At 43.6% G+C, this 60,948-nt stretch overlaps 1 protein-coding gene across 1 annotated transcript; it reads left to right on the top strand.

The window, feature by feature from the left end:
- Positions 1-30,647: 30,647 nt before the first annotated feature.
- Positions 30,648-44,588, top strand: RNF146 (ring finger protein 146). The gene is made up of 2 exons (XM_073575769.1): positions 30,648-30,804; positions 40,229-44,588. The coding sequence occupies exons 1-2, from the start codon at positions 30,719-30,721 to the stop codon at positions 41,277-41,279; spliced, it is 1,137 nt and encodes a 378-aa protein (XP_073431870.1). The 5' UTR covers positions 30,648-30,718; the 3' UTR covers positions 41,280-44,588.
- The last annotated feature ends 16,360 nt before the right edge of the window (positions 44,589-60,948 follow it).

Consider the following 60,948-nt stretch of genomic DNA (forward strand, 5'->3'; position numbering starts at 1 on the left):
TCATATAGGTATCAATTATGCCTTAAAGTTACAAACCAATAGACAAGTAGGGGGAAGTTTTGAATAAATAGGCAGTGATCTAGTATCTAAAAGACATATGAATGTGATATAATACCCGTGCGCTGCTATTTGTGAGCTTAGTGCTGCTGACCGGACTTTCAGCTTCCTGCCCCGACGCGCGCGTTTCGCCCTGCTTCTTCGGGGGGCCTGCTACCAGAAGTTAATCTGTGCAGTGGAAAATGCAATACAGGTTTATTATAAGATACTTTTCCCTGTAATATTAGTTTCCAAATGATTTAAACCATTTGTGTTATGATTTTCACAGATATCCAAGAACGCTACAAATGCACTCAGCCAGAAATCTATTGTGAGGTAACACAGTACAAGGATTTATTAAGATATCAATATGGTTTTATGAGATTTATAAAATACTAAAATCACATCCAGCAATATCATTAAGAATACAATTTCACAACTGTACAGAGAGCAACACTGCACCCTTCTGGCAGAAAAAGAGACTTCAATGAATAAATTGTATAATAATCTCAGAGGATACCAGGACACTTATTTAATACAGATGGGAGTTAGGACATTATATTCATTAGGGTATGTGCACACGTTATGTATTTGTTGCAGACATTTCTGAATTAAACACGTGTCTCTTGGGAGGAAAGTACTGCAAGAAAAAAATATCTTCTTAAGTGCGTTGTCATTTTTATCAGTCATTAGAATAGGTGAAAACCGCTGCAAAAATACCCAAACAACTGACATGCTGCAGATTTGAAGTCTACAAGGAAAAAATAAGCAACACATGCATGACATTTCAGAAATCTCATTCACTTTGCAGGGAGAGTAAAGTGCTGCCTTTTTGTGGCAAATACGTAGCATGTACACATACCCTTAAACCATAGGCAGTAGGTGTACTTCAGCTGCTAAACTGCATGGTCACATCATAGTTCACGCTTGCAGTCCTTAGGCTCTACTTCATCCACATCTGTGCCCCCTCAATAGCAGAAGTGATTGATTTTTGTCACAATACACTAAAAAAAAAAAAAAAAAAAAAAAGTTTCGGACAACCCTGATGTGAGTTACTAATCCCTTATACACTTAGTACTTGGGGCTCATTGCTCACTCCCCAAAAAACTAAATGATAAATTATATTTAAAAGTTTGGCTTTCTCAACATCATTTTGACCACTTCACCCTTTTCATCCTGTAAAAATCCTAAAGCATATTTTTCTTTTCTTTTGCTTTTGACATACCCCCCAAATCTTTTTTGGCTATTTTTAGTCTCCCTTGCAAGCCTAGCTTCATTAATGGGTTTAGCTCTTCTAACTCTTGCCCTGCATTAACTGCAAACAACATTATAATCTTCTTTAGATATGCCCCCCTCTTTCCATTTGATATACATTTATTTTTTCCTTTTAAACAAGTGACTAAATTCTGTGTTCATCCACCCTGGTCTCTTTAAATGCTTCCAATTCTTCCTTCTTTAACCCCTTCCCGACCAATGACACAGTGTATGCGTCATGAAAGTCGGTGCCAATCCGACAAATGACGCATATGCTGTGTCATGAGTTTAAAGCCCCCCCTGCGGGTCGGGTGACCGGGGTCAATGAAAGGTCACCCGACCCGCAGATACAGGGGGCTTTGTACTTCACCACAGGGGGTGTGGCTTCGCCCCCACATGGCTACGATCGCTCTGATTGGCTGTTTCACTTTTAACAGCCAATCAAAGCGATAATATTTCATCAAATTTCATTGATGAAAAATTACTACTATCCAGCCATGGCCGATCCTGCAATCGCATCGGACATGGCTGGAGACCGTGATCCGACCCTCTCATCGACTGACGGCGGCGACGTGCCACCGCCACCTTCTGACGGCGGTGATCGGCAGCCGCTGCAATAATCTGCTCCCCCTCCGCTTCCCCCCGCTTCCCCGTGCCTTCTGATCGCCCCCTATAGCCCCCCCGGTACCTCATGACTCCCGGTATCTCCCCGTGTCCTGCTGTCTTCTCTCCATGGGTGCCGCCATCTTACAAAATGGCGGGTGCATGCGCAGTGCGCCCACGAATCTACCAGCCGGCGAATTCATTCATTTTACAGGTACACTTTGATCACTGTGATAAACTATCACAGTGATCAAAATACAAAAAAAGTAAATAAAGCCCCCCCCATAGCTAGTGACACATAAGAAAATAAAGAAAATATATTTATTTTTATTTTTCCTTTAGGGTTAGGGTTAGAATTAGGGTTAGGGTTGCAATCAGGGTTAGGGTTGCAATTACGGTTAGGGTTGCAATTACGGTTAGTGTTAGAATTAGGGTTAGGGTTGGGATTAGGGTTAGGGTTGGGATTAGGGTTGGAATTATGGTTAAGATTAGGGTTAGGGGTGTGTTGAGGTTGGGATTAGGGTTAGGCTTGAGGATAGGGTTATGGTTGGGATTAGGGTTAGGGGTGTGTCGGGGTTAGGGTTGGGATTAAGGTTAGGGGTGTGTTGGGGTTAGGGTTGAGTTAGAATTGAGAGGGTTTCCACTATTTCGGCACACCAGAGGGTCTCCAAACGCGACATGGCGCCACCATTGATTCCAGCCAATTTTGCGTCCAAAAAGTCAAACAGTGCTCCCTCCCTTCCGAGCCTCGACATGTATCCAAAGAGTGGTTTACCCCAACATATGAGGGATCAGCGTACTCAGGAAAAATTGCAAAACAACTTTGGGGTCTAATTTCTCCTGATACCCTTGGGAAAATAAAAAATTGGGGGCTAAAAAATGATATTTGTGGAAAAAAAAATGATTTTTAATTTTCACGGCTCTGCATTATAAACTTCTGTGAAGCACTTGGGGGTTCAAAGAGCTCACCACACATCTAGATAAGCTCCTTAGGGGGTCTAGTTTCCAAAATCATTTCACTTATGGGGGGTTGCCACTGTTTAGGCACATCAGGGGCTCTGCAAATGCAACATGGTGTCCGATCTTAATTCCAGCCAATTCTGCGCTGAAAAAGTCAAACTGCGCTCTTTCCCTTCCAAGCTCTACCGTACACCCAAACAGAGGTTTACCCCCACATATTGGGTATCAGCCTACTCAGGACAAATTCTACAACAACTTTTGGTGTCCAATTCCTTTTGCTACCCTTGGTAAAATAAAAAATTGGGGGCAAAAAGATCATTTTTGTGAAAAAAAATATGATTTTTTATTTTTATGGCTCTACGTTATAAACTTCTGTGAAGCACTTGAGGGTTCAAAGTGCTCACCACACATCTAGATAAGCTCCTTGGGGGGTCTAGCTTTCAAAATGGGGTCACTTGTGGGGGTTTTTTACTGTTTAGACACATCAGGGGCTCTGCAAATGTAACATGACGCCCACAGACCATTCCATCAAGTCGGCATTTCAAAACGTCACTACTTCCCTTCCGAGCCCCGGCGTGTGCCCAAACAGTGGTTCCCCCCATATATGGGGTACCAGCATACTCAGGACAAACTGGAAAACAACTTTTGGGGTCCAATTTCTCCTGTTATATTTGTGAAAATAAAAAATTGCGGGCTAAATAATCATTTTTTTGAGGAAAAAAAATGATTATTTTCACGGCTCTGCGTTATAAACTTCTGTGAAGCACTTTGGGGGTTCAAAGAGCTCACCACATATCTAGATAAGTTCTTTAGGAGCTCTAGTTTTTAAAATGGTGTCATTTGTGGGGGTTTCCACTGTTTAGGCACATCAGAGGCTCTGCAAATGTGACTTGATGGCCGCAGACCATTCCATCAAATCGGCATTTCAAAACGTCACTACTTCTCTTCCGAGCCCCGACGTGTGCCCAAACAGTGATTCCTCCCCACATATGGGGTTCCAGTGTACTCATGACAAACTGGACAACAATTTTTAGGGTCCAATTTTTCCCTTGTGAAAATAAAAAATTGCGGGCTAAAAAATCATTTTTTGAGGAAAAAAAATGATTTTTTTAATTTCACAACTCGGCGTTATAAACTTCTGTGAAGCCCTTGGGGGTTCAAAGTGCTCACCACACATCTAGGTAAGTTCCATGGGGGGGTCTAGTTTCCAAAATGGGGTCACTTGTGGGGGTACTCCATTATTTAGGCACACAGGGGCTCTCCAAACACGACATGGTGTCCACTAACGATTGGAGCTAATTTTCCATTCACAAGTCAAATGGCGCTCCTTCCCTTCTGGGCCCTGCCGTGCACCCAAACAGTGGTTTCTGACCACATATGAGGTATCGGTGTACTCAGGAGAAATTGCCCAACAAATTTTAGGATCCATTTTATCCTGTTACCCATCTGAAAATGAAGAAATTGAGGCTAAAAGAAAATTTTTGTGAAAAAAAAGTACTTTTTTTTCAGATCAATTTGTGAAGCACCTGAGGGTTCAAAGTGCTAACTATGCATCTAGATAAGTTCCTTGGGGGGGTCTAGTTTCCAAAAGGGGGTCACTTGTGGGGGAGCTCCAATGTTTAGGCTCACAGGGGCTCTCCAAATGCGACATGGCAACCGCTAACGATTGGAGCTAAATTTCCATTCAAAAAGACAAATGGTGGTCCTTCCCTTCCACGCCCTGCCATGCGCCCAAACATTGGTTTATGACCACATATGAGGTATCGGTGTACTCAGGAGAAATTGACCAACAAATTTTAGGATTTATTTTACCCTGTTGCCCATGTGAAAATGAAAAAATTGATGCTAAAAAAATTTTTGTTGGAAAAATTAAAATGTCTAATTTTTCCTTCCACGTTGCTTTAGTTCCTGTGAAGCACCTGAAGGGTTAATAATCTTCTTGAATGTAGTTTTGAGTAGCTTGAGGGGGGCAGTTTTTAGAATGGTGTCACTTTGGGGTATTTTCTGCCATATAGACCCCTTAAAGTAACTTCAAATGTGAGGTGGTCCCTATAAAAAATGTTTTTGCAAATTTTGTTGCAAAAATGAGAAATCGCTGGTTAACTTTTAACCCTTATAACTTCCTAACAAAAAAAATTTTGCTTCCAAAATTGTGCTGATGTAAAGTAGACATGTGGGAAATGTTATTTATTAACTATTTTGTGTCACATAACTCTCTGGTTTAACAGAATAAAAATTCAAAATTTGAAAATTGCAAAATTTGCAATATTTTTGCCCAATTTCCGTTTTTTTTCACAAATAAACGCAAGAATTATCGTCCTAAATTTACCACTATCATGAAGCCCAATATGTCACGAAAAAACAATCTCAGAATCGCTAGGATGCGTTGAAGCGTTCCTGAGTTATTACCTCATAAAGCGACACTGGTCAGAATTGCAAAAAATGACCTGGTCATTAAGGTCAAAATAGGCTTGGTCATGAAGGGGTTAATGGATTGTTATGGATTGTGCGGTGAGAATTTCTTTTAGCAAAAAATCCCATCCTTCTTGGACATTTCTGTCCTTTAGAACATCCAGCCACTGAACTTTTCCTACCCTCTTTCCGAGTCCATTAAAATCTGCCTTTCTGAAGTCCTAAATTCCCAGCCACCTTTACTTTTTCCAACCATTTCCTCCCTGTTGGTAAGGATTAGGTCCAAGATTGCAGATCCTCTTGTTTTCTCTTCTACCTTTTGAAAGATAAAGTTGTCAGCAAGAGATAAGAATTTTCTGGACCCATGTCAAAGTTCCTTCTGTTCAAATGTCAAAGTTCCTTCTGTCATTACTATTGGGGGGCTTTCCTGATCTAGATTTAATATTGCATTTTATGGCAAGCTTAAGGTGCCTACACATTTGAGACTAAAGTTGACTAAAATGGATGGGTTTAGTTGTTTTCTCTCAACTTCCCCATAAACTTGAAAGCTCAGCTTGGCCAAGCGATCCTGTGTTCACTATGAAAGAGCTGTTGCCAGAATCCCCTGGTAGAGGCTTATATTCCTGCTGAACAAAAGGATCAGCTGTTGTAATTCTAATAACAGCATCCTTCTCTCCCCTGATGTCACATATTAGAGGAGAGTCAGGAGGCCCAGATACTGTTTAGATGGTCAGCCAATCCCACCAAAATTTGCATGGTTTGTCAACTTTTATCTAATGTGTATGAGGGCTATAACACATAACCATCCTTGAAGACAATTGATATTAACCCATTCATGATCCGGCCTATTTTTACCTTAATGACCAGGCCATTTTTTGCAATTCTGACCAGTGTCCCTTTATGAGGTAAAACTCAGGAACGCTTCAACGGATCCTAGCGATTCTGAGAATGCTTTTTCGGGATATATTGGGTCATTAATTTTTGCTTTTATTTGTGATAAAAATGGAAATTTGTCAAAAATTTTGAACATTTTGCAATTTTCAAATTTTGAATTTTTATTCTGTTAAACCACAGTTACAGTTAGGTCCATGTATATTTGGACAGAGACAACATTTTTCTAATTTTGGTTCTAGACATTACCACAATGAATTTTAAATAAAACAATTCAGATGCAGTTGAAGTTCAGACTTTCAGCTTTCATTTGAGGGTATCCACATTAAAATTGGATGAAGGGTTTAGGAGTTTCAACTCCTTAACATGTGCCACCCTGTTTTTAAAGGTACCAAAAGTAATTGGACAATTGACTCCAAGGCTATTTCATGGACAGGTGTGGGCACTCCCTTCGTTATATCATTCTCAATTAAGCAGATAAAAGGCCTGGAGTTGATTTGAGGTGTGGTGCTTGCATTTGGAAGGTTTTGCTGTGAAGGAAACTGCGGTCAAAGGAGCTCTCCAAGCAGGTGAAATAAGCCATCCTTAAGCTGCAAAAACAGAAAAAACCCATCCGAGAAATTGCTACAACATTAGGAGTGGCAAAATCCACAGTTTGGTACATCCTGAGAAAGAAAGAAAGCACTGGTGAACTCATCAATGCAAAAAGACCTGGGTACCCACGGAAGACAACAGTGATGGATGATCGCAGAATAATCTCCATGGTGAAGAGAAACCCCTTCACAACAGCCAACCAAGTGAACAACACTCTCCAGGAGGTAGGCATATCAATATCCAAATCTACCATAAAGAGAAGACTGCATGAAAGTAAATAAGGAGGGTTCACTGCACGGTGCAAGCCACTCATAAGCATCAAGAATCAAAAGGCTAGACTGGACTTTGCTAAAAACATCTAAAAAAAGCCAGCACAGTTCTGGAAGAACATTCTTTGGACAGGTGAAACCAAGATCAACCTCTACCAGAATGATGGAAAGAGAAAAGTATGGCGAAGGCGTGGTACAGTTCATGATCCAGAGCATACCACATCATCAGTAAAACACGGCGGAGGCAGTGTGATGGCTTGGGCATGCATGGCTGCCAGTGGCACTGGGTCACTAGTGTTTATTGATGATATGACTCAGGACAGAAGCAGCCGAATGAATTCTGAGGTATTCAGAGCCATACTGTGTGCTCAGATCTAGCCAAATGCAGCCAAACTGATTGGTCGTCGTTTCATACTACAGATGGACAATGACCCAAAACATAAAGCCAAAGCAACCCAGGAGTTTATTAAAGCAAAGAAGTGGAATATTCTTGAATGGCAAAGTCAGTCACCTGATCTCAACCCAATTGAGCATGCATTTCACTTGTTAAAGACTAAACTTCAGACAGAAAGGCCCACAAACAAACAGCAACTGAAAAACACTGCAGTGATGGCCTGGCAGAGCATCAAAAAGGAGGAAACACAGCGTCTGGTGATGTCCATGAGTTCAAGACTTCAGGCAGTCATTGCCAACAAAGAGTTTTCAACCAAGTACTAGAAATGAACATTTTATTTACAATTATTTAATCTGTCCAATTACTTTTGGTCCCTTTAAAAACAGGGTGGCACATGTTAAAACTACTAAACCCTTCATCAAATTTTAATGTGGATACCCTCAAATGAAAGCTGAAAGTCTGAACTTCAACTGCATCTGAATTGTTTTGTTTAAAATTCATTGTGGTAATGTCTAGAACCAAAATTAGAAAAATGTTGTCTCTGTCCAAATATATATGGACCAAACTGTATGTGACACAAAATAGTTAATAAATAACATTTCCGACATGACTACTTTAAATCAGCACAATTTTGGAAACAAATTTTTTTTTGTTAGGAAGTTATAAGGGTTAAATGTTGACCAGCGATTTCTCATTTTTACAGCAAAATTTACAAAACCATTTTTTTTTTTAGGGACCACCTCACATTTGAAATCACTTTGAGGGGTCCATATGGCAGAAAATACCCAAAAGTGACACCATTCTAAAAACTGCACTCCTCAAGCTACTCAAACTACATTCAAGAAGATTATTAAACCTGAAGAGGTGCTTCACAGGAACTAAAGCAATGTGGAAGGAAAAAATGGACATTTTAATTTTTCCAAGAAAAATTTTCTTTTAGCATCAATTTTTTCATTTTCATATGGGCAACAGGATAAAATGGATCCTAAAATTTGTTGGGCAATTTCTCCTGAGTACACCGATACCTCATATGTGGTCATAAACCACTGTTTGGGCGCACGGCAGGGTCCGGAAGGGAAGGAGCGCCATTTGACTTTTTGAATGGAAAATTATCTCCAATCGTTAGCGGACACCATGTCGCATTTGGAGAGCCCGTGTGTCTAAACAGTGAAAAAACCCCACAAGTGACACAATTTGGGAAACTAGACCCCTTAAGGAACTGTTTGCAAATTGTTGTGCAATTTGTCCTGAGTACACCGATACCCCTTATGTGGGTAGAACCACTGTTTGGGCACATGGGAGAGCTCAGAATGGAAGGAGCGCCATTTTGGAGTGCAGACTTTGATAGATTGTTCTGCGGGCGTCATGTTGCATTTGCAGAGCCCCTGATGTGCCTAAACAGTAGAAACCCCCCACAAGTGACATCACTTTGGAAACTAGACCTCCCAAGGAGCTGATCTAGATGTGTAGTGAGCACTTTGAACCCCCAAGTGCTTCACAGAAGTTTATAAACGCAGAGCCATGAAAATAAAAAAAATCATTTTTTTTCCTCAAAAATGATTTTTTAGCCCGCTATTTTTTATTTTCCTAAGGTTAACAGGAAAAATTGGACCCCAAAAGTTGTTGTTCACTTTGTCCTGAGTACGCAGGTACCCCATATGTGGGGGGGAACCACTGTTTGGGCGCATGGCAGCGCTCTGAAGGGAAGGAGCACCATTTGACTTTTTGAATGGAAAATTTCAGTCTATACTAGTGTATAAGCCGACCCGTGTATAAGCCGACCTCCCTAATTTTGTCACAAAAAACTGGGAAAACTTATTGACTCGCGTATAAGCCTAGGGTGGAAAATGCCGAAGCTACTGCCCTTATAATGCTGCACAGTGAGCGGCCCCTTACAATGATGCACAGTTATTAGTGGCCCCTTATAATGCTGCACAGTGAGCAGCCCCTTACATTGATGCACAGTTATTAGTGGCCCCTTATAATGCTGCACAGTGAGCGGCCCCTTACAATGATGCACAGTTATTAGTGGCCCCTTATAATGCTGCACAGTGAGCGGCCCCTTACAATGATGCACAGTTATTAGTGGCCCTTTATAATGCTACACAGTGAGCGGCCCCTTACAATGATGCACAGTTATTAGTGGCCCCTTATAATGCTGCACAGTGAGCGGCCCCTTACAATGATGCACAGTTATTAGTGGCCCCTTATAATGCTGCACAGTGAGCAGCCCCTTACAATGATGCACAGTTATTAGTGGCCCCTTATAATGCTGCTGCTGCCGCTGCCTCAATTAAAAAAAAACAAACCTATATACTCACCTCGTCCCTGCTGCTCCTCAGCGTTGCCGGCTCTGCACAGTGACTGTTCAGGCAGAGGGCGCCTGCTAACTACGTCATGGTGCCCTCTGACCTGAACGTCACTGCCTGAGGAAGCAAGACAGCAGAGCGATGCGCAGCTGTGGAACGGGGGACAGGTGAATATGGCTCCCTCCGCTATACTCGCCTCTCCTAGCATGTCTCTTGCAGCCCCCGTGCTTATTCCATCTTCTCAGCGCTGTTCTTCCTGCTTTCAGCGGTCATGTGGTGCCGCTCATTACATATGCGCATATGTAATGAGCGGCACCACGTGACCGCTGAAAGCAGGAAGAACAGCGCCAAGAAGATGGAATAAGTACGGGGGGCTGCAAGAGACATGTTAGGAGAGGTGAGTATGATCTCCTACACCCCCGCCCAGCCGACCCCCGGTATATGACTCGCGTATAAGCCGAGAGGGGGATTTTCAGCCCCCAAAAATGGGCTTAATATCTCGGCTTATACGGGAGTATATACAGTACGGTAGCTCCAATCGATAGCGGACACCATGTCGTGTTTGGAGAGCCCCTGTGTGCCTAAACTTTGGAGCTCCCCCACAAATGATCCCATTTTGGAATCTAGACCCCCCCAAGGAACTTCTCTAGATGCATAGTGAGGACTTTGAACCCCCAGGTGCTTCACAAAAGTTTATAATGTAGAGCCGTGAAAATAAAACATTTTTTTTCCTCAAAAAATGATTTTTTAGCCCGCTATTTTTTATTTTCACAATGGTAACAGGAGAAATTGGACCCCAAAAGTTGTTGTCCAGTTTGTCCTGAGAACGCTGGTACCCCATATGTGGGAGAACCACTGTTTGGGCACACATAGGGGCTTGGAAGGAAAGTAGTGACGTTTTGAAATTCCGAATTTGATGGATGGTATGCAGGCGTCATGTTACGTTTGTAGAGCCCCTGATGTGCCTAAACAGTAGAAACCCCCCACAAGTGACCCCATTTTGGAAACTATAGCCCCCCAAGGAACTTATCTAGATGTGTGGTGAGTACTTTGAACCCCCTAGTGCTTCACAAAAATTTAGAACGCAGAGCCGTGAAAATAAAAAAATCATTTTTTTCCTCAAAGATTATTTTTTAGCCCGCTATTTTTTATTTTCACAAGGCTAACAGGAGAAATTGGACCACAAACGTTGTTGTGCAATTTGTCCTCAGTACACCGATATCCCATATGTGGGGGAGAACCACTGTTTGGGCGCATGGGAGAGCTCAGAAGGGAAGGAGCGCCATTTTGGAATGCAGACTTTGATGGATTGTTCTGCGGGCATCATGTTGCATTTGCAGAGCCCCTGATGTACCCAGACAGTAGAAACCCCCCACAAGTGACCCCATTTTGGAAACTAGACCTCCCAAGGAGCTTATCTAGATGTGTAGTGAGCACTTTGAACCCCAAGTACTTCACAGAAGTTTATAAACAGAGAGCCATGAAAAAAAATCATTTTTTTCCTAAAAAATGATTTTTTAGCCCCTTATTTTTTATTTTCCCTAGGGTAACAGGATAAATTGGACCTCAAAAGTTGTTGTCCAGTTTGTCTTGAGTACGCTGGTTCCCCATATGTGGTACCATTGTTTGGGCACACGGCAGGGCTCAGAAGGGAAGGAGCACCAGTTGACTTTTTGAATGGAAAATTAGCTCCAATCGTTAGCGGACACCATGTCGTGTTTGGAGAGCCCATGTGTGCCTAAACTTTGGAGCTCCCCCACAAATGAACCCACTTTGGAAACTAGACCCTCTAAGGAACTTATCTAGATGCATAGTGAGCACTTTGAACCCCCAGGTGCTTCATAGAAGTTTATAACGGAGTGCCGTGAAAATAAAAAAATCCTTTTTTCTCTCAAAAAATGATTTTTTTAGGCCGCTATTTTTTATTTTCACAATGGTAACAGGAGAAATTGGACCCCCAAAGTTGTTGTCCAGTTTGTCCTGAGTACACGTGTACCCCATATGTGGGGGGGACCACTGTTTGGGCACACGTCGGGGCTCGGAATGGAAGTGGTGACGTTCTGAAATGCCGACTTGATGGAATGGTCTGCGGGCGTCATGTTACGTTTGAAGAGCCCCTGATGTACCTAAACAGTAGAAACCCCCCACAAGTGACCCCATTTTGGAAACTAAACCCCCCAAGGAACTTATCTAGATTTGTTGTGAGCACTTTGAACGCCCGAGTGCTTCACAGAAGTTTATAACGCAGAACCGTGAAAATAAAAAATCATTTTATTTCCACAAAAATAATTTTTTTAGCCCCCAATTTTTTATTTTCCCAAGGGTAACAGGAGAAATTTGACCCGCAAAGTTGTTGTGCAATTTTTACTGAGTACGCTGATACACCATATGTGGGGGTAAACCACTGTTTGGGCACACGTCGGGGCTCGGAATGAAGGGAGCATTGTTGGACTTTTTAACGCAAAATTGGCTGGAATAAATGGCGGTGCCATGTTGCGTTTGGAGACCCTCTGATGTGCCTAAACAGTGGAAACCCCTCAATTCTAACTCCAACCCTAGCCCCAACACACCCCTAACCCTAATCCCAACCCTAACCATAACCCTAACCCCAACACACCCCTAACCCTAATCCAAACTCTAATCCTAACCACAAGCCTAACCCTAATCCCAACCTCAACCCACCCCTAACCCTATTTCCAACACTAACCCTAATTCCAACCCTAACCCTATTATCCAACCCTAACCCTAATTCCAGCCCTTAACCTTATTGTAACCCTAACCCTAATACCAACCCTAACCCTAAGTCCAACCCTAAACCTTATTCTAACCCTAATACCAACCCTAACCCTAAGTCCAACCCTAACTCTAATTCTAACCCTAACGGAAAAATAAAATTTTTTTCTTTATTTTATTATTTGTCCCTACCTATGAGGGTGATAAAGGGGGAGTTTATTTTCTTTTTTTTATTTTGATCACTGTGAGAGTTTATCACAGTGATCAAAATGAATCTGCCAGCCAGCATATTCGATGGGCGAACGGCGCATGCGCCCGTCATTTTGCAAGATAGCGGCACCCATGAAGGATCCGGGAGGGACACCGGGACAGACACAGGAGGTACCGGGGGGGGTGAGGGGGGGAATCGGAAGGTGGGGGGAGCGGAGGGAAGGGGAGGGGGAGCAGATGGTGATGGAAGATCGCAGCCATCAGTCAGTGGCGGGGGCCAATTGCCCCCGTCAGTTGGTGTGGGGGGGTTGGATCTCGGTCTCCATCAATGGCAGATGCTATTGCAGCATCAGCCATGACTGGATTGTAATATTTCACCAAATTTCATTGGTGAAATATTGCAAATCACTCTGATTGGCTGTTAAAAGTGAAACAGCCAATCAGAGCGATCGTAGCCACGAGGGGGATAAGCCACCCCTCCTGGGGTGAAGCACAAAGGGTCCTGTATGTGCGGGTCAGGTGACCTTTCAGTGACCCCGGTCACTTGACCCGCAGAGGTGGGATCGGCTCCGACTTTCATGACGCCTACGTGGCATCAAAGGTCAGGAAGGGGTTAAATATAAATATTCAATATCACTTCATCACCACTGATGACCAAACATATAAAATTTGAGAAGGACTGTGACCTGCTGAATCTTCTCATTGTGTAATACACTTGCTGTCAGGATTTCATTGTTTCACAGTTCGAGTGCTTGTCACGTGACCTTAATGTGCAATTCGCATACTTGTAACCATGTCTTTTTCTTCCGCTTCCCTAAATAGTCTCACAATGTTTTAAGATGGATGTAAAAACACCAATAGTTTTTAAATGCTATGGTTCTGGGTTCAAATCCCACCAAGGAAAACATGTACTAGGAGTTTGTATGTTTTCCTTGTGTTTGCGTGGGTTTCCTCTTTCATGTCAATTACATCTGCCATACAAATAAGTAGTTATAAGCACTACAGCTCTGGCAAAAATTAAGAGACCACTGCAAAATTTTCAGTCTGTCTGATTTTTCTCTTTATAGGTATATTTTTGAGTAAAATTTAAATTGCTCTTTTATTCTATAATCTACTGACAACATGTCTTCGAATTTCCAAGCACTAAATTTTGTATTTATTTTCAGAAAATGAGAAATAGTCAAAACAACAAAAAAATGCAGTGCTTGCAGACCTCAAATAATGCTAAGAAAACAAGTTCATAGTCATTTAGAAACAACAATACTAATGTTTTAACTCAGGAAGAGTTCAGAAATCAATATTTTGTGGAATAACCATGATTTTTAATCACAGCTTTCATGCGTCTTGGCATGCTTTCCACCAGTCTTTCACACTGCTTTTGGGTGACCTTATGCCACTCCTGGTACAAAAATTTTAGCAGTTCTTTGTTTGATGGCTTGTGACTATCCATCTTCCTCTTGATTACATTCCGGAGGTTTTCAATGAGGTTCAGGTCTGAAGATTGGGCTGGCCATGACAGGGATTTGATGTGGTTTTCCTTCATCCACACATTGATTGACCTAACTGTGTGGCATGAGGCATTGTCCTGCTGGATAAACCAGTCCTCAGAGTTGGGGAACATTGCCTGAGCAGAAGGAATCAACTGTTTTTCCAGGATACCCTTGTATGCGGCTTGATTCATATGTCCTTCGCAAAGATTAACCTGCCCAATTCCAGCTTTGCTGAAGCATCCCCAGGATCATCACCGATCCTCCACCAAATTTCACAGTGGGTGCAAGACACTGTGGCTTGAATGCCTCTACAGGTCTCCATATAACAATTAGACGACCAGGTGTTGGACAAAGCTGAAAATTAGACTCATCAGAGATTACCTTACTCCAGTCCTCTATGGTCCAATCCTTATGGACTTTGGCAAACTTCAGCATGGCTCTCCTTTGCTTCTTATTGATGAAAGGCTTTTTTCTAGCTTTATATGACTTGAGCCCTGCCTAAAGAAGCCTGTTATGAACTGTTCTTGCTGTGCACTTCACCCCAGCTGCCATTTGCCATTCCTTTTGTAGGTCACTTGATGTCATCCTGCAGTTGCTGAGTGACATTCGAATAAGATGACGGTCATCCTCTCAGTGGATAGTCGTTTTTGCCCTCTGCCGGTCTGTAGCTTTGTTGTCTCCAATGTCTGCTGCTTGACCTTGTAATGGACTGCCATCTTAGAAATTTTAAGGATGCAGGCAACATGATGCTCACTGTATCCCTTTGCTAGTAAAGCCAGAAATGAGCCCTTCTTTTCCTCACGCAAGACTTTTCTTTTCAATTCCTTTGGCATGGTTAAAAGTTATTTTTTCATTCCTATTACTTTTGGGATATTACTAGCACTTGTTTAGCCATCCAGCTTGTCCTATTGCAAGAGGATTGTGAACACCACAGCAGGGTTTTTTATCCTTTCCTTCAGTAAATAAGATTTGGTTCAGGTGATCACCTAATCAGAAGCACATTAAGTAGAATGAGGTGTACTCTGGTTGGACTTCAACTGACACTGGAATGGAATGGCTGTCAGATATGGAGAGAAGCTGATTTTGATAAAACTGTGCAGTGGTGTCTTAATTTTTGCCAGAGCTGTATTATACAAAGGACAGTATTTTAGGGGTTTTTGGCTATTCACTGGTGCAGCAGGAGTTCTTACCTAAAATAACCTCTATTGCCAACATAAATCTGATTACAAGTTATGTGTAAAAATCATGATGATGATGATGATGATGATGATGAACAACAGCGTTACCACACCTTAGATGTTAAAAAGACAGTTCTGTGCTACAAACCATTATATATCACACTAGTGAATTCCCCTTTCAGATAAAATAATCTTTGGAGGCAGAGATATCTTCCAGGCAGCGTCATCCCCATAGCCTAGAAGAAGTCACAAAGTGATTCAAAAGATGATTTCTCAACAAGACATCTGATAATAGGCATAGAAGTAGGACTTGTTCAGCAGTCTATAACCAGTATACCCATATTAATTGTTTAGATAGGTCAAATGTGGTGACAGATTCCCTTTAAGTATAATATACAGTATGTGTGCGCACGTTTTTTTTGCTTTCCACTTTATCAGCAGAGTTTAGTGATTCCAGATGTTATCGTCTCATTCTTTATGTACACCTTTTTAAAAAGTTGCAAATTTGTGGAAATTCCACTCCAGTCCCGCCCCCAGTTGTGTTTTTGAGTATGCAATTTTTTTATGTGCAATTTTTGCAACATTTTGAGGAATGTGCAACTTTTTTTGTCAATTCCATTGGGGGACTTGAATTTGTGATCGCCTGATCGCTTGTACTATACACATCAATGCTACAGTATTGCTGCTTATAGCAAAAAAAATCACAGTCTCCTTTGAACCCAAGCCACAGGCAGGGATTTAATGGAGCTCTGTATTAAGCATGAAGGTCTTCAACAGAGTCCCAGCTGCCACAGCACTCTATCAGAGCCCTGCAATAGCATCAGGGGGGCATTGATTAGAGCATATCATGATACGCCCTAGAGCGCTGTCTAGATATAAGTTATAAACCTAGCACTCAACTTTAGGATATTCAGAAGAATATTTATTGTAGTACATAAAAAAATACATTTCGGTCAAATTTTGACCTTCTTCAGTTTCGTACTGTACCAAATACGTGGTAATAGGTAATAAACCTATTGTGAAGATTCATGTGCTCTTAATTGGGGTGGTCCGTCCCACTGCCTGTTGTAGTATGCTTATAGAAGCCAGTCCTGCCCCATCTACTGGCTAACACAAGGCTGTGGGACTGATCTCCCCAGTGAACAGCATACGCGCATATTTTTCCCCATCTGCTGGCTTCTGTAAGCATACTACAACAGGCAGTGGGACGGACCACCCCAATTAAGAGCACATGAATCTTCACAATAGGTTTATTACCTATTACCACGTATTTGGTACAGTACGTAACTGAAGAAGTTCAAAATTTGACCGAAACGTTATTTTACGTACTACAATAAATATTCTTCTGAATATCCTAAAGTTGAGTGCTAGGTTTATAACTACTTGGTTTGGGAACCTAACCTTTAGCACCATTACTTAAGTTGTGCTCACGGTGTTTTTCCTTCTATGGAGCGCTGTCTAGAGACTGACATTTAACAGGTTAATATTGTGAGCGGAGTTCTGCTCCACCAGCGACTGTTCAAGGTAGGTCCTGGCTGTGTCACAGCCCTTACCTTCTAGGCATAGATGGGTTATCATCCCTGGAAGATCGCGTCTTACATCCTCTGTCATTAAGGGGTTAAAATAAGCTGTGGACACAGATTTTAGTGTCATCCTAACAGCTCATTTACATATAAGAAAAAAAGGGAATTCCTTGGAATCAGACATCAGATTGCAGATATCAGCTATAACCTACATGCCCAGATAGATGACTTAGGAGGATTGGTCCTACTGACAGATTTCCTTTAAAAGTTGGATACTACATTGCCAAAAAGCTGATGAAGCAAGCTAAAATTGTGTTATAACTGAAGTGCTTTGATTTTTGTTTACAATATAACCCTATTAACTCATAAAATACAGAAAAAAAGGTAGTCAACTAGGCCCCAAAATGATGCAGTACAGAGCACACTGTGACTCCATCTGCATTCAGACGAAATGGCTTTGAACGAAAAAAACAACGGAGTCACTGCATGCAGTGACTAACACTATGTGAAACAAGCTGAAGAAGCAACATGTCAATTCTTCAGGTGTTTCTGCTTGAACAAACGCTGTAAATTTTGACTTATGTGAGTCAATTGAAGCAAAAAATCACACCAAAAACCTCAGTATTTTAGGTTTTTTTTACATGGATTTTCCAGCCACAAAACGGCCACAATTTTGTCTTGTAGGAAAAAATAGTTTTTCCCCAAGCTTTCCTTGCAAACTCACCCTTTCAATGGAAGAGAAATATGAATTGGGATGGAATCAATGTGCTATTTTTTCCATTAATACGTTCACTTGAACAATAGAGTTCTGTCCTCAAAATGGACCAGAATTACAATGCTTTCATTTTTTTATAAGTACCAGTGGTAAGCAAATAAATATTAAAGAATGGCATGTGAATAGCCCAAAGCTGTAAAGCCATTTGTGCCATTCACGATAGATTGCAATAGAGCACGTGGTTTGTTTCTTGGCTGGGATTTAGGTACCACATTTTGTCCAGTAAAACTAACTCCAAAGAGACTACATATAATTTTCCCTCTGAATCCACTTCTCAGATCTGTCTTCAGTGAAGAAGAGTTAATAGCTAATGAATGAGATTACAGTTGCTGCTCATAAAAGTTTATGAAGATTCAACCTGTTCAAAGCAGTTTTAACTGCTTTGAACAGGTGTGAGTGCCTGTTCAAAGCAGTTAAAACTGGTTTGAATCACTGACTGGTAACCAACTTACGATTTTACTTAAAAAAATGCTTTATCCCAATTAATTTGCACAGCACTGTATAACTGTGTGTATATTGCTGTCTTGTAATGTTGTTAAACCGTGTATTTAGTGCTGTATTTAATCTGCTATTTGTATATTATTAATAGGGAAAGTGCAGTACCTCCGTTATGACACTAGATGGAGGTACATAAGCGTATATAGTATAGTAGGAATAGGAAACTAATGTAATACATAGTTAAGATAGGAGGAGCCATGGTGGGTAAGCTAGGAACATTTCCTTATTGTAGGCAGAAGGACCAGGGAGCCCATAGAGTCCGGTCAGGCTATAGAGCCCGGGACAGCACAGTGACTGCAACGTTTTAGGGTAAGAGTCCACTGTCCAGAATCCCTGTGCTTTGGACGCAGCGGATACCCTGCTCCGCCCAAAGCGCCGCCCCGTTGTACGTGCGGTGATACCGCATGTGTTCATTGAACACATGCAGAATCACCGCATCCTATTCATAGACTGCATTATTTATCTTGCGGAGACTGAGTGTCTTAGCAAGATAAATAGACATACTGTGGTCTATAAAGAATCGCTGCATGTCCAGTTATGCAGGGCTGCCGGATGCGGCCCTGCACGCATAGTGGAGATGGGATTTCATAATATCCCCTTCACTATGCTGTAACATCTGGACTCTGTGGATTGGATGCTGCGGCTGTACGCAGAGACCAATCTGCAGCAAATACTGAAGGAGTCAGAACCGTGGAAACATACCCTGAGAGAAGCCGTTGGGCCAGAAGTACAGCAGAACTGACACGCAGGTCACTGTAAAATGTGGCAACTTACTACATGGGCATATGCCCTCATGTCTGGGGCGAAACGGACAAAGGAACTTCTAAACGTAGTGAAGCTGAACAGGGAGGACACTGCGGTACCGGTCGAGACGGTATGACACGGGTACAAACTGAAGGACATAGGGAAAAGCACAGGGATAGTGAAGGATATGATCTGTGCAGAACACTGATGATGCTGTAACTGATGTGGACGTGCTGCGATTGAAAACAAGTCAAGTTTTACGTTTAAAGTTGGAATTGGACTCTTTCTCTTTATGTAAAGAAGTGTCTCTGCGTCTAAGGAAGGCCTCTGAGAACCAGGCAAGTGAGACAGTAAGACTATGTATGTGATGCGGGTGGCCAGGGTGCGTTAAACCAGACACCTTGGCGGGCCATGACTACGGCCCTGGCTGCCACTCACAAATCTACCTATGTTCCTCAGTACTTCTCTATGTTCCACATACAGCTGCTACCTTTGAGGGAGTGCTAGAGTGACGGGAGCAGGATGATCTTTTCTGTATGTGCTGTGTATGGGATACATTAGAATCATCTCCAGCCACTTAACTAAAGGACAGCTGACAATTAAATGATATATGGTCTGTAGATTTCCATTAGCGAGTTTGATCTATGACTGATCAAAATCAGACAAGTCTCGGTAACTTTGTGCGGACCAGTCACCAAAAATACACAGATATGGAAACAGCCCCCCGTAGATTATAATAGGTACATGTTTTTCTGTGAAAAACACAAATAGAACAAGTACATGAAAAACTGACATCTGGATGAGCCCTTAGTATGTGGTAAGTATTGTACATCAGTATTTGTAAGCCAAAATCAGGATTGGAACAATCAGAGGAAAATTATAATAGAAACACGTCACCACTTCTGCAATTATCACACACTCTTGGTTTGGGCTTACAAATATTGAGGTAAAATGCTGACCAAATACTGAACGTGTGAACGTGGCCTTAGAGATGGAGCTTACAAGGGGTGGAAATGGCTAAAGCTGGGGTCACATTGCGTTAAGGCAGTCCGTTTAACAGACTGTGTTACACCGCGGCATAACGCGGTGTAACGCAATCCATTAACGCTGCTATTAACCCCCATTATCAAGCGCATCGCCAACGCATGCGCTAACGAGGTGCCGTCATTCTGTGACGGACCCTCGGACGCGGGCTGCAGCGTCCGAGGATCCGTCACCGCTAGCGCAGATGAAGCATCTGCGCTAGCGATATAGCATAACGCAATCGCGTTATACTATAGCGTTAATGCAGCCCGTCAACCCCTAAACGGACTGCTTTAACGCAGCATGAACCTGGCCTTAACTGCTGAATACAAATCACAAAATGTCCAGTAGAACTCCTGTTCCTCAAGTGTGCACAAGACAGTTTATTCTGAAAAGTAAATCTGAACTGACAAGTATGATTTACAGGAAACTTGTCTGCTGTCCCATCTGAAAATAGGTATTAGACCTACCGGTAATGATGTTTCCAGGAGTCCATCCTGACAGCACCATGGAGGACGTCCTCCTCCTCCTTACAGGGACAGGAAAGCACACGAGAGGATAAAAGGTCCCGTACCACAGCGTGGATAATGCAATAACACTTTAATGATACAATCATATTACAGCATATGACATAACATGAACAGGGAGGGAACTACCCGTGCTGTCAGGATGGACTCCTGGAAACATCATTACCGGTAGGTCTAATACCTATTTTCCAGGACGTCCACCTGACAGCACCATGGAGTGTACCAAAGCACCTCCTCAGGGAGGGATTACCGCCTGGAGAACCTTTCTCCCAAATGCGGTCTGTTGACCAGATAGCACATCAAGCTTGTAGTGCTTGCAGAATGTATTAAGACTGGCCCAGGTTGCTGCTCTACAGATTTGATCAACAGAGGCGCCCGCTCACTCGGCCCAAGAGGCCGATACTGCCCTTGTAGAGTGGGCCTTTAAAGTATCTGGCGGGTTGGCGCCTTCCGATTGGTAGGCGTCTGAGATTACTGAAGTAATCCATCTTGCGATGGATGCTTTAGAGGCTTTTCTCCCCTTGTTCTTACCCCCAAAAAGGGTGATTTTGGTCAATACGCCAACTGCTGGTGGCCTCTAGATAGTTTATAACTGCACATCTCACATCCAGTGAGTGGAGACGCTGTTCCTTTTCAGTACGGGGATTGTCACAGAAGGATGGTAACACTATCTCATGGTTTATATTTTGGTAAGAGGCTACCTTTGGGATAAATGTCGGATCTAATCTCAAAATTATATGATCTTCTCTGATCTGGAGATATGGATCATTGGTGGACAGGGCCTGGACTTCCCCTATTCTCTTGGCTGTGGTAATGGCTACAAGGAAGGCCGTTTTGCGAGTGAGAGTTGAGATGGACATCCTTTCACTGGGGACATAGGGATCCCTACATAGGGATCTGAGGACCAGGCTGTAGGAAGTTTAGGACACTAGGGAGGTCAGGGATACCCGCCACGAGGTCGGACCTGCCACCGTCCAGACAGAATCTCTTCCATATTTTACGGTAAATTGCGGATGTAACCGGTCTCCTGCTGGCCTGTAGGGTAGATATGACTTGATCTGATAAGCCTTTTTCCTTCAGAATGTCCCTTTCAGGATCCAAGCCGAGAGGTGCAGTCTTGCTGGATTCGGATGTCGGATCGGGCCCTGGTGGATGACGTTTTTCTTCAGAGGTAGCTCGACTGGGCTTTCCACTGCCATAGCCCCTAGTAGGGGAAACTAGCTTCTCCTCGGCCAGTATGGAACGATCTTTATCACCTTTGCGCGGTCCTCGCGGATTTTCCTGAGTACCGCCGGTATAAGCACCAGTGGTGGGAACGCGTAAGAGAGGGGCTCTTCTCAGGCCTGGTTCAGGGCGTCTACGCCTTCCGGGTGGTCTGCCGGGTTCAGGGACTAGAATCTGGAGATATTTGAGTTTTTTCGATTTGCGAATAGGTCTATTCTGGGGGTCCCCCAACGCTGACACAGTTGATGGAAAATCTCTTTGTTCAGTTCCCACTCTTTCGGGCAGACCTGCTGTCTGCTTAGGTAGTCCACTACCACATTCTGGGAACTCTCCAGGTGGATTGCCGTTACTGAGAGGACAGTTCCCTCTGCCCAGGTGAATATTCTTCCTGCTAGGGCTTGGAGTGGTTGATGCCTGGGGCCTCCCTGGTGCTTCAGGAATGAAACTGCTGTTACGTTGTTGGACAATATTCGGACATGCCGATTCCGCCACAGGGTTTCCCAGACCGCATAGAGTTCCCTGAAGTTGGAGGATCTGTTTCTGATGTCTACTGGCCCTCTTCCCTGGAAGATCTTCCCTTCTACGTAGGCTCCCCATCCCCACGTACTGGCGTCTGTGGTGACTACCACGTATGGAGAGGTTGTCCATAGTACTCCCACCTGCAGGTTCTTGGGCTGTGTCCACCACCGTAGTGACATTTTCACCGGACCTGGCAGTCTTAGGGTATGTGCACACGCTGCGGATTGGGGTGCGGATTTGGCTGCACGGATTTTGTAAAATACGCAGGTAAATCTGCAGGTCAAAAGACCTGCGGATTAGCCTGCGGTTTTTCATCTCCACAATGGAGGAGATGGCAAACCACAGCGGAATCCGCAGAAAGAATTGACATGTCAATTCTTTCTGCGGTTTAGAAACCGCAGGAAAACCGTGCGGAAAAATCCGCACCGTCTGCACTGCGGTTTTTAATATCCATAGGATATTATGGTACTGTATACCGCAGCAAAAACTGCTGCGGATCCGCAACGGCCAAATCCACTGCGGAACCGCAGCAGAATCCGCAGCGTGTGCACACACACTTATGGGTTTGTCGAGTGAAGCCTGACGTCTGTCCCATATTGTGAGAATCTCCTTTTGTAAGGGTCTCGCATGGAACTGGGCCCATCTGACGCACGGAATGCAAGCAGTCATTAGGCCCAAAACCTCCAATGCCCCTCTTATGGAGGAGCGGTGCTTCAAGAGGTCTTTGGCTCTGTTTTGAATAGTCTTCTGCTTCTCTCTTGGCAGCAGGGATATCCTGCCTCCTGAGTCTAGGAGAACTTCAAGGAAGCCCTTTCTGCTTTCTGGTATCAGGTCTGACTTCTGCCAGTTGACCACCCAGCCGCGGAACCCCATTAATGTAACCGTTCGGTTCCTGTCTCGAATGAGCTCTTCTTCAGATCCTGCCACCAGGAGGAAATCGTCCAAGTATGGTATGATACCCTGACTTCTCAGGTAGGCCACTACCTCCGCTACCAGCTTTGTGAATATTCGGGGAAGGCATTGGAACTGGAAGTGGCAGGTCCGGGTCGGTAGTCTGACTGCGAATCTTAGCAGTCTCTGGGATGAGGGATGGATAGGGACCTGATAGTACGCACTCTTTAGGTCGAGGGTACACATGACCGCATCCCTGTCTATTAGATGTATTGCAGACCGAATTGATTCCATCCGGAACCTCTTGTACCTGACCCAGGCATTCAGAGGTTTTAAGTTTATAATAGTTCGGGCCTCGCCGGATGGTTTTGCAATGGAGAACAGGGGTAGTGTCCCTTTCCCCTCTCTGTCAGAGGAACTGGTACTATAACATCTGACTTGAGCATGTCCTGTAGGTCCGTCCACATGGCGGAGTCTGCCGGGACTACTGTGGGAGCAATGTATCTGTCGGGGGGAGGGGAGCAAAATTCTATGTTGCAGCCCCCCGCAATGGTTCTGAGGACCCACTGGTTGTGGGTAACCTGGGCCCAATTTACTGCAAAGTGGCGAGGTCTTCCCCCCGATACCTATGGCATCATTGCCTCCTAGATCTGGAGGTTGATGCAAAAAGGGAGCCCTTGCTTCTCCCACCCTGGCTGTGGGAGCTTCTATAGGAGCTCCTGTTGGACCTACCCTGGCTCCTAAAGTCGGTCTGTCTCCTAGAGAAGGGGCCTCTCCGAAAGGACTGGGCCGCTTAGGCTATGTGCACACGCTGCGATTTTTGCTGCGGTTCCGCTGCGGTTTTGGCCCTGCGGAACCGCAGCAGTTCCGCAGACATGGTACAGTACCATGTAACCCTATGGGTTTTCAAAACCGCAGTGCTCACGCTGCGTTTTTTTCCGTGCGGTTTTGCTGCGGTTTTTTTCCGCAGCATGTCAATTGTTTCTGCGGATTCCACTGCGGTTTCACACCTTTAACATAGTAGAGGTGTGAAACCGCAGGGCAAAACCGCAGGAAAACCGCAGGTCACTTTGCCTGCGGTTCTGCGGGAAAAAACCCGCAGGTGATTCTGCAGCGTGTGCACATTGCCTTAGGTTTTTCCTCTGGGAACCCTTTATTTTTGTCGGACACTAGCTCTAAAATGCTATCTAGGGCTGGTCCGAACACCCTTAGGCCCGAAAAGGGGATGGAGCATAGCTTCGCCTTCAAAGCGTTATCCCCGGACCAGGATTTAAGCCATACCCCTTTCCGAGCTGCATTAGAAAAGGAGCTGTTCCTGGCTGCAAACCTTACTGATTTGGCTGACGTATCTGACAGGAACGCCGTGGCAGATTTCATGAGGGGAAGGGATGCTGGGATCTCGGATCTAGGGGTCTTGTTGGTTAGGTGCTCCTCCAACTGCCCCATCCATAAGAACATGGTCCTAGCCACCAAGGTGGCTGCTATGTTAGCCCTAATGTCCTCTTTAATAAAATGTCTGCCTTCCTGTCCATCGGGTCCCGGAGACTTGATGAGTCCTCGAACGGGATGGCGGTCTTTTTGGAGACCTTAGCTACGGGAACATCGATTTTAGGAATTTCCTCCCACAATCGTGTTTCCTTGGGGTCAAAGGATAGTCGGCTGTTAAAGTCACAGGACCGTACGAGTCGACATTCTGCCTCATTCCACTCCTCTAGGACCATCGTTTTGATGTGTTCGCTTACAGGGAACACAGTCTGTCTCCGAGCCACAAGTCCTCCGAACATCAGATCCTGTCCGGATTGCGGCTTAGGAACTTCCTCGATCTGCATAGTGTTCCTCACTGCCTGGACCAACTCGTCCGTGTCCTCTAGTCTGAACATTTATTTCCTGCCTTGGTCCTGCCTGTCTGCCGGGATCTCTCCTTCCTCCTCTGGATCCAAGTCCCGGAAGTCTGACCCTTTGATAGAGTTTGCTTCAGAAACTGTCTCTGCCTCCCACCTCAGACGCTTGCGGCTTGGCCCTGGACTGGGGGACTGCTGCCGTGCGAGGCTGGATCTGGAGGCTTGGACTTCCTCCAGTATCAGGGATCGCATCTCCGAGAGGAGGGATGGCTGCTCATCTCTTATGACCCTTGATGTGCAGGGTTCACAGAGGGTTTTGCTATGGGTGTCTGGCAGATTTACCCTGCATATAGGGCATCTGACGGACTTAGATGTGGCCTTGGCAGGGTCTTTAGTCACTGTCGGGGGGGCTGCTGGGGTTCCCTTATCCTATTGATATAAGGATAGGGATAGTCAGGTCAGTCGTCCTGGGCTGCGGGGATGGCTGTGGGAAGGGTGGTCTGCGCCATGTGCACTTACCCCTCCATTCGCCGGAGCCTCTGCATCCATTACTGCCGTGATCTGTGATTCCGGGCAGACGCTGAGCTTCTGGATCATGCGCTCTGTTTCAAACCCGGTGCGTGACGTCACCAGCAGTGACACGCGTCTTCCCGCAATAGGCCAGGAATCGCGCCGGCCGCTTCCACTTCCTGCCCGGATGCTGGCCCCGCCTGCGCCTCTGAGGGCGCTCTGATAGTGACGCAGGCGCCAGCACTGCCAGCTGCCTGCGGGGGACTGGCTTCCGACTGCCGTGGAGGCCGCTGGCTGGAGCCGAGAGCCTCCCACCGGGAGGAGCCGCTCCCTCCAGGAGCGTCGTCCTGCTCCTTGCCTTTGGGGCAGAGGGACTCCCCACCGGAAAGTTTCGGCCCCAGGCGTCTTGACAGGGGGAAGGTTTGGACTGGCCACCCGATCCCCCTGGGCCCTCCGGTAAGCTCTTGAGCAATCCTCTTGCGTGTCCCTCCATGCAGGGACAGGAAAGACACTGAGGGAAAGGGGGTGGGACGGGACCTTTTAACCTCTCGTGGGCTTTCCTGTCCCTGTAAGGAGGAGGAGGACGTCCTCCATGGTACTGTCAGGTGGACGTCCTGGAAAGTAGGCTTGTGATAGGAGCCATCCTCAGCTCTGTAATATGCACATTGCTGTCAGAATGCATTTCACTAGTTTTAGCAATTTGCCACATTTCAGAAGAAACATCTAATTGTAATATAAGATAAAATCCCAACTAAAAAAAAGCTAGATGTTTCTCCAATGATTCGCTTTTCTAGACCACCGCAGCTAATTACAGGCTGTAGCGGAGCTGGACTTCCAAGCAGGGCAAACAATTCTTCGATAGCAGCTGCGACCTGATCTACATCCAAAAGGGGCGTAGGGTGGCAGGGACGCCTGATTATTATTTTTAACCAATCCATGCCTTAACCCTGTGTTAGGCACCATAGGCCTGACAGGCACAGCTCACACATTTTGGTGTCCCCTTCTTCTCCATAGCAGCAGGGGATTCCACCCCTCCCAGTACCTTCCTATCTTTAGGTGCTGCTTGAAACCGCCCCCCAGTCAGTTTTACCGCCGTCCTTGGGGAGAGAAGGTGTGACCTTTGTGGCCTCTTAGGCTCATTGCGCCGAAAGTTCTCACTTTTGAAGGTTCATACTTTGAGATTTTTCTTCACAGTGCTAGCAGGGATCTCACTGAGGTCACGGCAGCTCAGCTTGGCTGGGAACACAGCCTCAGTGACTGGAGGTAACCTCGATTATCTCACCGCTGGTCACTGAGGTTGCACTCGCAGCAATTCAGTCACCTGTGGTTCTCAGCCTGGACGGTCGCATCTTGGCACTGTCAAGGTTGAAAAGGGTTTTCCCCCAGATATGGATTATGGCGTGGGACAGAACAACCGACAGGTGAGGGATATTGATTTTTATTCTAGTTTTATTACAGGAGACGAGGGATTCAGTGGAATTAGATGTTAGGTGACTATAACTGTGTTGTGTCATTTAAATAAAAGAGTAAAAGTGTTTTGATTTATTTTTAATAAAGAACTTTATTCTGGCTGTGCCCTTATTTACCATGTAACTATAGGATTAGTAATGGATAGGTGTCTTTTAAACACCTCTCCATTACTAAGCCGTGGGCTTGCTGTCACCCGGCAATACAAAGGTAACATCAACCCCACAAATATGAACGCCACTTGTCACCGCTACAGGGCAAGTGGGAAAAGCCGGGCAAAGAGCCAGAATAGGTTAATCTAATAGATGTGCCTTTTCTGGACAGCCGCGGGCTGCTATTTTTAGGCTGGGGGTGGTCAATATCCATGGCCCCTTCAGGGCCGGTTTTAGGCAAAGAGGGGCCCTAGGCAAAGTTTAAAATGGGGCCCCAAATGCTAACATATTGCACATCACACAGAAGCATTTCGGTTGTATTTACATGCGCTGAGTTCAGGTCGCTAAATGAGTGTGATCGACAATATTGAAGTCGTCCAACACTTGTTTCCTGGCCTCTTTCCACCGTCTGAGAAAGAATGATGGGGACAGAATGATCATTAATGGATCAATCTGTCCCCATACAGTATCATGTTATCAGCAGCACATCTACAGTTTACACCCCATAGTCCTCTCTATATAATGTGCCCCATAGTCCTCCATATAGTATAATACTCTCCTCAGTCCTCCATATAGTATAATACACTCTTCATAGTCATCCATATATTAAAATACACTGCTTGGTCCTCCATATAGTATAATACACTCATAGTGCTCCATATAGTAATGCACCGCTATAGTCATCAATGTAGTACAATTCACTTCCCATAGTATAATGCACCCCATAGTTCTTCATATAATGTATTCCCCATAGTCCTCGATACAGTATAATGCAGCCCACATATAGTATAATTCAGCCACCCCATAGACCATAATGCTGCCACTCCACAGAGTATAATGCAGCCTCGCCATACAATATAATGTAACCGCCCCCATAGAATATAATGCAGCCCCCCTCTTATAGTATAATGCAGCCACCCCATAGAGCATAATGCAGCCCCGCCATACAATATAATGTAACCCCCCATAGAATATAATGCAGCCCCCCTCTTACAGTATAGTGCAGCCACTCCTTAGAGCATAATGCAGCTACCCCACAGAGTATAATGCAGCCACTCCACAGAATATAATGTAACCCCTCATAGAATATAATGCAGCCCCTCCATAGAATATATGGCAGCCCCCTCATAGAGTATATTGCAGCCCCCCATAGAATATAATGCAGCCCCTTATATAGTATAATGAAGCCCCTCCATAGAATACAATGTAGCCCTTCTCATATAGTATAATGCAGCCTTCACAGAATATAATGTAGCCCCCTCATAGAGTACGATGCAAACACCCCGCATAGAATATAATAAATATAATACAGCCCCCCATAGAATATAATGTAGCCCCAAATAGAATATAATACAGCCCACCTCCCCATAGAATATAATGTAACCCCCCATATTATATAACACTGCCTCCCCCATAGAATATAATGTAAAATGTACCCCCCATGGTACATAACACAGCTGCATAGTATGTAGCCCAGCACCACATGGTATATAGGCCAGGCCACACATGGTATATAGCCCAGCACCACATAGTATATAAGCCAGGCCACACATGGTATATAGCCCAGCACCACATAGTATATAGGCCAGGCCACACATGGTATATAGCCCAGCACCGCATAGTATATAGCCCAGCACCGCATTGTATATAGCCCAGCACCGCATAGTATATAGCCCAGGCCACATATGGTATATAGCCCAGCACCACATAGCATATAGCCCAGCACCACATAGCATATAGGCCAGGCCACACATGGTAAGTAGCCCAGCACCACATAGTATATAGGCCAGGCCACACATGGTAAGTAGCCCAGCACCACATAGTATATAGGCCAGGCCACACATGGTAAGTAGCCCAGCACCACATAGTATATAGCCCAATACCACATAGTATATAGCCCAGCAGCACACAGTATATAGGCCAGGCCAAACATGGTATATAGCCCAGCACCACATAGTATATATCCCAGCATCACATAGTATATAGGCCAGGCCACACATGGTATATAGCCCAGAACCACATAATATATAGCCCATTGACACATAATATATAGGCTAGGCCACACATGGTATATAGCCCATTACCACATAGTATATAGGCCTGGCCACACATAGTATATAGCCCATCACCACATAGTATATAAGCCAGGCCACACATGGTATATAGCCCAGCACCTCATAGTGTATATAGCCCAGGCCACATAGCATATACCTCCCCCACCCCAAGAATGGCCCCACAGTCCAGCACACACGATATATTAAGAAAAAAAATCCTCACCTTCTCCTCTTACCCGCGCTGCTCCCAGCTCCTGTCTCCTGCTCTGCCTGGCACACAGTGAGTGCGCGATGACTCACAGGGGCCCCATAGTGGCGGCATGATGTGCCGCTAGTTGGGGGACCCAGGCAGCTGCCGGCCCTGGGCCCCTTACCAGCCCGAGAATATCAGCCCCCAGCTGTCTGCTTTAGCAAGGCTGGTTGTCAAAAATGGGGTGGAGCTCACACCGTTTTTTATAATTATTTAAATAATTAAAAATACCGCGTGGGAACCCCTCTATTCTGAAAACCAGCCTTGTTGAAGCTGACAGCTGAGGGTTGCAGCCCTCAGCTGTAAGTTTTGTCTGGCTGGTTATCAAAAATACAGGGGCTCAACGTCGTTTTTTTTTTAAAAAATTTTACAGCGCAGGAGCTGCTAATGAATACTTCCATCAGCAGCTCCTGTTCTCGCTGTTATTCACGGCAGGTGTCGGATGATGGGAACAGTAGTCCCTTCAGCTGACACCAGTGACCGGAGGTAATCTTTATACCTTTGATCACAGCTGAGCGCTCTCGCTGTCTTTTGACAGCGTGGGAATTGCGTCTCTCTGACTGGCTGGGATGATTTCACCCCCGATCAGAAGCAGTGTTTGCTGCACTGTTATGCACATTACAGAGTGACGAACACCCAGTGTTCGGGTAGCCGATCCCGAACAGTACTTCCTGGTGAAGTCCGTGCCCGGACAGTAGGAACCAGAAACAGAAGGCTATTTGACAGTAGTTGTGAAATTTAGGTACTTTTGTTTTATTAAATTTATGTTATTTTGCATCTGATCGTGTACTCCTTTATTACTTCCCTATAAAGGTCACAGATTACTTTTAGAGGCCAAAAATTGAGATGGATTTTCTAGGCAACTTTCTAACCTGTGCCCGACCTCGAGAGTGCAGAGATGCGCCTGACAGGGTTAAAATAACATTATTTTACTGCTAGACAACACGTGTAAGATCTAAGCAGCGTACTGTACGTGGATTTGCCCAGGACACGTCCCTGTTAGTCCCAGACGGTAGTTGACGGTGACAATGTATAAATAGTGACCTTTTCCCGCCACAGTAGCATGGCAGAGAAGGGGGGGCGCCAGACAAGCTCCTGAATGTGTGACCCTGAAACGTGAGAAAACTAGAAAAGCAAAACACTGCAGCACGACCTCGTGCGTCACCGGGAAACGTCTGCCTGGTAACGGCCCTCAGCAACACAGACCTCCCTGAGCAGACTCTACTTCCGCCTGGAAAGCCCGCTCACCTCGTCCTATCCCAGCCAAGATCTAATGCTGCGCACTGAAAAGCCTTGGCTCCTATTGGCTGCGCACCTCCGACGCCGTTGATTGGTCAGGAGTAGGTGCTACGCAGCGACAGGCGGGGAAGGGAAATGACGTCACTAGATGAGTTCACGATTCTACTTCCGGGGCTCTGGTCCGTCACAACGATTCACAACGGGTAGTACCGGGTCCCACGGTACACCGGGAAGGTATGTAACGTCTTCTGTGTCAGTTACACCGACGGGGTATTTCCTGCCTGTGGTATGTTGCCATTACGTGAGCATTATATTGTGCACGTCACTATGGCGGACAGCCAGCGCTGACTGCCCCATGACAGCCCTCAGCCATTATGGAGCTTCCTGTATATGAGCCGCTGTTCCTCCCTCAGCTCCTGCTGTGTTGTGTATGCGCCTCCATTGTTGTCCTCGGCTCTTAGGAACCAGTCATGGTTGTGTGTTCTGTCACCTGCGGTCAGGGGAATCCACCATTGTGGGCACACATCCACCTTATAGGGGAGATCCAGTGATCATGTGCTGTCACCTGCGGGCAGAGAAAGCCACCATTGTATGGGCACACATCCATCTTATAAGGGAGATCCAGTGATCATGTTCTGTCACCTGCAGGCAGGGGAAGCCACCATTGTGGGCACACATCCACCTTATAGGGGAGATCCAGTGATCATGTGCTGTCACCTGCGGGCAGAGAAAGCCACCATTGTATGGGCACACATCCATCTTAGAACATGATCACTGGATCTCCCCTATAAGGTGGATGTGTGCCCACAATGGTGGCTTCCCCTGCCTGCAGGTGACAGAACATGATCACTGGATCTCCTTTATGTCACCTGCAGGAAGGGGAAGCCACCATTGTGGGCACACACCCACCTTATAGGGGAGATCCAGTGATCATGTGCTGTCACCTGCGGGCAGAGAAAGCCACCATTGTATGGGCACACATCCATCTTATAAAGGAGATCCAGTGATCATGTTCTGTCACCTGCAGGCAGGGGAAGCCACCATTGTATGGGCACACATCCATCTTATAAGGGATATCCAGTGATCATGCTATGCTGTCGCCACTGTATGGGCACACATCCATCTTATAGGGGAGATCCAGTGATCATGCTGTGCCGTCACTTCTGACAGCGGCATTTAACAAGCGCTACCGGCCATCGGGCTGGAAATATGCGCACCGCTGACCCCCGTCACGTGATCGAGGGTCATCAGTTCGTCAGCATAACAACCAGAGGTCTCCTGATGCTATGAGTGCCATCCTGTGGTCGGCGCTCATAGCATTGCAGTAATTCTGCTACAGAGACGATCTGAGCATCGCCTCTATGTAGCAAAACTGATCAAGTTGTGGCAGCTTCTAGCCTTCCATGGAGGCTATTGAAGCATGCCAAAACTTAAAGAAAAATAGTTTTAAAAATATTAAAAAAAATGAAATCACCCCCCTTTCGCCCCATTCAAAATAAAATAATAAAAAAATCAAACGTACACATATTTGGTATCGCGGCGTTCAGAATTGCCCGATCTATCGATTTAAAAAAAAAAAAAAGATTAACCTGATCGCTAAACGGCGTAGCGACAAAAAAAATCGAAATGCCAGAATTAATTTTTTTTTGGTCACCACAACATTGTATTAAAATGCGATAACGGGCAATCAAAAGAACGTATCTGCACGAAATTCCTCAGTGTGCAAAAAATAAACCCTCACGCAACCTGAGATCACGAGAAATGGAGACGCTACGGTACCCGGAAAATGGCGCAATTTTTTTTTTTTTTTTTTTTTTATTAGCAAATTTGGGACCTTTTTTTCACCACTTAGATAAAAGAGAACCTAGACACGTTTGGTGCCTATGAACTCGTAATGACCTGGAGAATCATAATGGCAGGACAGTTTTAGCATTTAGTGAAACTAGCGAAAACGCCAAACAAAAAACCAGTGTCAGATTACACTTTTTTTGCAATTTTACCACACTTGGACTTTTTCCCTGTTTTCGAGTACATGACATGCTAAAACCAATGATGTAGTTCAAAAGTACAACTCGTCCCGCAAAAAAAATAAGCCCTTACACGGCCATACTGACAGTAAAAATAAAAAAGATATAGCTCTGGGAAGAAGGGGAGCGAAAAACAAATGCAAAACCGAAAAAGCGCTGGTCATGAAGGGGTCAAAAATGCCTGTAATGATGCACCCAGGAATACTTGCTGTATCTATAGCCTATACATACTGTATTTTCTCCCCAAATCTCTGAAATGATGATCCCTCTCCGTAACTAAAACTATCCAAAGTAATGTTTAGCTAGGGGATTCTCTCTTCAAGCGTTACTGCTATGGATGCCACCGTGGACATTGCTGACAGTTTTGTTTATTTTTACACACACTTGTATCAGAAAAAGACGATAGTCCACAAAATACACAGCACAAATGTTATACAGGACAGGAATCACTTTGCTGCTGTGTCTGGTGGTAACTGCATTTTCAACTAAAATAATTGAAAGTGAAAGCAAAAAGTCAAAATCTGCTCTTTATGGAACCTCTGTAAAGCTGATGGAAAAAATACATTAGGTGAGCAGCATCCCACTTTCTGCAGTTTGCACTGTGCCAAAAGAGATCATTGACAAAAGAATAAAAACTAGGGACAAATGGTAAACCTGGTTTTGTCCTGTATAAACATAGGTGTCACAATTTAAATGGGTATTCCAATCATAGACATTTTTGGCTTGTCCAAACCGTCTGCCTGAAAAGGAGGCCTCACATGTAGGGATGAGCTGACCCGTGGAAGTTTGTGTTGTACCAAATTTTAGTCTTTCAATCCTACCCAGACTCCCAAACTGTGAAATGGACTTCCAGGAGAAGTCCATGATTTAAGTTCAGCATTGGAGACACGGGTACGAACCCTGAACTTTACCGTTCGGGTTTGCTCATCTCTACTCACATGTGCTCAATGGGGGAAACCCTTAAGCCCCCGTCACACACAGCGATCTCGCTAGCGAGATCGTTGCTGAGTCACAAGTTTTGTGACGCAACAGCAATCTCACCAGCGAGATCGCTGGCAGGGCTGTGGAGTCTGAGTCGGTATAAAATGGTCCAACTCCTAAAATATATAATAAATTGGGTACAGTAGTTCAATGCAGAATGTGCTGAATATTTTTTCATAGGAATTTGGGAAAGTTATGAAATGTAATATAAATGGCTGTTCTATTCCTGATCTAAGGCTACATTCACACAGAGCGTTTTTGCTGCATTTTTTTAAGGATACATTTTTCCGCGGCAAAAGCAGATCAGCTTTTTAAAAAACCGCATCACCTGAAAGATTTTTGAGCTCATAGATAATGTTTTCACTAGCAAAAACAGATTAGAAATCTGCTCTATCCATTTATCCATATCTGTCTATCCATATCTTATCTGTACCAAAAAGAATGAAAGCCGGGTAGCACACAGACTAAGGCTGCTTTCACACATCCGGCTTTTTGAATCCGGCACGATGCGACGAAATTTGGAACAACCGGATCCGGTACCGAATCCGGTTTTGTCTCATTGAGTTGTATTGTCGCCGCTCCGTGCCGGATGGGTATGCGGCGCATCCGATTTTTGCCGGATACGGCAAAAAGTAGCCGTCCTGCGTCTGCAAAAAATGTTCGCTGCAACGTTTTTGACAGCGCCGGACCGGTTTTTCTCAGAGCTCATGCGCGGAGACTCTGAGTCTCGCGCTGCTCTTTTAAATGTGGGCGCCACCGTATCCGGCCACACAGGCATTCGGTGTCTCTGGCACATCCCGGATCCGCCCCTGCGGCTTTTCGCCGCACGGTTGCCGGAGACACAAAGCCGGATGTGTGAAAGCAGCCTAACACTCCTTTTTTTTTTATTTAAAGCACCAGTCAGGTACACCTCATAGCTGCCCAAAAGGACGCCCAGGACAGGCATTGCTTGTCTTCAGTAACACATCAACATCAATTGATAGTTGGAATAAATAGACTGCATTCACATCTTAAGGTGCAGGCTTTATTTTGTGTGATTTTAAGTTTAGGGGTGTGCAGTATAAGGTTCTGCAGCAGCTGAGGTGTGCAGTATGAGATTCTGCACCCCCCCCCTAGTTTTGATCCTGGCTAAAACCGTTTCTTATAGATATGACGAACCCTCAGGTAACCCTAAATGAAGGTCAATGGACACAGGTGGCTGAATTGGAGGAATTGCTTAATCACCTATTTACCGTGACTAATATAATTACAAGCTGAGGATTTAACTCCTGGCATTTTCATAAGGGAGTGGAAGAACTTGCTATTTTGCCTGTCCCAAAGAGGAGATTTAATTGCAGATGGCATTTCTGCTTCAATGAAACGGAGAGAGACACAGCTATTGGAAAATAAAAATTTTCTGGCAGCTGTTTATGTGGACCCAAGTCATCGTATATTGCTTGATGATCAACAGCTTACTAAAGGAAAAGAAGCTCTGACTGAGGTAGCAGTTAGGATGAGTGGCCTACAGGAGGACTGCCAGGCACAAGAGGACTTGGGTCCTGACAGTGCTACTGCTGCCATATCTTCATCTTCATCCTCCTCAGATGAGGAGTTTGACTTTGACATGTATTTGGATGATATGGAGCAGGCAAGACGTTGCTGCAAGGAAAAAGATTTCACTCTGTCTCCTATAGCAAGCAGATTGACCATATTTCAGCAAAATGTTTCACTTGCTCTCAAAGAAATAGAAAAATTCAACTGTTCATCAAAACTGACTGTGCATGAGGCAATTCCTTTATACCCGAAAATTGTTAGAGATGTTGCCCATGTAGTTACGGCTTTGCCTCCAACCCAAGTTAGTGTAGAGAGGTTGTTCTCTGGCCTTAAAATTATTAGGTCAGATTTTAGGTCATCTATGAAGGAGGATCTGATGGAAGCAATTCTACTGTATTTCTTAGGACAAATTCATAGACTGCACAAATGTTATTTAGGCTGTGTGCCCACGTTGCATTTTATTAAGCATTTCCACAGCGTTTGTGCCGGCTCAGACACTGCAGAAACGCTTAAAAGATGCTTCAAATTAATTTGCATGCGTTTTTGGCTTTTTGTGCCAATGCATGCGTTTTTAAATGCTCAGGAATCGCTTAGCGGCTAAAAACGCAGCATGCTCATTAATTTCCGCGTTGCTGAGCGTTTTTAGCCTTTTCCAATGTTCCCAGAAAACACGCGGAAAAAAGCGTCAAAAACGCGCGACTTGTGCAAAAAAAGCTCAAGAAACGCGCGGAAAAGACGCGCGTTTCCTGGGAAGGGGATCAGCTTCCTGAGCGTTTAAAAACGCTAACGTGGGCACATAGCATTGGTATGTTTTTGTTGAAAACTGTTCTTGCAATATATGTTGGAGTCGGTGTAAGGGAAATTGAGGAGTCGGAGTCGCAGGTTTTGCTTACCGACTCCACAGCCCTGCTTACCAGTGACCGGCCCCCCATGCCGGTTATCGCTGATCGTCCTGGAATGGCCAGGAGTAACAACCAGACTGTTACACATGACTCGGCTTCTAGGTTGACTACTGCTACTGCTTTCACATGAATGCCATAACCTACTATCTTGGCCCTCATTCAGACATTTGTTTTTCACAAACGCGTTCCAGATTTTTGTGGAGTGAGCATGTGGCCATTATAGTCTGTATACATGTACGTGTTCACAATTCAACAGGCACATACCGGTAAGTATTATCAAAATTATTTGGCAATTGAATGCAGCATTGTTTAGCTGCACAGGACAGATGAAGGATCACAGCCCCTCTCCTTTCAGAAAACTTTGTGCTATTTGTTGCTATAGTTAAAAATGAAACTAAAACAAACTATTACTTGGCCTCCCATGGTCCTGTGACATGTCTCCAATGCTGCCTCGGTTTCTGTTTGGCTGTAGAGTGCTTTATGACTTCAGTATTGTAGACAATTGGTGAGTTGAGTAGCTTGTGCCATGTATATGGGCAGAGTTGTTAAGATTAGTGATTGGTTGCAGTGCTATTGATGTGCTGCAGACAAATAAGAGACCAGGACAGTAGCAGATGGCCAACTCTGGACCGGGTGAGGATAAGTAAAGGTATGTTCACACTTGGACTTTTTCCAGCGTTTTTTGTGTAAGTTTTTCTAGATACCGCATGAAATAATATTCAAAAAACAAACTGCAGAAAGAGTGCCATCCCCAAAAAATTTTTTCAGCAATTGAAAAAATGTAAAGAATTAATGTTTACATTTTCTTAAATATGAAAAATAATTTTAAAAAGTTTGACATTTCCACTTGTTAACACTAGGGGGAGCAGCTACTGAAATTTGGCATAAAAACCCAAGTATACAACTAGCTCACATTACTGCTCTGCAGTAATTATGGGTGGAATCTGCTGGCATGGGTGTGGTGTCACTCCTCTCCTCCCCTTCTGGGTGTTTGCTAAGGGAAAAGAGAGGATGACATTTAGGAACACAGTGAGCAGCCATTTTAATGGGGCCTGCAAAGTTACTGACTGTTTTTGCATGCAAAGTCTGTATCAGAACAGGTCACCAATCAGCAGAAATGTTTCTTGGATTTCTGTGGAGCAGACAAGCAGACGGTCCGGTCCGTCCATGTGTACAAAAGACAGCGCTCTATGTACAATCCCTGGCACCGAACAGGGTGCCCCCCATAGACCAGCACACTGCTCTCCTAAAATACTCTGTGCTGCTGTCACCCTGCTCCTTCCACCATATATCCGGCCCCTGTCGCCTCACTTTCACACATCGCCAGGAGAGGATTAGGGTCTTCGGTCACCGAGGATGGCATGCAGCAAGGATTCTGGGAGCAGGGTGACAGCAGCACAGAGTATTTCAGGAGAGCAGTGTGCTGGTCTATGGGGGGCACAGAGGGAGCTATATGGGGGAGGAGCAGGGAGACAGCACCACAGAAATCCAGGAAACATTTCTACAGATTGATGGCCTGTTCTGATCCAGACTTTGCATGCAAAGACCCCATTCCCCTCCTCAGATCCTGTCCTGGCGATGTGTGAAAGCGGGGTGACGCTAGGAAGCAGGCTGGGGGGAAATATTGCCATATAGTAACGATAAAAATGAGACCCCTCCCCAGCCCTCCCCTGACTGCACCTAACCATTACCCTGACCCGTGTGCAGGTGCTCAGCCAGAACCACCCTAGAATGGGTCCCCTTTTAGCAAATAATACTGCCATAGTGTTCTCAAATAATACCGCCATATAGATCATACACAATACCACCATGTAGATCACACAAAACCAGCAGGGTGACAGCAGCACAGAGTATTTCAGGAGAGCAGTATCACACTGGATAGGATTAGATACACGGCTCAGCAGACTATATCACACAGGTTAGGATTAGATACACAGCTCTGCAGTCAGTATCACACAGGATAGGATTAGATACACGGATCAGCAGACTGTATCACACAGGATAGGATTAGGTACACGGCTCCTCAGACAGTATCACACAGGATAGGATTAGGTACACGGCTCCTCAGACAGTATCACACAGGATAGGATTAGGTACACAGCTCAGCAGTCAGTATCACACAGGATAGGATTAGATACACAGCTCAGCAGTCAGTATCACACAGGATAGGATTAGATACACGGCTCAGCAGTCAGTATCACACAGGATAGGATTAGATGTCCAGCAGTCAGTATCACACAGGACAGGATTAGATACACGGCTCAGCAGACCGTATCATACAGGATAGGATTAGATACACAGCTCAGCAGTCAGTATCACACAGGATAGGATTAGATACACAGCTCAGCAGTCAGTATCACACAGGATAGGATTAGATACACGGCTCAGCAGTCAGTATCACACAGGATAGGATTAGATTCACGACTCAGCAGTCAGTATCACACAGGATAGGATTTGGTGTCCAGCAGATGGCCAAGTGTTTTGAAAGAGCAGGGGCAGCAGCTGGTCGGGTGTTCTGGAAAGAGCAGCTCGGTCTCCAGGAGCTCGTCCTGTTTCCTCTCCTGTAGCTGGTATGTGCGGAGTGAACATCCAAGCCGTTATGCTGGAACAGTACAGAATCTAGGGCTTGCAATAGAGTGTAAATAGAGCTAAAAGGAAAGCACTGGGCTCTAATAAGATGGCGCCTGGCCACACATACAGCTGTGAATTGAGCTGCCCACAGAGGCGTGCCCAGTGCACAGCTGCTGCTGCAATGATACAGGTAGGGGTCGGGAGCCGACTCTTGTCTCTTATGCCCAGGGACTGCCGTAAATGAGCATGGAAAGTGTCGTTCAGCAGCCAGAAAGGTAAGATGGCAGCACCCAGTGGCTGCATTAATACAGAAAAAAAAAAAACATACACACCACTGAGTCAAGCTTAAGGGACAATATCTTTTTATACTATTTTCTTTTTTACATTAAATTAGGAAAAAAGGCACCTTCCCTTTAAATAGTCTCCTGATGGAGAACACGCCAAGCCAAGCCCTGTCTAATCAAAAGGCTACAAAAAAATCCTTCAGAGGAAAATAAAACTGTGACAATGCTTGAAAAAAAGAAAAATGCTTCAGGAAACAAAAAGCTTCTCAAAAGACACTCCCCAAAGGAAGAGTTCTTCACTTAAAGAAAAACCTGCGTGTGTGTATATAGCCTATTACTCCATTTTGTTGTCCTTTTTCTTATTACTACCTCAGCTTATAAAAGAAAGTTCTCTGAAAGAGGATAGCCCCTCTCATGGATATCATACCAGTACATGCCAGACTACACCTCCCACATCCATCTATTGTCTCTAATATGTGTATCACACCCACTACACAGAAGTAAATAGCTCAAGTCTTTTAAACTGAAGGACCTTTTAAAAAAAAAAAAAAAAAAAAAAAAAATGGGAAAACTACATATAACCTTCAAGGTATTCTATATTAAAATCAATTTTAATACTTGCATGAATTTTGCAATTAATAATTTTATTAGCCAGTGTCAATCTTTTGGTTTGTTTTTTTTTTTTTTGTAACTTAATCCTGGTTGAATACGGGTACTGGGCTGCACTGTCTGTACTGGGCATTAGGCTGGGGCTACACAATGATTTTTGCCTGGGTACAAGTCACATGGCCAAAAATTGCTCTATACCACTACTTACAACATGGCAGCGTAATGCTGGTGGATGGGGTCGTATTGTACACCATTGGGTACTGCATTGGGAGAGGGTCCGTCTACGATAACCGACTGGCAGCACTGAACGCTAAACTGCCACCGATTAGTAAACCTTTACCTATCGGCGGTACTTTACTTTGCTGTTTTCATAGGCCACCCAAAGCAAACAATGTGCATTGATCGAATTATACTACATTGGCAGAATATGCGCACTAAGCATGGTTCTCGGCACAGAATGATGCACTGCATTGAATGATGATCTTTTGTCCTGCACATAAGATCTTTCAGTGAAAATGCAGCTTTAGTGAGAACCGATTGGATTTTTTGCGAGCCCATTTACCTGTATTAGGCTGCGAAGTAGCAGCATCATAGTGATATTAAGCTGCAAAGTCAGTGTCTTTGCCAAAATTACTTTGTAGTGACCCAGAAGTGATTTGCCAGTTAAAGTTATTTGCTTATGTTGTGGTTACTCGTGATGTATGTTAATTTTTTTATTAAACATTTACAGTATTTTCTTTTCCCATAATAGGATGGCTGGTTGTGGTGAAATTACCCACTCTGCAAACATGTTGCCCTCAAATAAGAAGCTCGGAGAAGCTTGCTCCAACGGTGCTCCAAACATTGCAGTCCCTGAATGTGCTATATGCTTACAAACCTGTGTACACCCAGTCAGTCTTCCTTGCAAACACATCTTCTGTTACCTTTGCGTGAAAGGAGCTTCATGGCTGGGAAGACGATGTGCACTTTGTAGACAAGAGATCCCCGAGGACTTCCTAGACAAACCTACATTACTTTCTCCTGAAGAACTAAAGTCTGCCAGCAGAGGGAATGGGGAGTATGCCTGGTACTATGAAGGAAGAAACGGTTGGTGGCAGTATGACGAGAGGACAAGCCGAGAGCTTGAAGATGCCTTCACAAAAGGTAAAAAGAACACAGAGATGCTTATTGCTGGCTTTCTTTATGTAGCTGACTTGGAGAACATGGTACAATACAGACGAAATGAGCATGGACGACGTAGGAAGATAAAAAGGGATATTGTAGACATACCAAAAAAAGGTGTGGCTGGGTTAAGACTAGACTGTGAGGCGGCGAACGTAAGTCCTGCAAGGGAAAGCTCAGCAGATGGTGCAGACAACATTGCAACTCTTGGAGCCTCTTCAGCTCAAACTACTTCTGTTTTACCTGTCAGACCTCACATAGCTCTCGGTAGCCAGACTACAAATCCCACCGTTCCTCATACTGATGGCAGCACTTCCCTTGATAATGCATTCTCCCAACTTCAAATCGGAGACCATGCAGCAAGTAGAAATAACATTGGAGAAGGTGAGGAAGGAGCTCCTCAGCCTGCAAGTAGAGTGCAACCCACTGATGCCACTGTAGATGACCCTGAATCTGATGACAACACCAGCCAGGAGATTGTTTCAGTGCAACAGAATGTATTTCTTCAGCAAAGACACACAGTAGTAGGGGCTGCCCAGCCACAACCAGATCTCCCTACTGCTGCAGCAGCTAATGGAGGGCAGAATGCCATTGTAAGGTCTAGAAGGCCTGATGGACAGTGCACGGTGACCGAGGTCTAAAGGAGTGTGAGATCTGTGTTTCTAATGAGCCATGTGAGATGTCACTGCTTTAGAACGAAGCGTAGACCAGACAGCAAAGAAAATTCTGACCCCCCTAACTTGACACGTATGTTGTTTTAATTCAGTTTTAAGCTGGAAGGGCTATTTATATGTAGTTAACTGAAGAGACTGAGTTGGCATAATGTAAGTGCTGAATCGGCCTGCGACTTTCTACATTGTAACTAAAAGAGTAGGTATGGATCATTTTCAATAAGTGAGTTGAAGTATCTCTTCTTGTTTATTGCTGTTTCAGAAATACAGCACCAGATATTTGGTGGGGTAAATGGGGGAGCAAACATAGGAATAAAGTGGAGGTGTTCAAGTATATTACTTTTATGCATAAATGTCTTGTGTAAATTTGGGTATTTTCAAGTCTCTCAATGTGCTTTCTCCATTAAAAGTGGGTTAACAGGCGCTAGGACATAACATGTAAATGGACATTATTGACTTAAGTATTTAACAAATTTCTGTGCAATTGTAGGCTGAATGGGGTTGTCCAGAAGAGAGAGATCTGCTTATTTTTCCATAATCTGCGCCAAGCTTGGCCATCAGCTGTGTCTGTTATTACTGATAATTCACATTATACTAAATCTGAGCTGCTATACCAGATGCATCCTATGGTCAGGTATTGGTGTTACTGGGAAAATAGGTGATATATCTTTTTCAGATCTCAGACAATTATTTTAATCTTACCATATAAGCCCATTTAACAATCATTATTTTTTTGTTTATAGCAGAGGAAAATAAATAAATAAAAAAAAAAAAAAAAAGCTACTCCCATAGGACTGTTTCTAGTCTTCCCTCTGAAGGTACCCAGTGCTATATGACTGGGAATGAAGACTTGGGCCATGTGCACACGTTGAGTATTTTGTGAGGGTTTTTTTAACCTCAGTATTTGTAAGCCAAAATCAGTCAAGCGAAAAGTATAATAGAAACACGTGCACCACTTCTGCATTATTTTTTTTTTTTAACCTACTCCTGGTTTTGGCTCACAAATACTGATGTAAAACAGCATGTGCATGTGGACTTCAAGATTTCTCAACGTAACCTGCTTTCTGTTACAGGACTCTTGATCTCTACACCAGGTTTGAATATATTACTATCAGGAACCTGTTAATTCCTTGGAGGACACCAAACGAAATGAAGAAAAAAAAAACAAAAAAAAAACGTATTATTTATCAGATTAAGCCTATGAATAATATATGTAACCCATATTATATAGAGTCAAGACACCAATAAAAATGTTTAGCAACCACAAATAATCAAAAATAACTTAGGGGAACTGAGGGGGGTGTTCTTACCCTCACTAGCCCTACCTGATTTCGGAGGTTTGCATCCCAAGAAGTCAACATGGCGCCCCTGCTCTGTGTGGATTAACCCTATATGACTATTGTGGCCTCCCTTAAAGCCAAACCACCGCTATAACCTATACTGCTGAAGTGCATAGCTGTATCGATATTATCTGGTTATACATAACCTAAATTACACGATAAAATCAACAGAAATGTTTGTAGACAGAACCCTGATTAGCTAACAGTATGCTGCATATATCTATAAATCTATATGGTTATTGGTCTATTATTATGGGTACACGACCAGACATTGATTGCACTCAGTTGAACACAAATCCGTTCAGAATATAAATACAGTTAATTGACACGACCTTATAGAGAACTTTATGACCCCCACCACCAAAAAAAAAAAAAGTGGTGAGCAGCCTTATATGTCACATAAAAATGGAATGTAGACTTATCTTGATATTCGTACCTTAGCCTCATCCAGACATGCTTCTCCACTCGGCATCAAAGTGTTTCTCATTTAGGCCATGTGCACACGTTGCAGATTCTGCTATGGCTCCGCAGCGTTTTTGGCTCTGCGGAACCGCAGCAGATTTAACTGCGTTGTACAGTACCATTGTTTTCAATGGTAAAATGAAAAACGCTGTGCACATGCTGCGGATTTTTCAGCGCGGATTTGCTGCGGGTTCAAATCCGCAGCATGTCAATTCTTTGTGCGGAATCCACAGCCGTTTCACACCTTCTCCATTGTACAGGTGTGAAACCGCAGGCTAAAACGCAGGTCTTTTGACCTGTGGATTTACCTGCGGATTTTTCCAAATCCACAGCACCTTTCACTACGTGTGCACATAGCCTTAATGTATAGGGTAGAGAGCAGAGCATTCTGGCCGCATGCACAATGTAACGCTGCCATGTACAATGGAACATGGTGGCAAGAGGCTCACTGTAGCTTCCTCTTGGGGTGCCAGCCTCCAGTCCGGTATGATCAGTGAGGGTAAGAACCCCCCCCCTTCACTCTTCTTAAGTTATTTTTTATTTGTGGTAGCTAAAAAAACATTTTTACTGTGTCGGCTTTACATTTTTATATTACATGGGTTAAATATATTACACCTAGTTTTTATCTAATAAATAAGTTATTTTTGGGCTGTTTTCGTTTGGTGCACTACTTTTTTTTTTTTTTTTTTTTACTCTTCTGTAGGTTCTGTAGTTTATTGCAGGTCCTGGTAGTAAAGCCTCTAACACCTTGCACATGTTCTGTCGGCACCTGCCATTTTTGGTAGATGCATTGGTTTCATCGTTACTGGGATTCCTCCAGCCCTGGTTTGCACTCACCTTATTCCATGTGTCGAATTGATGACGATGTACAGACTTTTGCCAGCAGTGATGATATACGTCAGGCCTTTTCAGCAGACGCCATTCTGTCTTTAAATGTATTTCAAGTGTGTTTGGTTTGTAATTGCTTCTAGCTCTTTCTTAACAAGCTACGGTTGCCATGACTCTAATAAGCCATGCTAAACACAATTGGTAAGAACAAGTTTACTCCAAGTATTCTTCATGTTATGTAAAAGCATTTTCCTACAATCATTCTAGCTGCTCACCTTGTCTCTTGTAGCTTGGCATGATCCCTGACTTCTAATTTCCCAGCAAAAAGCCTCTCTATATTTCAGTTAACTCTGAAAGAACGTGAGGAACCAAATCAAAAAGCCCAGGAGCTGAGTAAAAGTGTATTTAATGATGATGTAGTTGTAAGTTTGAAGTATCGTGGTTTAATAAGCAAATGGCTTTCATTTTAGAACAACCTTCCAGCCGCATATGTATAAAGAGCTAATATTGTTCTGTTGACAATTTTTACACCTTTCTCTTTAGACTTTTACTGTCAAGTCTGTATTTAGGATTTTACCCCTCTCAAGTCGTCTTGTTTTTGTTACAAGATTTGTAATTTAATAAAGATTACATTTTATCAGCTACAAAATTGTACTTCTGCATTCTACTTATTCCAGTAATAAGGTTGTGAATTTAGTAGTATTGCGGTATTCCTATAGGATTCTCACCTGCACCACTGTGGTGAAGACAGCATGCACACTACTGCGCCATACAGCTCTATGGGAGTTGCCAAGAAAGCTTGTGAGATCATCCAACTGTATGGAGCAGCAACATGCACAGTATATCCACACAAGCCCCTTCTACATGCTATATCTCTTCCACACAAACTGTGTTTTTTTTTTTTTACTGCAGTCCGATGCGGGAGTGGAATACGTGACTAAAATCTCCATCTTCTAATAATCTGTTGGGACCCCACTGGTCAAATCTCCGTCAGTGGTGGTTTGACCAGTGGGATTCTGTCAGATTATGTACGGTTTTTCTTTTATACTTCATGCATATAAAATGAGAATAATGAAATTTGAAGAAATATATTTTAGAAAAGACGGCTGAAAATGCCACCTAGCACTTGACACTTATGGGGGTCTTTGAAATGTCACATTAATGTAACACTTTGTTAAAGTTGTTTAAATACTCAAGTGCGAGTATTAGTCATAAACATAACACACAAAATGTGAAGCACTGTGGTGAGTACAGATCCTCTCTTCCTTTGGCATCAAAGACCTTGCCTTATCCTGGATCTCCTCATACCTCTCCAACCGCACATTAAGCGTCTCCCACTCCCACACTACCTCCTCATCCCACCCTCTCTCTGTTGGAGTCCCCCAATGCTCTGTTCTAGTACCCCCTACTCTCCTCAATCTATACACTTGGCCTGAGACAACTCATAAAATCCCATGGATTCCAGTACCACCTTTATGCCGACAATACTCAGATCTACCTCTGGCCCAGACGTCACCTCTCTGCTCTCCAGAATCCCGGAGTGTCTATCAGCAATGTCCTCCTCCCGCTTCCTCAAACTGAATGTGGACAAATCTGAATTGATCATCTTTCCCCCATCTCACAGATCTTCCTTACCTGACCTGTCTATAACAATTGATGACATGATGCTTTCCCCCGTACCAGAGGTCCTCTGCCTCGGAGTAACCCTTGACTCTGCCCTGTCCTTCAAACTCCACCTCCACGCTCTCTCCACCACCTGCTGCCTCCAGCTTAAAAATATTTACAGAATCTGTCCCTTCCTCAACCCTCACTCTACTAAAATGCTTGTGCATGCCCTCATCTCCCGTCTCGACTACTGCAACATCTTTTTCTGTGGCCTTGCTCTCGCACCTCTCCAGTCCATCCTTAACTCTGCTGCCCGACTAATTCATCTCTCTCCTCGCTACTCCCCTCTGCAAATCTCTTCACTGGCTCCCACTCCCTCAGCGTATCCAATTCAAATTACTAATACTGACCTACGAGGCCATCTATAACCTGTCTCCTTTCCATATATCTCTGAACTAATCTCCCGATATCTTGCCTCACGTAATCTCCGGTCCTCCCAAGACCTCCTCTCCACACTTATTTGCTCCTCACCCAACCACCTCCAAGACTTCTCCTGAATAGTCCCCATCCTCTGGAATTCCTTGCCCCAACACGTCCGGCTATCAACCACACTCGGATCCTTCAGACGGAACCTGAAAACCCATCTCTTCATGAAAGCCTACAGTCTGCAATGATCCCCGCTGCCTCCTCACCACCGCCCGAGCTGCCGCCTCATCATCACTAGAGCTGCTGCAATCCCCCAACTTACTGTTTCCTTCCCCACCATCCTGTAGACTATAAGCCTGCAAGGGCAGGGTCCTCTCTCCCCTCTATATCAGTCTGATTGTTAGTTTGTTTACTGTAAGTGATATCTGTAATTTGTATGTAACCCCTTCTCATGTACAGCACCATGGAACCAATGGTGCTTTATAAATAATCTCAATACACTCCAGAAAAAAAATTTATTAACCATTAGTAATGCGCGAATGTGCTCGGATAAGGTGTTTTCCGAGCATACTTGTGTGTTAAGTGTGTCTTTGACGTGTTTGAAAAATATGTTCGAGTCCCTGCAGTTACATGTTTTTCTAGCACGCCAAAGACACAGCACAGAAGCGTGCTTGGCTAAAGCCTTATCCGAGCATATTCACTCATCACTATTAACCATAACTGAATGCAAGTAAGAATGAACCACACAGTGTAAATACAAGTCAAGGCAATACCGCAAGCTCTACACTCACTGGCCACTTTATTAGGTACACCTGTCCAACTGTGTGTTAAGACTTAATTTCTAATCAGCCAATCACATGGCGGCAACTCAGTGCATTTAGGCATGTAGACATGGTCAAGACAATCTCCTGCAGTTCAAACCGAGCATCAGTATGGGGAAGAAAGGTGATTTGAGTGCCTTTGAACGTGGCGTGATTGTTGGTGCCAGAAGGGCTGGTCTGAGTATTTCAGAAACTGCTGATCTACTGGGATTTTCACGCACAACCATCTCTAGGGTTTACAGAGAATGGTCCGAAAAAGAAAAAAAATCCAGTGAGCGGCAGTTCTGTGGCCGGAAATGCCTTGTTGATGCCAGAGGTCAGAGGAGAATGGGCAGACTGGTTCGAGCTGATAGAAAGGCAACAGTGACTCAAATTGCCACCCGTTACAACCAAGGTAGGCAGAAGAGCATCTCTGAACGCACAGTGCGTCGAACTTTGAGGCAGATGGGCTACAGCAGCAGAAGACCACACTGGGTACCACTCCTCTCAGCTAAGAACAGGAAACAGGCTACAATTTGCACAAGCTCATCGAAATTGGACAGTAGAAGATTGGAAAAACGTTGCCTGGTCTGATGAGTCTCGATTTCTGCTGCGACATTCGGATGGTAGGGTCAGAATTTGGCGTAAACAACATGAAAGCATGGATCCATCCTGCCTTGTATCAACGGTTCAGGCTGGTGGTGGTGGTGTCATGGTGTGGGGAATTTTTTCTTGGCACTCTTTGGGCCCCTTGGTACCAATTGAGCATCGTTGCAACGCCACAGCCTACCTGAGTATTGTTGCTGACCATGTCCATCCCTTTATGACCACAATGTACCCAACATCTGATGGCTACTTTCAGCAGGATAATGCGCCATGTCATAAAGCTCGAATCATCTCAGATTGGTTTCTTGAACATGACAATGAGTTCACTGTACTCAAATGGCCTCCTCAGTCACCAGATCTCAATCCAATAGAGCATCTTTGGGATGTGGTGGAACGGGAGATTCGCATCAGGGATGTGCAGCCGACAAATCTGCGCCAACTGTGTGATGCCATCATGTCAATATGGTCCAAAATCTCTGAGGAATGCTTCCAGCACCTTGTTGAATCTCTGCCAAGAAGAATTGAGGCAGTTCTGAAGGCAAAAGGGGGTCCAACCCGTTACTAGCATGGTGTACCTAATAAAGTGGCCAGTGAGTGTATGTAACAAAATAAATGGTGTAAAAGGGAGGGTTAATAGAACAAATAGTATCCTTCACAAATATACATTAAAAAAAACCACCCAAAATATAGTGGAGCCGTATACTGCCTGAATTGTTTGCTTTGCGTGTTGACCACAAAAAGACATGGTAGTTATATACAGCGTTGAGCTGTGATGTATGGAATGGCTGCAGGTTACCTGTCCCAAACCCAACAGTAACATGTCTATGAGGCTGAGTTTGGGGTAGAGAAGTCCATACTTGAATCGTATTTTACAGACATCTGAATTCTACACATACCTGACAACTAACCTGCGAGAGTAACGCATGTTGTGGATGGCCTCAATCTACCTAAATAAATTACCTAAGTCTGAAGTGTTACATCATCACAGTCATTCTTTTAATAAATTTGGTCATTTTTAATGCACAGTATTGTGCTGTGTATTGGTGCTACTGCCTATATAGTATTATTATTTTTTATATAGCACCATTGATTCCATGGTGCTGTACATGAGAAGGGGTTACATACAAATTACAGATATCACTTACAGTAAACAAACTAACAATGACAGACTGATACAGAGGGGAGAGAGGACCCTGCCCTTTCGGGCTCACGTGCTACAGGATGGTGGGGAAGGAGACAGTAGGATGGTGGGTTGCAGCAGTTCCGGTGTTGGTTGAGGTGATATCACTGGTAGTGGTGAGAGAGAAGGAGATAGCGGGGTCATTGCAGGCTGTAGGCTTTCTTGAAGAGGTGGGTTTTCAGGTTCCGTCTGAGGGATCCAAATGTGGTTGATAGTCGGACTTGTTGGGGCAAAGAATTCCAGAGAATAGGGGCTATTCGGGAGAAGTCTTGGAGGCAGTTGGGTGCGGAGCGAATAAGTGTGTAGGAGAGAAGGAGGTCTTGGGAGGACCGGAGATTAGTTCAGAGACATATGGGGGAGACAGGTTATAGATGGCCTTGTAGGTCAGTATTAGTAATTTGAACTGGATACGCTGAGGGAATGGGAGCCAGTGAAGAGATTTGCAGAGGGGAGCAGCGGAGGAGGAGAGATGAATTAGTCGGGCGGCAGAGTTGAGGATGGACTGGAGAGGTGCGAGGGTGATAGCAGGGAGACCACAGAAAAGGATGTTGCAGTAGTCGAGGCGGGAGATGATGAGGGCATGCACAAGCATTTTAGTAAATTGAGGGTTGCGGAAAGGATGGATTTTGGAAATATTTTTGAGCTGGATGCGACAGGAGGTAGAGCTTGGATGGGCGGTGTGAAGGACAGGGCAGAGTCAAAGGTTACTCCGAGGCAGCGGACTTCTGGTACTGGGGAAAGTGTGATGTCAATAATATAGCTAGGTCGGGTAAGGAAGATCTGTGAGATGGAGGAAAGATGATGACTTCAGATTTGTCTACATTGAGTTTGAGGAAGCAAGAGAAGAAAGAGGATATGGCTGATAGACACTCTGGGATTCTGGACAGCAGAGAGGTGACGTCTGTGCCAGAGAGGTAGATCTGAGTGTCATCAGCATAAAGGTGGTAGTGGAATCCATGGGACTTTGAGTTGCCCCAGACCAAGTTAATAGATTGAGAAGATTAGGGGTCCTAAAACAGAGCCTTGGGGGACTCCAAACAGAGAGAGGGTGGGATGAGGAGGTGGTGTGGGAGTGGGAGATGCTGAATGTGCAGTTGGAAAGGTATGAGGAGATCCAGGTAAGATCCTTTGATGCCGAAGGAGGAGATAATCTGTGGTTGGAGGCAGTGGTCAACTGTGTCAAATGCAGAGGACAGGTCTAGAAGCAGGAGTATAGAGTATTGTCCATTTGATTTGGCTGTAAGTAGGTCGTTAGTAATTTTGATCAGGGCTGTCTCAGTGAAGTGATGGGGGCGGAAACCAGAATGTAGATTGTCAAAGAGCAAGTTAGATGATAGGTGGGAGGAAAGTTCAGCGTGGACGTGCTGTTCCAGGAGTTTGGAAGCGAATGGAAGCAATGATATTGGGCCATAGCTGGACATAGCGGTTGGGTCGAGGGTTGGCTTTTTAAGGATAGGCGTGATTGTGGCATGCTTGAAAGCAGAAGGGAAGGTACCGGACGTTAGTGATAGGTTGAAGAGGTGGGTTAGGGATGGGATAAGTGTGGTGGTGAGGTTGGGGAGGAGATGGGATGGGGTCAAGTGCACAGGATGTGAGGTGCGATTTGGAGAAGAGGCGATTAAGCTCCCCTTCAGTGATGTTGGAGAGTGAGGTTATGGGGTTTGGGCATTGGTCTGGTATACAAAGGGGTTGTGGTGGTTGAGTGATGAAGACTTGCCTTGTTTGGTCAATCTTGTTTTTTGAAGTGTGTGGCAAAGTCCTCGACAGAAATGAGGGAGGTTGGAGGAGGCAGTGGTAGGCGGAGGAGGGAGTTAAAAGTTTTGAATAACTGTTTTGGGTTGTAAGATAGGGAAGATACGAGGGTTGTGGAGTAGGCCTGTTTAGCAGAGGTGAGGGCAGATTTGAAATCGAGTGTTGCCTGTTTGAATGTGGTGAAGTCATCTTGCGAATTTGTTTTCTTCCAGCACCGCTGTAGTACAGTGCAATGTTGCATTAAAATGATGTATTAAAACAACAATCCAGTGGGGTTTTTTTTTAGCGCTGAAGTGGCACTTTAAATGTAAGGCCCCTACCTCCCAGTCATATACACACCCTGTGGCGTCTTCACCGTTTTTTTTCTTTCTCCCTGCCACTCCAGTCCTGCAACTTCCAGAGAATATGGGAAGCAAGATGGGGATAATTAATAAGGACTTAAAGAAGTTTCTAATAAAAAGGCAACCCCCCATTCCATTCCTATACCACTTGCCCAAGATTCATAAAAGCTTGGACAATCCCCCTGGGCGACCAATAATCTCAGGAATTGATTCCCTGACAAGTAACCTTGCCACCTATATTGATAGAAATTTACAGAAATACGTGGTGAAATTAGAAAGCTATATTAAGGATTCTACGGATATGATCAGGATTTTGGGAAGAATCACATGGAAAAAATCATATAGATTTGTCACCATGGATGTTACATCATTGTACACGAATATAGGTCATGAAATAGGATTACTCTGTATTGAATACTACCTAAAAAGAGACATACAATTGGATATAAGGAACATCAACTTCATTCTGGATGGCCTAAATTTCATATTAAACAATAACTTTTTCACCTTTGATGGTGACATGTACCATCAAAAGTATGGTACAGCTATGGGTTCGAAAACAGCTTGTTCGTACGCTAATCTTTTTATGGGTCTTTTTGAAGACATACATATATATGGAAACAAATACAAGAATGGCTTGGTTTTATATAAAAGGTTTATTGATGACTTATTCCTGATCTGGGACACGGAAGTTGGTGACATGGAGGAGTTTTTCAGTGACATCATTAATAACCACTGGGGGATAAATTTTGAACGAACAATACATGAAGAAAGCATCAATTTCCTGGACCTAACAATTTTCTCTGATGGCACAAGGATACATACAAAAACATACTTTAAGCCTACGGACAGGAATTCATATATTGACTTCAGGAGTGGACATTACACAAAATGGCTGCGTAATATACCGGCCAATCAATTTAGAAGGATTAAGAAGAATTGCACTTCCAAGGATGACTACGCTTCTCAATCTGAAATACTCAGAAAAAGATTCCTAGAGAAAGGATACCCAAAAAAATTGATATCCAGCACACAAAAGCACAGTGGAGAAATCCCGCAAGAAACCCTCCTTATACAGAAAGACAGAAAAGGGACAGAGAAGAATAAAGCATTTAATTTTATAACGACTTATAATAATTGTCACAAGTCAATCAAAAAATGCCTTCATAGACACTGGCACTTACTTCTAAGTGATCCAATATTAAAATCCATTGTACCTGATAGACCAGGAATTACTTTCCGCAGGGCGCCAAACATTAAAGGGATAATAGCTCCTAGTAGGCTCAAACAGAAGACAACCACGAATTATGCCAAAGTACTGCAGAAAAAGACATCAAAATGTAGAAAAAATAGATGCCTTTGTTGTCGGAGCATCCAACAGACAAGCAGCTTTAAATCCGCATCAACGAATGAATCCTTTACCATTAAACATGACATGAATTGCTCTACAGAGTTTGTAATTTACCTGCTTGAGTGTCCATGTGGCATGCAGTATGTTGGCAGAACTATCAGACCACTTCATGAGCGGCTAAACAAACATCGTTCAAATATAAAGAGTGGGTATAGAGCACATGGAGTGTCATTCCATTATGACACGTATCATAACAGAGATGCAACAGCAATCAAGATAACCCCGATCGATCATATAGCAGTGAATATACCCAACAGATTCGAGCTGCTCAAAAAACGTGAAAAATATTGGATGTTTAAACTGGACACATTAAAACCGAGAGGGCTAAACATAATTTCAGAACTAATATAAATTATAATCCCCCAACCCCCCCCCCTCTCTTGGTCACATCCTGAGTGGGTAAGAAAGGCGCACCATAGTAGGAGGAATTCCTGCATCCTTATGTCACACACTTAAGCAAACCTCACTTTATTTTTTCATTCTATCTTTTTTCATTTTATTTATTTTTTCATCTGACTACTTTTTTGATCGCACGGGTATATCTAAACACTTAATGTCTCACATACACCTAATGACACATTTATTTTGTTTAAATATATATCAAAGTTGGTATCCTATCTAGAATTTCACAATTCCCTAATTTAATATGCATAAGCTCATAACAATTTATAATTTTTCCTGATATTACAAAAGACAATGTCATTTATGCCTGCATGGAGACCTGTGACTTGAACCCAGGTGTGCTAGACCAAAAGACACACGTTTCATGGGTGACACCACCACAATTAATATATAAAATAGTGACCATAACTATACGGAAGATGATAGATACTTTCTTCAGGCCATTTTTAATAATACGATTATACAATAGTAATTTTTAGATAATTCTTTATTGATAATAAATAATAAAAATAAAAATGAAAATAAAAATAAGTTTTTTAAAAGCAGTTAATTTTAGAAATAATCCATTTTATTTAATAGTGGCATCGCTCCTTGATTCCCTCCTACAAAACAAAAATAAAGAAAATTGTTCATTGCAATTTTTTATAATAATTTTTTAACAAACCATAGTATCACATATTTAACAGGATAGTTTTGTGACAAAATAGTTCATAGAACCTATGTTCCAAAGGCACTGATACCAGCAGAACGGTGGCGCTCAACATAAGTCACAAGAGAAAAAAATGAAACCAGTAAACACATGGGTTCTACTACCCTGAAAGTCGGGAGATAATATTTTTTAAAAAAAATTTTTTTGTTTTTGCATTGACAGTCTGGATACTTTGGCAATGTTTCCGCTGCAATTTTTATGAAGGTCTTTATATCATTTTACTGGTAGGATTTTTATGTACATTTTAGCAAGTATTTTGAAGGATTTTCTTGTTTTATTATGTTATTTGTGTGAAATTGTGCCAAAAATGCTGGCCCCTCCCCCAGTGATGACCATTATGACATCATATGTAAACAGAACACACCCATAATTGCTAATGGAAGGGGCTATAAATTCCCTGCTCCTATGGCTGGTGTAATATCCCTGAGGAAGGTGCCAGGAAGGGCGCCGAAACGCGTAGGAAGGAATAAAGCAGTACTTTGTTACTACATCTTGCATCCCAGGTGATTTTGTGGATTCAGCAGCGCGGACTGTGGCACATCTTGCTTCCCATATTCTCTGGCAGTTTTTCCACTTTGGAGTGGTCGGTGGAGGTCCTGCAGCAGCTGATACTGTGTTATGTCTTCAAGCCAGTTGTGGGTCACACAACCGGAATAGGTGAGTGGAACTGCATTACACCACTCACATCGTAGTGTCACTAGTGATAGGGCACTATTGCACCTCTTGTTCCCCCACCCTTTTTGTATTGATACAGTCCTGCAACTTGTGACAGTAGCTTCTGATTGGCTGAAAGTTAGAAGCTACGTCCCAAGCTCTAAATACAAGTCTGAGAGCCAGAACAAGGATTGAAAAGTGACATCCATGCAGCTCCATGAAACACTGAAGCTGCAAGCAGGTCACTTCGCCGGAGATTGACAGGTGCGGTGGCGAAAACAAATGACAATGCCGAAAGGGGAGTATGAGACATGGGACTTACATTTAAAGCCCTACTCTAGAGATGCAATAAAAAAATGCTGCTGTGGTGCTTTAAGAAAGTCATATAAAACATCGGTATATGACATTAATACAAAAAATTATATACTATTTGGCTGAAAGCCCCTTTTGTGAAAATAGGTCTATATACATACAGTATCAATGATATACTGAAGTACTCTGAATAGAGGACACCCTGCTTGTTCAATCCATAAGATGCAATACATCCAATGTTTAATTTAAACCCAGGAGGACATAGGTCTGTAATTGGTGAATACAGGACTCCTCCTGACGAAGGGCAGTACCTCTCCTTTCCCCTCCACTTTTGGGTTTCCCAACACTTTCAAAGTCATGACACAGCTTGGGAAATTTAAAATTTCAGCTATGATCATATAAAATTGTTTATCAGCACCTGACTGTTTTAACCCCTTCACAACAGGCAATTTTTGAGGGGGGGGGGTGACGGTTCCCTCCTCTTCTTCCAAGAGCCATACCTTTTTTTTATTTTTGCATCCACATAGAAATATGTGGGCTTGTTTATTGAGTACTTTTGAATGATACCATTAATCTTACTGTTGTGATGCACAAGAATGTGGGGAAAAATAGTTTTCAAAAAGAGTTAAATTTGACTATTTGTTTATTTACCATGTTCACCATATAGTATAACTAACCTCGCAATTTGATTGTCCACATCAGTACGATTGCGCACATACCAAACATGCATAGTGTTATTTAAAGGGAACCTTTCAGCTGGATTGTGCATGGTAACCTACAGACAGTGTCAGGTCTGCGCCGTTATACTGAATAAAATGATACCTTGATTGATGAAATCCGTCTTGTGGCTGTTTCTTAATCTTTATTTTCCGTTTTGTGTTAATGATATGCTCGTGCCCTAAGGTGGAGTTCATGTATGTGGTGCTCGGATTAGGTATTCATAATGCAGACTGTTGACAGGTCACTGATCCCGCAGCGACTCGCCCCCTAGCTTGAATTAAAAAAAAAAAAACTCTTTTGCAGGCAGGTACCAAAGTATCATTATATTCAGTATAACGGCGCTGACCTGACGCTGTGTGTAGGTTACTATGCATAATCCTGCTGACAGGTTCCCTTTAAGTGGTTGAAACAAAAATCGGTAATTTAAAAAAAAAAAAAAAAAATTGCTTATCTTGCCATTTTTCCCCTGAGGCCCATAACGTTTGAATTTTTGAGATATGGGGCTGTGTTAGGGCTTGTTTTTAGCACCCTGAGCTGATGTTCTTACTGATAACATTTTGGGGTACATATAATGTTGGGTTCTCTTCATTGCATTTTATTGCAATGTTGTGACGGTCAAAAAAAAATAGGTTCTACCTTTGTTTGCCCATTGTATCTCCGAATGCACATGTTCTCCACGAGTACTCCTTTACATGGTCGTTATTTTTAATAGATAGGGGGAGAATAAATAAAATATTTATTGATTTGAACTTGTGTTTTTTGTTTTTATTTTTTTCATGTATTAAAAAAAAAGTTAAGCTTTTTACTGTATTTAATAGTTTCCTTTGGGAACTTTAAGCTGCGGTCATCTGATCGCTTGTACTATCCATGGCAGTGCATCATTACTGCTATGTGTAGCTAAAATCACGATCTCCTATGATTGCCAGTCACAGGCTGGCTTTCACAGGACGATCGTCATTACAATCATGGGGGTCTTCAGCAGACCCCCGGCAACCCATCGGCGCACTGTGATCACGTCATGGTTGTGCCGATGGATGGGTGGAATGACACACCCCCTTGCTGGCAGGTGCAGGTGTTAAATGCTGCTATCTAGAGGTTGACAGTGGCTTTTAAAGGCATGTGATGGACAGGAAAAGTGCGCGATCGGTGTGCAAACCAAATCAGGGTCACAACCTTTGACGTACATGTACGTCGAAGGTCATGAAGGAGGTAAACACAAAAGTTGCCACTATCCGCAATGTGTTCTGCAATATTGATCTTATGTTTGAGTTTGGTACACCCAATATAGTTAAGATTACATGAAGTAGTATGTATCATATATTCCAAATGCATACTTTTGCATTTTCAGGTCTTGTTTAGATGTCCATTTTTCACATGCCGTACTTGCTCTATCAGTTTTTTTTTTTTCATGGATAGAACATAAAATCTACAGAGCTATTTACAGTTCTTTGAGTTTGTTTGTTTTTTTTAGCAGACTATGAGTTTAGTCATCAAAGATGCCATTGTTCACTCTGGTCTTGATAATGGGAGCATGCTGGAGTCAGGATCACAAAGGTGCATGACTTCATGAATCTGCAGCGTCTGACTAGTGGCGTGCTCTTGTGTGCATAAGGAATGCCACAGCTCATCAAGAAATTCTAGGCACAGTGGAGTCATGCATGATGCCCCAACTCTGTCCATTTGGGTGAAAATGTCAAATGTTGCTAAATGTAGGCACAGCTCCAAATTGCACCTAAATTTTGCAACTTTTCAAACCATTTACGTCAGAATTCCGTTTAAACTTTTAATAAATCAGGTCCTGTGCCCTAAAAAAAAGACTAGCCATCCAAGTCAATACGTCCTTGAAAATCATAGACCGCACACACATGGCATCACTGTGCAGTCTCTGTATTGTCTGAAAAACTTTGTAATGGGCAGGAGGTGGTTTATTTATTCTTACAAGAAAATCACTGCCGAAACACTGATAATAAAAACTGAAACTGATGAATCTCACACTGTACCAGAAAATTCAATAATGTTCTAATGAGACCTTAAAGGGATTGGCCCATCAGTAAAGTACGTTTTAAAACGACTCTGACTGTTCAAGTCCAAGAGCTCGGTGCATTATGGCGGGGACAATCTACTATATAATTGTCTAATTCTGTCTGTCTGTCATGGAAATCCCGCCTTGCTGATTGGTCGCGGCAGTTAGGCCGCGGCCAATCAGCGGCAGTTGCTTAGTCGTCGCGGCAACACAGCTCCATTGCTTATTGTACAGGCACATTACAGCCGTTAAAGGCATCAGTGCTGTGTCGCTCATTACGCAGGCACAGTCCTTTACATATTCTGGAGTACAATACATTAGGTAACAGTAGAACAGTGACTGCAGCTCTGGGAGTAACTGGAGTACAATATATTAGATAACAGCAGAACAGTGACCGCAGCTCTGGGTGTAACTGCAGTACAATACATTAGGTAACAGCAGAACAGTGACTGCAGATCTGGGTGTAACTGGAGTACACTACATTAGGTAACAGCAGAACAGTGACAGCAGCTCCGGGTGTAACAGGAGTATAATACACTAGATGGTGGCCCGATTCAATCGCATCGGGTATTCTAGAGTCTCTGTTAAAATAAAAAATAGTTATATACTCATCTTCCGACAGCCCCTGGACTCTGTCCCGCCTCTCACCACACTCCCGGCATCTTCCGGTCCCAGTAATGCTTAGCGAGAAGGGCCGGAGATGACGTCACTCTCACGTGAGTCCGGGGGCCGTCGGAAAGCGTGAGAAAGAGTCCGGGGGCCGTCGGAAGGTGAGTATATAGCTTTTTTATTTTAACAGAGACTCTAGAATACCCGATGCGATAGAATCAGGCCACCATCTAGTCATTTATAAACACCATCACATCATGTGATAAAACAGGCAGGGCAATATCACCCCCCCCACACACACACACAGAAAGCAGTGGCTGTGATCCCATGCTAAACTTTTTTTTTTAACTCATCAAATTGCAGAACCTATTATTTCGAAATCTACTGATAAAAAATGAATTTTGCTCGCGGGAAAACCCCTTTAATTAAGCTATCACAAAGATGACTGGGACAAGACCATTTTTTTTTAATGGTCTGGTCCCAGTCTTTCTTCACTAAACCAGCATCCAGTGTAACACGCTGAATGTGTGACCCAGAAATGTATTATTTTCACCAGTCATTACATTTTTCAGCATGTCAGCCCTTGCACAATCATATGTAAGAGTGGATCTTAGTGTATGGGCTGGCACTAATGAGGCATTGATGTTGGCAGCACTTATAAATGAGTGTTAAATCCATTTTACCTGTACTTCTCGCAGATATGACATGCATGTCGCCTGGGATACTAATGAATCAAACTTAATCAAACTTATGACATTATATACGACACACCATATATGGGGGGTGAGGGGATGCTGTTATATCTGAAATACAAGCAAATGAGGCCTAAAAACTACAATGTCTACATGAAAATCACAGAAAATAGCATCAAATCTATATAAAATCACAGAAGGCAAGGGGAGGTCCACATAGCAATTGTCAGATAACTTATCATGCTGTACCATCATGGAGGCATCTGATTGTCTCCAGATTCTGAAGCGGGGCAACGACTCCAAACATACTGCCACTTCAGAAACATCTTCAGCATAAAGAATAAAAATCAGTGCTGGAAGTGATGAAATTGCCCCCTCAGAGCCCTGATCTTAACATCTGTCTGGAACGAAATAAAGAGAAAGAGGGATTTGTGCAAGCCTACATGCACACAAGATCTGTGGTTAGTGCTCCAAGATGTTTGGAGCAACCTTGTTGCCGTGTTCCTTCAAAACTAAGCAGGTATATCTAAATGAACTGATGCTTCAATGCTGTTTTGAAGCAAAGGGTGTTCACCCCCAAATATTGATATGATTTAGATTTATTTTTATTTCATTCACTTAGCATTTATGTTAATTGATTAAAATTTGAGGTGCTCCAAAACTAACTTTGATTTTAATCCTAAATGTTTATAATCTAATCGCTTTTCTAATACACTTTAATTGAAAAGTCCCTACACTCACAGGACATCCTCAGGGGGCAGGAGCTCCAGTCACTGACACATCTGCTGTGTCCATCATGAAATGAAGCATCATCAGTGACATATGTTTTGGGCTGGGCTAGTTCCTGCCCCACTGAGCATACATCGGTTGTCAATTCCAAGGTACTGTATGCTCAATATGAAATCATTATTTGATATTCCTATGCTAACTGGCCCCTGTAGATGACACATATGGACGTCATTCATTGTTTAAGATTTTATATGGGTTATCTCATCTTAATAAATTGGTAAAATTGTAAAATGCTTGTAAAAACAAGAAGAAACACCTAGAAAAATACTTCATGAAAAGGCAAATAAAGAGAATAAAATCAAGTTTACTGAAGTAAATAATAAAATCAAGCCATATGGGCAATAGGGGAATAAAAAAGCTGAAGAAAAACAGATGAGGGAGATAGGTGACACAGCCTGGACACGTACAACAAAGTACTAAATGCACAAAAGGGTAATGGCATATAAAAGGCAAGTAGAAAACACATTAATAATAATTGGGTAACATCCCATATAAGGCTAAAGGAGTAATGCAATAATTATTAATTTTTAAGGTATAATTACCAAGGCAAGGTATACAGCGAAAAAATATATGCTTGACAGTTCAATAATAATCTGCCTAGTTATATAGATACACATATATAATGACATGCAATGCCTTCATCTACAATCCTTAACCATAATATATATATATATATATATATATATGTATATACATATATACACTGCTCAAAAAAATAAAGGGAACACTTAAACAACAGAATATAACTCCAAGTAAATCAAACTTCTGTGAAATCAAACTGTCCACTTAGGAAGCAACACTGATTGACAATCAATTTCACATGCTGTTGTGCAAATGGATTAGACAACAGATGGAAATTATTGGCAATTATCAAGACATAGTCAATAAAGGAGTGGTTCTGCAGGTGGGGACCACAGACCACATATCAGTACCAATGCTTTCTGGTTGATGTTTTGGTCACTTTTGAATGTTGGTTGTGCTTTCACACTTGTGGTAGCATGAGACGGACTCTACAACCCACACAAGTGGCTCAGGTAGTGCAGGTCATCCAGGATGGCACATCAATGCTAGCTGTGGCAAGAAGGTTTGCTGTGTCTGTCAGCGCAGTGTTCAAAGGCTGGAGGAGCTACCAGGAGATGAGGAGGGGGCCGTAGGAGGGCAACAACCCAGTAGCAGGAACGCTAACTCCGCTTTTGTGCAAGGAAGAACAGGAGGAGCACTGCCAGAGCCCTGCAAAATGACCTCCAGCAGGCCACAAATGTGCATGTGTCTGCATAAACGGTTAGAAACCGACTCCATGTGGATGGTCTGAGTGTCCGACGTCCACAGATGGGGCTTGTGCTCACAGCCAACAACGTGCAGGATGCTTAGCTGTTATGAATGAGTCACCGGAGGAGGAAAAAACAAAAATACAAGCTAAGTCCTCGAAAACCGGAGAGGTTAGTAGCTAGCAGATTGCAGACCCCTGATCCTATTCACAACAACTAACAGTAGCCGTGGGGTGTTCCTACGGTGGTCCTAGAAACCTTGTTCACAGCCAGAGAACTAAATAAACCTAAAGAAAGAAAGGAGAAATCTAAACTGCCCCAGAGCAGACCCCAAAGCAATAGACAGCCCCCAACATGTATTGATGGTGAAAACAGATGAAAACACAAACACAGACAGAAAGACAGGCTGAGCAAACGATGGGGCCCTCACTAACTAGATAGGACAGGAAAGAAAAGCAACTGTCTGCAATCACGCAAAAACCCTGCCAAAAATAATGTCCAACACGTCTGATAGAAAAGGCCCTGAAGTCACTAGACTTCAAAATCACTATATCAGCACTCAGGTATATTCTGAAAACAGAGCAAAGAGATCAACTGATCAGAGACAAAAATGGAGTTCAGCCAGTCCCAACCAGGGCTGGCTGAACACAAACACTAAGTAAACCAGACAAAATCTCATGGAACAATAGCAGAGCAAAAATTTAGCTTAG

The sequence above is a fragment of the Dendrobates tinctorius genome, unplaced genomic scaffold (assembly GCF_039654945.1).
Source record: "Dendrobates tinctorius isolate UK_male_01 unplaced genomic scaffold, ASM3965494v1 ptg000046l, whole genome shotgun sequence".
Classification (NCBI taxonomy): Eukaryota; Metazoa; Chordata; class Amphibia; order Anura; family Dendrobatidae; genus Dendrobates; species Dendrobates tinctorius.

Bases quoted from the DNA above. Each gene is read 5' to 3' on its own strand.
- RNF146 (XM_073575769.1), top strand. From the start codon at position 30,719: ATGAGTTCACGATTCTACTTCCGGGGCTCTGGTCCGTCACAACGATTC. The intron at 30,805-40,228 runs GTATGTAACGTC...TTCCCATAATAG, and splicing joins TCCCACGGTACACCGGGAAG to GATGGCTGGTTGTGGTGAAA.